The sequence below is a fragment of the Lactuca virosa genome, chromosome 2, assembly GCF_052849685.1.
Source record: "Lactuca virosa cultivar CGN04683 chromosome 2, Lactuca_virosa_CGN04683_v6, whole genome shotgun sequence".
NCBI classification, from domain to species: Eukaryota; Viridiplantae; Streptophyta; class Magnoliopsida; order Asterales; family Asteraceae; genus Lactuca; species Lactuca virosa.
The window spans coordinates 22,527,286-22,588,233 of NC_136427.1; the positions used below are offsets into that span (position 1 = coordinate 22,527,286).

A 60,948-nucleotide genomic window follows, 5' to 3' on the forward strand; every position below is an offset into this window, starting at 1 on the left:
TCAATCTTTTAACCCCAGAAGCAAGGTGAAGCTGACTTGAAGACTATGTGACAAGTTGCATTGAAGCCTCCTCAATCAATTTGCTGCTATCTATGTACCTGCTGAAGTGATCCAAAAGTTCGTTCTCTGTTCTCTCTGAAGATTCTCAAGCTGAAAGTGTTGATTTTCAAGAATCTCTACATGAAGCTTCCTCACCCACTGTGCGTTTAGAGTCAAATTTTGAAGAAAAGCTCAACTGCTCAAGATGAAGTCATTTGTTGAAGATTCATCAAGTTCATCTTGAAGCTGTGAAGAAATTGAATATTAACGCTGAAGCCAAGCTCCAAATGAATATTGACAAGAATAGCCAGCTACATTTTTAGGGGGGGTTTGTTGGGTCAAAGAAAAGAAAGCTATAAACCAAGGGGGAGATTGTTGGGTCAAAAATATGGTTTATACTTTACTTTTCTAGGCTTTAATAGTTTTCGGTCCATGTGGTGTGTGCCGTTAGGAGGGTTCAAGGCCCAGGTGGGTGTTTACGGCCGTGAACCTGTTCACGGCCCATGTTTCCTATAAATAGATGTCAGGTGGTAGAGGGAGTCAACGGCTAGAAAGGAGCTTAAGTGTGTGTACTCTAAGGTGTTCTAGAGAGAGAAAGTAGAGAAGGTGCAAGTGTGTGTGTGAATCTCATGTATTGATCATCATTCATATTATTGAATACATTGAAGATTCGTCTTATTCTTCTTCTGCTTCTTCTCTATTTTGATCTTACATCATCCAATTGATTGGGATTCCGCACCATCAATTGGATCTTATTGATACATCAAGAAAATTTGGGACTTACAGTGTTAGTGTATTTTAATAAATGAATAGTCTTTTTGGTGGCATTTCGATACTCTTGGTGGTGAAGGAAGAACCTAGAAGTTGTGGTGTTTCACTAAAGGCCTTGGATCCAACATCTACACTACCTTGCGCACCATCTGTAGGTATACATCTCCAACCTTGATGACTATTTCATTTAGGTCTAGTTTTAGCTTAAAGTGGTGCCTTTTTGTCCCAAATTTTGATACGTGTGAGTATGGAATACTCAAAGACGTTTAAGTTGTCCTTTAAGATGTTTTAGGGTGTGTTAAGTCATAAAAATGTGATCTTGTACATTAGTTTATATGCATGCATGATCTAGGTTGTCTTAATGGGTCAAGAAGTTAAGGTTTTTGATGTTAAGCTCTTAATAGCCTTGCAAAATCATAAAGTCAGAAACTTTAAGGTTAAGAACACCTTTTAGGGTCTAGATCGAGATTTTAGACAAAAGTGCTTAAGGATTAAGAATTTAATGGGTTGAGTTAATGGTAGTCGCGTACGCTAGGCGTACCAAAGGGTACGCCGTGCGTACGTGGTCAACCCTTCGATGCTTGGTTAAGCAGCCAGTATGCCCCGTGTATGTGTTAAGTACGCACAATATACTCACCGAGTTGACGCGGTTGACTCGATTGACTTCGACCTGGATTTTGACCAATTTTTGACTTAGGGATGTTTTGGGTATTTTGATATGTATTCTGAGATTTGGCTACTGTATTTATAAAGGTGACTGGTCGAGTTGATTTCGGAGCAGCATGCTATTTCAATTTTGTCATCGGTCTGTGATGTGAGTTTCCTCACTGTAGCTATAGGTTGAAGGTACCAATGGCGGCTCATTATTCTGTTATGTAGAATGCTAGCCGCTATGTGATATATATATATATATATATATATATATATATATATATATATATATATATATATGTGTGTGTGTATATATATATATATATATATATATATATATATATTTGTTTATGTGATCGGGTTGGAATACACCTTAGGGCGGGATCCACTATTGTATGATTGGGTTGAAATATACCCCAGGACGGGGCCCACTATGGCATGTTCGGGTTGAAATATACCCCAGGGCGGGGCCCATATTTATATGTTTGGTATGTGGTACTTTGAGAAACTCACTAAGCTCCGTGCTTAGAATTTATGTTTATGGTTTCAGGTACTTTCAATACTAAGGGGAAGGGTCTGGCGTGACGACTCAACATCCTCCCCTCATGATTTCCTCACTTTTTGGATATTATTACTCTGATGATTTTTATATTGTATATTGTGGACGTTTTGAAAAAACTTGATGTTTGAAACTATTGATTTTAAAATGAAATTTTTTATCACTGTTATTGGGTTGTTTCATTCTTACTCTAGATCGCTTCAGATGTGGCTAAATTTGTGGATCTGGTAGTCGTACAAAAAATTGGAAAGACTTCATATTTTTAGATTTTTAAGTCTTTTTTTTCTAGTATTCTTCTTGGAAATCTCCTCCTCTTCCCCAAGCTATCTCCTTTTTCAACTTTTTTGGGTTGTTTTCTTTTTTTGATCTTTTGAACAACAATCAATTTCTTGTCCCCAACCTTGTCTTTTTCTATCAGCTTCGTATCATCACCTTCATCAGAAATCATATCTAGTTTCACCTCCCTAAGCTTACTTCTTTTCAACTCCTTTGATGCATCACCAAATAATTTTCTATCTAAAATAAATCTTGCACAAAATCATTAGTAAACTCACAATAGTCCTCAGGTAAAGGACTGCTGGTACCCAAAAAGTTAAAAAAAAAGATTATCAGAAATATTAGCATCGTTTATTTTAAAATTAACCATATCCCCCATCAAATTTCATTGAAATGTACCAAGAAAAACATCGATTTTCACTTTAGCATTTTTCAGAAAAGGTCTTATGAATATAATTGAGTTTTTATCTGATACATCTACAATGCCCATGTCCAATAGGTAAAAATCAGCGAGAAAATTTAATTCATTTACTTGGACATGAAAATCCTCCAATACACCTTTTAGGTGTATGGTTGAGTGATCTGCCAGTGGAATGATGGTCTTGGTCTTTTGTAAAGATTCCAATTTTAATTTTTCAAAAACAGAAAGTGGGTGGACATTAACTGAAGCACCTAAGTGTAGCATGGCTTTTGTAAAAGTAAGGTTTCCAAATTTACAAGGAATCAAGAAAATTCTTGGATCCTTGCACTTTGGGGGCAAACCTTTTTGCAAAATCGTAGAAATGTTTTCGCCAGCATTTATTTTTTTGTTTATTTTCATCTGTTTCTTAGACACACATCAGTCTTGTAAAAATTTAGCGTAACGAGGAACTTGTTTAATAACATCTAAAAGTGGAATACTTACCTCCACCTTACGAAATGTGTCCATGATTTCCTCGTCCTTTTGTTCGCGTTTTGTGCTCTTCAGTGTTGATGGGAATGGTGGGATGGGCTTATACTCTTATAGATTTGGCTTGGTTGGTATTGGAGTCTATTTTTATTCCATACTTTCAGCTTATTTTTCACCGAAAACTTCTTCAGATTATTTCTCATCCTCCTCTTCTTGTTTAGATCTGCTTGGGCCTTCATAATTCCTCCCACTTATGAAGGAAATTGCACTCATATTATGCTTTGGATAGTTTTCAGTTTTCCCCCGTAACTTTCCTTGACATTCCAACCGACCTACATAAGTAGCGAGTTGTGGCACCTGTTGGTTCATATTTTTAATGCTTGCTCTAGTTTCATTCTGGAACGTGAGGGCGCTGGTGGCTAAACTTTTAACTATATTTTCTAATGACATGCTGGAGCTGTCGGATTGCTGATGCCTATTCCGATGAAAATTATGATTCTGAAACTGTTGTTGATTCTAAAATTCTGGTGAAAACCTGGCTGATGAAAATTTTTCTACTGATGGAATCTGGGTGGATTCTGATATTGTTGTCGCTGCTAAAAATTGTTCTGAAAAGTTTGTTGATACCATTCGATAGCTTTTACTGCAACTATATCCTCTTGCAATAATGGTCACATGTTAGTAGAATGTTCATTCTTCAAGAAGATTCCAAATTGTTTTTTCCCAGCTGCTTTTTCCTTTCTCAACAACAACACTGCTTTTGTCAGTTCAAAAATTTGGGCTTTCAGATGAAATGAGTTGACTTCTTTGGCACCCCTTGGCTGATCAGATACTACTCGTCCTCGTTCCCTGAGTGTTTTGACTGAATAGCCATCTTTTCTATCAGGTCTCGGATTTCAGTTGGTGTCATGTTCCTTAAGGATCCGCCACTTGATGCATTTATCAGACACTTCGCAATAGGTGTCAGACCTTCATATAAACAATTGTGCAACTGATAATCGCTTATTCCATGTTGTGGGCACCGAACTAGCATCTTTTTGATGTGCTCCCAGTACATGTGTACAGTTTCTCTTCTTCCTTGTTGGATACCAAGGATCTCTCGGCGATGACTCAAAACTCAAGCTTCTGGAAAATATTTTTCTGAAAATAATTTCAGGAGTTTAGTCCACGCTGTTATCAACCCGGATGGAACCTTGTACAACCATTCTCTTGCTAAAGTTTGAAATAAAAAGGGGAATACCCTTAGCTTTATCTGATCTTCAGTAATGACATGTGGTTTCATTCATGAACAAACCACATGAAATTACTTGAGGAATTTATGTGGGTCTTCATTTTCGAGACCTCGGAACGTAGGGAGAAGGTGAATTAGCCTAGATTTGAGTTCGAAGTTCTAGGATTTAGGAAAAAATATGCAGAGGGGCTTCTTATTAACCTCTTGGGTGGCTCATTCCCTGAGAGTTTTGTCTTCGTTTTCTTCGTCTCCCATGGTTGATTTTTAGGATTCGGTTTTTAAAGGTTCTGGAGTTTCTAAAGTTTCAAAGAGTGTTAGTATCTTTTAAATGGACTCTAGGAAGGTAATGATGGAGGTGCTTTCGGGAATGATGAAACAGTGATTTTTGGTTCGTTCCACAAGGGACTGCCTTGTGGTGTGGTGATTTATGGTGGTAGTGAGGATGATGGATTTGAGGAACCTCTTGTTCCTTCTGAATTTGAACTATCTTCTTCAGCCTCCTTGCAGTTTTCTCAATTTCTGGATCAAAAACTAGAGGTGTACCTACAAGAAAAGTTATTGGCATGAAAACAATTAAAAGCATTGTGTCCCCGACAATGGCATTAATTTGTTAACCCGCTATCGTGCATGATTTAAGAAAATAAAATGTCACTGCTTGAATGGACTAAAGATATAGCACAGGGAAGCAGGGTCGAATCCTTAGGGACACATCCTAATGGTCAATGCCTCTTCTTCATCGGAGGGTGTAGGTTCCATATTGGGGTGGTGTGTGTCAGGTTTTGATGGAGAAGGCACACAAGTCAATGTTCTCTATTCATCCCAGAGCGACAAAAATGTATAGAGACCTCCGACTTGACTACTGGTGGCCATGAATGAAGCGAGACGTGACCTGGTATGTGGATAGGTGCTTGACTTGCAGGAGGTTCAAGGCTGAGCATCAGCAACCTCATGGAAAAATGGAGACGTTGGGTGTTCCCATTTTGGAAATGGGAAGAGATTACGATGGATTCTATCACAAAGTTACCTCGGACGGCGCGTGAAGTGGATGCAATATGGGTCATTGTGAATCGATTGACCAAGAGCGCACATTTTATCCTGATCCATGAGAGTATTTTGGTTGAGAAGCTGGCCGACATCTACATTCGGGAGATTGTGGCACGGCATGGGGTGCCGGTTTCGGTGGTTTCTGATAGGGATGTTCGATTTACTTTCGGGTTCTGGAAGAGATTTCATGAGGAGTTGGGTAGTCGTTTGGATTTTAGAACGACTTTGCACCTTTAGACGGATGGTCAGAGTGAGCGAACTATCCAGACATTGGAGGATATGTTTCATGCTTGTGTACTAGATTTTAGTAGGAGTTGGGATCCATATCTTCCTTTGGTGGAATTTTCGTATAACAATAATGATCACGCTAGCATTGATCGACCTCTTTTTTAAATACTCTATGGGAGGAAGTGCAGGACCCCGATATGTTGGGGTGAGGTCAGTCAGCAGGTTGTGGGGAGTACGGAGGTGGTTTTCAAGAGGACGAAATTGATTCAGCAGGTCCGCGGCAGACTTCAGACAGCACAGAGTCGACAGAAGAGCTACGCCAATAGATGTCGGTCCGACTTAGAGTTCCAGGTAGGGGACATGGTACTCCTTAAGGTTTCACCTTGGAAAGGTTTCATCTGATTAAGGAGGTAGGGTAAGCTAGACTCTAGGTATATTGGTCCTTTCAGGGTGATAGATCAGGTTAGCGACGTTGCGCGTCGTTTGGATCTGCTAAAAGAGCTCAGTCATATACATAGCACTTTTCATGTCTCTCAGCTATGGAAATTTTTTGTTAATGATTTCGTCGTGGTTCATTTGGAGGAAATTCAGGTGGATGATTGTCTGAATTATATAGAGAGATCAGTGGTGATCCTCGACAAGAGGATGAAGACTCTATGAAACAAGGTTGTGGATCTCGTGAAGGTGTAGTGGCAACACTAAAAAGATTCAGAATGGACGTACGGGCCTAAGGACGAGATGAGGGAGCATTATCCAGAGTTATTTATGGCAGCAGACTTCAAGGACAAAGTCTAATTCAAGTGGGGGGAATTGTAACACCTTGAGTTTCAGGTAATTCCATTTACACCCTTATTTTGTAAAATGTTTAAAAAACTGGTCCCCTTTAGCATTTATAAGAAATGCGTGGATGTTGGATGTTATGTTGGGCGCACGTTTGGTATGCTTGGCATACTCGCTCGGACCACAAACCCTAAGTTTTCGGGTTTGGCCCCTATTTAAGTGACATTATGGACTCAAGACCCTTCCTCTCATCAGCCTCCTTCCATCTAAAGATTCCCCACGAAAACCTAGCTTGTTGTTGAGTGTTCATGAGCTTTGGTGATAAACCTTTGGTGTTTTTGTATACATTGAAAAAGAAGGAGCTTGGTGTTCAAGCATTGGTTGGAGTGGAGCTCCTAGATCCAGAGTTTTCATCAACTGTGCTAGCATCTGAAGGTATAAAGCTTATATCGTGATGACTCTATGTGTTAGCTTTAGTCTAGGGCTTTATTTTGAGCATATTATGGCCCCTTGAGTCATCCTTGTGAGTATGAGCTACTTCAGGGCCTTGGAATGTTATGTTGTTAGTGCATAAAAATGTCATCTTGATGGGTTTTGACGAACCATGCTAGAGTTGGTGTTCATATTATAGACCTAGATGGATAAAAATGGGTATTTCATCCCATTAAGACATGCAAAGGAGTAAAGTTGCCAACTCTACATGTTAAGACCTTAAAAGGGAAGTAAATCTAAAAATTAGCAACTTGTCCTTACAATACATAAAATGAAAACTATATTTCTAGACATCTCCTAAGCAATCTATTAAATTATCACAACTCCTAAGCAGTAGCTTCCAAAATCTGATCATCGAACCATGCGAGCGAAGTCCATCTTTTACGATCAGATTCTGCTCACTCTTCTTAAGCTTCCTTTTTTTTCTTAGATCCTGCAATACCATAAAATTGCGATCATAACATCATATATTAAGAGTCTATGAATAGGAACTTGTTAAGATAATGGAGTTAGATAATGGACGTACCTGAAGTAGAGTCACACGAATTGACTTTACCATCTCTAAGATCTTTCAGGTAGTCTAGGCAGCTTCACAACCAGTGTCCCTTCAATTGGCAATAGAAAATTATGGACATTTTAGTGTTAGCACATGGAACTATTTCAGAACTAGCATTTCTCTTTACCATACAATCAAACAGTTTAACCTTGGCCAATCCCTTTCCATTGGGAAGAGAAATCTTTTTTGGACCACCATTGTCAATGTCCATGAAAGTTTTGGAATTAGATCCTTTAAACACTTTTGCTTCACTTGTTCTCTTAAGCATTTCTGCTTCAGCAACAATCAACATATGTGTCAGATCAATTAGGGTCACGTCATGGTTGCTCATATAAAAGTCTTTAGTGAATTGTTCATATGACTTAGGAAGTGAAAGTAGAACCAAATCAATGGCCTACTCCCTTGGGAAAACGACACCCAATCTATCCAATTTTTCAGTGTACGATTTCATTTACAAAACATGCATACACACAAAATTTCCATCTTGATGCTTACATGCCAATAGAGCTTGAGTAGTCTTGTATCTTTCAATTCGAGAAAAACGTGACGTGGGGAGAGTCACTGGAGAAGGAGGAGGAAGAGTTGTAGAAGCATGATATCCATTTCCACCATTTCTCGAAGAAGGGAACATACTTTCACCTTGATCAGAATGTGGAAGATCATCTTCAGGAGAAAGAGGAAAACCATTTCCAAAGGAACGAGGAAGACCGTTGTTGTCTTGACTCGACATCTATAATAGGAGAAAAGAAAATTCAAGTTAATTGATTTTAATCCTTGGTTATTAACCCATAAATTTAAATTAAGGCTAGGATCCATATTTTCAATTCGAACTTTGAAGAGGGATTCTGTAATCAAATTCGAATCTATTTTAGGCAGGTAATGCTTGTACCAGTTTCTATCTTATGAAACTCCTAGATCATTTGAGATTCATTGAATCTAATCAATGACATGTTTAACCTCAGATTATACTCTCACTTTTGTGATTGGGATATCGAGGATCACAAACGAGATGTGAATAACCATGCAAATTAGCTTGGTACTCTTAATGTCATTTATCATCTCATTTTAATGTGCTGGTTAGCCACACACGCTCCATTAATCAACGATAATTTTAAAGACACCCACTACCACTCTTTATTAGTCCTTCATTAGTGTGTCGGTTAACCACACACGCTCTACTAACGACTTATAAAGTGTAATTTGCAATTTCATGGATTAGCATACAAATTCACATTTTCCTAAAGTAACTAAGAGTGGGGTTTTAGAAAATAGTTTAGTTACTTTATTTCAATATACTTATTAATGAGATTATGTCCTATAAAATTCGTTCGGCTAACAACTCTCCATCATAGTAGAGAGCGGTGGGTAAGAATGGATACCCAATGGCAGTCATTTTATAGGTCACTTCCTTAAACGCTCCTTATAGTATGACTTCATGAATGAGGCGTACTAGCGATTTGACTGACTTTTCTTATACATATAATATATATTAAACCTTTAATTATATAAACATAGTATAAGGTGTATTTTAAAACATTTAAAATTGCAAAGGTTTAATCTTTTAATAAATTAAACTTTTAATTTAATTAAATTTGAACATTTTATGGATTTATTAATTATCTTTTAATTATGAAATTCCGATATTGTTCTTCGGAATTCGGATTTGTTCTTAAAATTTCGGATTTTTTTTCCGAAGTCCAAAATTTTTGTCCGGAATTGATCAAAAAAGTGTTTTTTCTTGGTCCGGAATACCCATTTCGGACTAACTGGTCATTTTTACTAAAAAAAGATTTTGTTATTTTCTTCAAATTAGGGCTGTAAACGAACTGAACGTTCAACGAACTGTTCGTGAACCGTTCGGCGGGAAGTTCGTTTATGTTCGTTTATTTAATAAACGAACGAACATGAACACAAATTATCGTTCGTTTAGTTAAACGAACGAGCATGAACAATGTTCTCATTCGTTCAATTATGTTCGTGAACGTTCGTTTATGTTGTTCGTTTACGTCCGTTTATGTTCGTTCATATAAGTTCATTTTATGTTCACATATGCTTAATTCTGTTTGATTACATTAGTGTATTATATATTCATTTATGTTCATATATCTTCAATTATGTGTTTTTTTTTATCTTTATTAATTTATGTTCGTTTGTATATATTCGTTTAGTATGTTCACGAACATATACGAACGAACATGAACAATGTAATTTGTTAAACGAACGAACATGAACAAGAAAACTCGTTCATTTATCCGTTCGTGTTCGTTTATTTGTTCGGCTAACTTAAACGAACGAACATGAACAAGCCTCGTTCATGTTCGTTCGATTCGTTTACAGTCCTACTTCAAATACATGATAAAAAGTGGTTAAATTACTTAATTTCTCTTAATTTAATATCTTAATAAGTCATTCAGTTAAAAGTCATTTAGTTAAAACCTATTGAATTATACAATATTTATACATTATATTATATTAATTTGAGTACTTGCTAATTATAAAATATAAGTTAAAACAATATTTTTTTATTTATTTTGTAAGTTTTTGCAAAATTTGGAACAGTTTAATATAAATAAAATATATTAGTATAATATTTACAAATAAAATAAAAATATGTAATTAAGTTAGAACTTAGTTGAAGTCTCATAACTAACACGAAAAGTAACATTTGTTTAATATATGAGTATTCATGTCACTCAATAATAATGTGAATAGTTCATACATATAAATGTTCAAATTTTGTTAGTTCTCAGAGAACTCCTGGTTTGACGGTGTTCACATCTTTCTTGCATTAACTTTTTTCTTTATATGTTTCTTTGAATGAAAATAAAAAAAAAATAAAAGAAACTATTTAGCCTGACATTCATCGTAATTTAATACATTAAATCCAACCATTTTACAGGGGATTAAAAAAGATAACAAACAACATTCTGAAAATATATCATCATCTTTTAATTTCATTACAATTCATATATTCTAGAAAACTTGGTAAAGTGGACAATACAAAAAAAATAAACATCATAATTATACCAATAGAAAAAATATTAATATCAATACAATTGTATAAAACTTGAAAATAATTGTATATGTCTTACATGCATCTTGACATCATATTCTTTCATATAATTTATCCACCTTGATACCACACAACAATCCATAGTCCTCAAAACACTGCGAACATTATCTACTAGTATGACATATATATATATATATATATATATATATATATATATATATATTCAGGATGTTTTACGAACCCATATTTTCCTGTGCAAAACTCTTAAAATGCGAAGTTTTTTATGTGATTTTTTTCAATATATATATATATATATATATATATATATATATATATATATATATATATATATAGAGAGAGAGAGAGAGAGAGAGTCAAGCTTTTTTGTGAACCCATATTTTCCTACGAAACACTCTTAAAATATAAACTTTTTTATGTGATATTTTTTTTCAATATATATATATATATATATATATATATATATATATATATATATATATATATATATATAGTTAAGATCTTTTGCGAACTCATATGTTCATGGGAAACACTTTTAAAATGCAAACTTTTTTGTGTGATATTTATTTTTTTTAAAAAAGTGACATAAAATACTAAATTGGTCCTATAAAAGCGTATTCGTAAAAAAATCTTAAAAAATGTACGACAAATGCATGTGTACAAATGCCGGAGATTCACAAAGTTCATAAAAAATGCATGCCTGCATCTGTCGTATATGCACTTTTTTTCAAGATTTTTTTTTTTTGCAAATATGCTTTTATAGGAGCAATTTGGTGTTTTATGAGACTTTTTTGAAAAAAAATATATCACACAAAAAGTTTGTATTTTAAGAGTGTTTCACAGAAAAATATGAGTTCTCAAAAGATTTTGACTACATATATGAGTTCACAAAAAGTTTACATTTTAAGAGTGTTTCATAGGAAAATATGAGTTCGGCAAAACTAGTTGGTAGCAGGTAGTTTGTAGCAGGTACTTAGTAGTTTGTACCTTGTAGCGTTTTGTTAAACGTTATGAAGAATCATTTGGATTTTGGAGCGTTTTGTTTAAACTAAACGCTAGAAGCTTGTAGTGTCAAACGAGTCTTTCTGCTCAAAACCGAGTTTTTTGTCGAATGTTAGAAGCTAGAAGCTCTGAAGCACTCACAAACGCTCAGTGACATCCTAAGTGTTAGATAAATCAGCCTTTATTAAACTCTAGTTACCATATGAATTTAAATCCATTAAATACTTGTATGTAACTTATAATTAAATATATAATCATATTTAATAATATAATAATTGTATTAATAATTGTCAATTACTTACATTTTTTTAAATACGTGTTGGGTGTTGACAAGATACGAAGCCTACAACATAGCTAATATATCAAGTGCACCATACGTCTATTTTTTGCTACCTTGTACATACACTTTTGTTTAATCTTAAGAAAACATTGATTTGCTTTTACATTTAATTTGTACGGCTTTGTAGACCAGGATGAGGACGTAGACATAATGGTGATGAAAACGATGATCATATTTACCCACATGTTTGTTTACATATTAATGTGGGTTGGCTAATGTAGGTGATGATCAGTCCATTAGCTTACAAGTAGTCTACAAGTCGTGTTGCATACAAACTCAACAAAAACAAGTATAACATAAAATATCAGTATTAAATATACCCGTTCTAGTTGCTATTAATTACACCCATTAGAGTTTTTATTAATGATACCGGTTATAGTTTGCTTCATCTTACTTTGTCTACAAACAATCATGACGATGTATCGTTTTATATTTCTTTTTCGAACAACCAAGATAATTGTATTAACACAAACAAGCAAAGTTGCTTAGCCGCGGGAAACAATACGATGGTGAGCACATAGAAAATCTGGTAAAAACATATATGGAGATATATGACAATGGCAAATGGGGCCAAAAATGGCCTATTTTTAACAGTTATTTTAATCAATATGGAATTTGAAAGGCCGTTTTATATCGTCGGAAAGCTCTTTTCGCGGCAGGAAAATATCTGTTTATCCCTCCCAATTTGATTTTCTCCTAATTTCAGCATCTTTATTAATTCTAATTTTTATTTTATTTTGTTTATAACAGAATATATGTTTCATTAATTTTTGTTTAGTCTGTTCTTTTTAGTAGTTCAATTTAAAAAATCCAGTTAATTTTTATTTTTAGAAACTTAGAAATATTTGCCAACTTTATCTCCCTCTATATAGATTTGTAAGTTACAATAGAAATTAAATAGAGCATGTATATATTGACAATACAGCTAATACTTCAATAAATACGATGGCTCTATAAAATGTATTGAAACAAATCATTCATAGTTTTAAAAACTGAACATATTATTGAATTATAAAAATAATAATAATAATTAAATAATTAAATAATTAAAAAAAATACATTAATGTGTAGGTTATCTGTGTCATCTTCTTGATGCGAAAATTCTGACAACAAACTAGAATTAGTGTGAGATATTCTTTCTCAACAAATATTCTTAGCAGTATAAAAAGGTTTGATTATGATTGTGTAGAAAAGTTTGTGTGTATTGGTATGTTGGGGTTCATCCACAATTTATACAAAGAAGTTTACAATCCATATTAAACACTAGTTATGACATCAATTTAATCCTACTAAATTATATAATCTCCGCTTAATAAACTATTAATTTCTAATATATTGTTCATGAGTTGATGCAACTTCTTTTAAGGAGGCTATTGGTGCTGTCAGAGGAGTTGAACGCCTTTATATAGAAGGTTTTCGTGATTATTGGAGGATCTTATGTAACTTTTTTCAGGTGGTTGTATGGGTTGTTGGAGGAGCTGATGCAACTGATATTTAAGTGGATGTTACGATTGTTGAAGTAGCTTATGTTGTTTTTTTTCAAGTGGTTGTCGGGGTTGGAGAGTTTTGACTGTTATGCTTTCGGCTAAAGAAGATGTTACATCTCCTATTTTCAAGGGAAAAAAGGTTGTTGTCCCTACTATAGAGAATTGAGATAAAGGTCTTGGTAACCTAGGGGGAAACTCATTCACACTCCCTAGGTTTTACTTCTACTGTAACCCTCTCGAATGGATTAATCTCGGGTTCAATGGGCTAAATTTAAAGGGGATAAACTTCTACTTAAAACAAGGTTTCTTTTAACAATGGAAGTATAAGTAAGCTTTCGGGTTGGTCCACTTCCTCTTCCTTTCGGCTCACATGTAAAAGTATATTTATGATTGAGGATTTTTAGTCAATCATTGGTATAGGTAGAGATATTGGATACTAGATGAAGGGTTGTGAATGATACATGAAACAACTAATTAATAGAATATGAGAGATTGAATTTCTTAAGTGAATTGTCTAGCAATCAATATTAAAGGAGGTGAAAATGTGGATAAAAGTAAGTAGATAAGGAGGTTGTGTCAACAAAACACAATCGATTTCTTAGGAATTCGAGAAATAAAGACGTCTAGTACTAAGCTTTCCACGATTAGAGTTTATTGGGGCAATCTATTTTTCGATTATGTTTTCTTGAATGCTAGAGGTAACTCGGGTGATATCCTTTTTTATGTGGGATCCATCACAGTTTGGAAAAAATTAGGTATTTTGTTATGAAAATTTGTTGTTGTTTAAAGGGAAATGGATGGCTCACGATCTACCTATTTTGATTAATACTTTGTATGTTCTAGCATCATTAGATACAATAAGGACTTTGTGGTCCAATTTATTAGCCTTATTCCATTGGCATAATGGTGAAGTTGTCATGTTTGGTGATGTGAAGTTTGTGATACTTGTGAAATAAAGGCCCATTTGTTTGCAAATTCATGAATAGCATTTTCAATCTAATTATTTTTTATGTCAATCTTGTCAATGTTTCCTTGTGAGGATATTTGTTTATTTGTAAAAGCTAATGGGTTCTAAAATGAGCAAGCTTGACCACTTCTGTCTCCAATGTAATTGTTGACGCATATCCTAATAATACAATGATTATGATGGACAAGTGGTTGAACCATCACTCGTTTCTCCTTAAGGAGTTCAATTCTGATTAAGACCTTATTGCATTTTGTTTGTTTTATTCTTGGTTTTCTATTCACATGTGGGGAAAAAGTATTAAGGGCTTCCTGGCATTGACATCGGAAAGTTTCGTAAAACCATATGGTTAATTATTTGAAGAAGCTTCAAACTCTTAAAAGTAACTTAAGGGATTGGTATGGAAAATTTAAAAATTATAAAAATGAGAAAGTTTCATCTTCAAAAAAATGGATCAAATATATTGATAAATGGATGGATAAAAGTTTGTTGATGTGTTGTTTATATGCTAAATATTTATCTAAGTTGTAAATTTATTGAACTGGTTTATTCTCAATTGTACTGAAACACACACTAATCAGTGTACCTAATAATGTAGTAGTATACTTGTAACAATACCAAAAATCAGACTCTAGCGGAATGGGTATGATTTAATAGATAATAAAGCAAATAATTAACTCGAAATAGAATATTAAAGGGGGTGTTTAAAATAAGTTAAACATGATTTACTAACTAAGTGGAGCAAACAAAATCAAAGAATTTGATTTAAACAGTAGTTTTAAAGTACTTCCACTTAGATTCTGAATCCTCCTATTTTCCTATGGTTAATTTATTAGAAGTGCAATGGATTTAAGCAAGTTAATTACAAATTTTTATATCGATAAGTTATTTTGGTTCGATTAACTAATATTAATAATTATAAAGAAATTAACACAATGATCATGTAATTAGATAACTAAATAATCAATTAAATATTCAAATTATGGAATAGTTGATTTAGTGATTGATCTAAATGGTCATGAAAATCAATCAAATCATATCATCGATATCTAATACTCTCTTACACACTTAGGTTCACAATTATATCACCTAATCTTAGGATTTGGTCTATCTCTAGTCCTAATAGTTTATCGTCATAATAATTAAGATACAAGTTAATATAATAAGATTGGTCCTCTAAACTATATAAAACTCAGTTGTAGGGAATAAAAGTTAAAACTTTAATACATAAGGTAAAGAGAACAATCAAACTTTATAAATTCGACTAACAAATCAAACCATAGTATTTAGGGTTCATCTACATCTAAGCAAAAGCAAAAGGGTATTGTAGACGCAATTTCCTCAAACTTTCTCATTGCACTCCTCCCAAAGATTACATTGTATGGTGGCGAGGATTGTATGATAGTAAAGTTTTTCATTTTTGTGTTATGATTATCTTGTTGGAAGTCTTGCAATGTTAATGGTAATGATATCACTCCTATCGGCTATACTGAATGTCCCGCAAAGCTTGTTAGGTGTGACTCTGGTTCCTTTATATCCTCCTTTATCTTGTCCGATATTTTATAGCAATTCTCGTACATGATTTCTATCGAACTACCATTGTCGCAATATATTTGATGGATGGATATGTCGTGAATATATTTGCATATCAAGATGGGATCGTCTCAACTTCTTGTTCCTTGTAAGTTTTGTTGTTCATCAAACAATATGTCGATTATCCCCTTACCATTCTCATTTTGGTGAGTTTTTCTGTGTTGTTCTAATACTATGTTTTGTTGCATCGAATGGTTATGTCTGTTATCAATAACCTTTTTTTGTTTTTCTTCCTATATTAGGTATAGTTACTGACTTATCATCTTGATTAATATTGGTTGAGTTATGTTTTCGAATTGTGAGGTTTTTTATAGTTTTGCTACAATTTTTTGTTCTTTTGGAAGTTATGTTTCACTTAAAGTTTTCTGATGCTCTTGATATTGCACTGTATTTGTAGCTATCTATGCGATACGGTGGATGTCTCAGAATAAGAAAATTTTGGATAGCGCCAATGATGTTACGCTCCTTTTTCAATCGTTGTTAAGGTTTGGTTTGGGTACTCCTTGCACGTAATTTGTGGATGTAAACAAGAAATTCAGGAGCTATATCGTGGTTGCCCTCCGGTATTGCTCTCTAACACCAAAGTTAGTAAGGGATTGCATGTTCTAAGTATTGAAATTAACGATCTTCTAAAAGAGTGAGTCTTGCCTTTTCTTTCGGGGATTACTTGCTTTTATAGACCCTTTTAAGGAGATTAATGTGACATCCCCAAATTCACGGCCAGAAAAGATCGGTTTAATTTATGCTTTTGAAATAATTTCAGAGTAATCATTTGATTAAAAGTGTTGCAGAATTTGTTCCCAGAAAAACATAATAAATATGTTATCAAATCATTTCCGAAGAAATGTATTTTATTCACTTAAACCATTGGGATGTCATTGTCAATACAAAAACATAAGCATAAACAAAACTTACATTCATTTACACTAGTGATCTACTTCTCTTTTAATCTCTCAGTGTAAAGCAACTTCGTATCGATACCTGTGATACAAATAAACTGAGTGGGTCAGGCTTGGAGCCTGGTGAGTATATAGGGTTTTCAACCCACAATAAATAATAAACTTATTAAGTTCTCAATCAACAATAAATTTATTAATTCCATCAACCAAAATAACCCTAATTACCCATTCCCTTTATCCTCACTTTACGTCCCTAAAACAACTATCATAAGGGACCTAGCCTAAGGATTATCACTAGGGGTGACAACATTGCTTTGGGGGTTCCTCAGCAAGTTATGTCAAATAAAACAAACATCGGGGTGACAACATTGCTTTCCCTCAGCAAGTTATGTCAAACAAGACATCCTAACATAAAACAACCAACAAGGTGACAACATTGCTTTCCTTCAGCAATTTATGTCAAATAGGCACGAAGTCACATCGTTGCCATGTGCTAGTCCATAGCTCTTATTCATCGACGGTATTTCCCACGGGAGTCCCCCCCCCCCCCCCCGCAATACATGTCAATGGTTTTTCCATATACTAAGTCCATAGCTCTTATTCATCGACGGTATTTCCCACGGGAGTTCACCCCCCCCCCCCCCCCCGCAATACATGTCAATGGGTTTTCCATACAGCTGATGAACATACTTAAGGGGTTTCCCCAGCCTTACATGCCCTAAGGGCACTCATGAGGGGAATAGAGTACAGCGAATGAACACTCAAGTCCATTAACACCTACATGTTACGAGCCTGCTAGTGTTCCACAGACCGTCTAAAACAGTCTATGGTTGTCATCCATACTCTGCTGAATGACGGGGGTCAACGTTTGGGTAAGGGCTTTTCTCATATTTCACTCCTCACGAAGGGGAATAGAGTACAGCGAATGAACACTTAAGTCCATTAACACCTACAGGTTGCGAGCCTGCTAGTGTTCTGCAGACCGTCTAGAACAGTCCATGGTTGTCATCCCTACTCTGCTGAATGACGGGGGTCAACGTTGGGTAAGGGCTTTTCTCATATTGCACCACTCACGCCAACATTTGGGTAAAAGCTTTTCCCATATTTCACCACTCACTCTCAACTCATGATCTATATCACTGATCATCTCATCTATCCAACTCACCTTTCATCACACACCAACTATTTAACTCATGATCTATATCACTAACTCATGAAGCTAGTCCGATCACTTCATAAAAGAACGAAGACTCCAAAGCTCTTCCAAATAAAAGTATAGGGAAAATACTGATAAAGTACTCTCGTACGCTCCCGTACCCCGACACGTAATAGTGTCAAAAGGAAGAACTAATGGATGAACACATAGTTCAAAAACACCTAATGAACATATAGTTCAAGAACACTTTATGAACATATAGTTCAAACATACGTACCGATTACAAGTCTACTAACGTTCCACTGGACTATCTAAAATAGTCTGTGGCCGTTGTCTATACTCTGCTAGATGACTAGATCATCTTAAACATCGATACCTCTCATCACTTTTATTTCATCACACATCATCTAATTCATCTACCCATGTTTTACCCAACATATTTCTAGATAAAAATATATATATACAGTTTAAAACTTGTAAAAAACATCAATTCAACAGTCACCCCAAATAAACAATTAATATATTTACACATAGCACGTATTTTAAGGTAAATACTTCATATCTATGTGTAAGGTGAAAGTGACTATACACTCACCTGATTTAATGAACATCGGGCAGCAATTCGTTTCCTAAAACGATCGTTTCTAATAAAATCGGGAGTTTTATTGAGAAACCGGGCTCTGCAAGGGTCGGGCTTCGAAACCGAAAAGATAAATTTTCCGGGCTTCGCGGGCTCTTCGTGGCGTATTCCGGGGGTTATAATCGATACCGAGGCTTTGGGTAATGTTAAGATGAAGAAAATATGAAGAAAGGGGCTAAAAGTGGCAATTTCCCCATTATAGCCGAGAAGGCTCGCATGACCCTTCTATTTATAGGGGGTCCGAAGGTCGGTTCAGGAGGGGAGTCATCAAGCGAGGGCAGGTGGCATCAAGAGCGAAGGCCACGCGGCAGCAGCTGGGCGAGGGTGCGCATGTGCTCGCACATGGTATGCACGTGCGAAGCCTCGGTGTCGCCTCCTGATTGGACCGCGGCCTAGGGTCCGAAGTAGGGGGTTCGTGGCACTCTCTCGAAGGCTCGGACACGTGAAAGAGGACACGCGTCGGACAGGCATTGGACCGCTTCGGATGACTCAGCAGCTCGGATGACTCAGCCATTTTTCGGACACGTGGCATGCTCTAAGCGAAGGTGACGTGGCAAAAACGTGACTATGCGAATTTTCTCGATTTTTGTGCAAAAACTTCTAAAATCCATAACTTTCGCATACGAGCTCCGTTTTTGACGTTCTTTATATGCACGCGTAGGTAAAATTATGCTATACAACTTCCGTTTAGACTTCGTCGGCTAATTTTGACTTTAATTTTTAAATTATTATTTTTAACAGACCGGGACAGGAAATCTGTTAAAAATTCATAACTTCTTCATCCGACGTCCGTTTTAGTCAGACTTTTTACTGTTGTGCTACTAATGACGAGACCTTCGATTCTCGTTTAGGTCGTGTTGGCTAAAAATCACTCGATCTAAAATTCGAGTTTTTAGCTGTCTACTGCTAAGCTGAAACTTCGAAAAATCATAACTTCCCCATACGAAGTTAGATTTGGGTGTTCTTTTTATACCTACTCTCGGTTTAACAAACACTACGAGTTTCGTTTAGATCACTGAGGCTAAAAAGTAGTTTATCAAAAACTCACTTTTTACGACATTCGGCACCGTGCCGGTTTATCGTGAAACTTCGACAGGTCATAACTTCTTCGTTATAACTCGGATTTCGGCATTCTTTATATATCCGTAATCCTTGTCACGCCCACTACAAGTTTCTTAATAGATATCGGCTTTATCTAAAATTTAATTTTTAACGCTCATTTTTATTCTTAATTAATTAAACCCTAATAATTAAACATAAAACACATAATTCACATAATATTCACATAATTCCTTTTCATTTCTTCTAAATGAGTTACAAAGGTTAACCTAGACCATTATGTCAATATTAATGCCTAGCCTAGAAACACGGGCGTTACAACTCTCTCCCCCTTAGAATGATTCTGTCCCCGGAATCACACATCAGCAAACAAATACGGGTAGCGACTCCTCATGTCACTCTCCGTTTCCCAGGTGAGATTTGGCCCATTCGTATGTTTCTAACGCATAAGCACTAATTCGACAATTTTACGTCACAACTTCCTAGTCTTACGGTCAACGATTGTCTCAGGTTCTTTAATCAACCTCTTGTTTTCATCCAACCTTAATTTAGAAATGGGAATTATGTCGGGCACATCTCCCGTAAATTTTCTCAAATAACACACATAAAAGGTATTATGAATACCCTCCAGTTCTTCCGGTAATTCTAGCTTGTAAGCTTGATTCCCGATGCTCCGAAGAACTTTAAATGGTCCAATAAATCTTGGACTCAATTTTCCCCTTCTACCAAATCTTATAAGTCCCTTCCACGGCGAGACTTTAAGTAAAACCGAATCTCCAACTTCGAATGATATCGGTTGTCTTTTCTTGTCAGCATAGCTCTTTTGAGCAGCTAACCTCCTTTCCCTAATCACTTTCAACTTTTCAGCAGTCTGATGGACTATTTCAAGTCCCATAAACTGCTTTTCCTCAGCTTCCAGCCAACATGACGGCATTCGACACTTTTCCCCATACAAAGCGTGATAAGGTGTCATCTAGATGTTCGAGTGGAAACTATCATTATAGGAAAATTCTACTAGAGGTAAGTGTTTACCCCAGTTACCTTGGAATTCTAGGGTACATGCTCTCAGCATATCCTCCAATGTTTGAATTGTTCATTCGTTCTTACCATCGGTTTGTGGATGGTAAGTTGTATTCAAACACGACTTGGTACCCAATTCCGCTTATAGACTCCTCCAAAATCTTGAGGTAAAACGGCTGTCACGATCGGATACAATCGTTAACGAAACATCGTGAAGCCTCACACTTTCCTTCACATAAGAATTCGCAAGTTTATCCATAGACTATTTCTCGTTGGCTGCTATGAAATTCGCACTCTTAGTGAAGCGATCAACGACCACCCAAATCATGTCGTGACCGTTCCTTGTTCTGGGCAGTTTAGTCACAAAATCCATAGTGATACCTTCCCATTTACCCATGGGTACAGGCAAAGGTTCTAAACTCCCATACGGTTTCTGATGTTGTGCCTTAACCCTAGCACATGTTACACACTCGGCCACATACTTAAAAACATCGAGCTTCATCGTCGGCCATCAGTAATAGGGTTTTAGGTCCCTATACATTCTTATACTGCCGGGATGAATCGAGTACATGGTCTTGTGAGCTTCTTCCCTCAGAAGATCTCTTACTCCTCCCATCTTAGGTACCCAAATCCTATCTTTGAATACCTTCAGTCCTTGACTGTTTGTATCAAACACTAACGTTTTATCCCAAACGTTCTTCCTTTCAGTCATTTTTCTCTAAAGCTTCCTCTTGAGCTTTCTTTATACTTTCCACAATTGTCAAGACAACTTCAATTCTCAACGCTCTTGGCCTTTTCTTTTCAAGATTTACCTTCCGACTGAGAGCATCAGCAACAACATTTGCTTTACCAGGGTGGTAAAGTATCTCACAGTCGTAGTCCTTGAGTAACTCTAGCCAGCGCCGTTGCCTCATGTTCAATTCCTTCTAATTAAAGAGATATCGAAGACTCTTATAATCAGTGAAAAGTTTGCATTTAGTACCATAAAGATAGTGCCTCCCTATCTTTAAGGCGAATACTACCACTGCCAACTCCAGATCATGAGTGGGGTAGTTCTTTTCATGCTCCTTCAATTGTCTCAATGCATACGCTATCACTTTATCCCTTTGGGTCAGAACACAAACTAACCCAACTTCTTTAACAACGAACGTGATACTTCTATTGATCGCTTTGATCAGCCTTTACTTCAATTCGGCTTAAGTCAACTGCTACATCGAACTTGGTTCTCTGAACCACATAACAAACTCATCGTAGTCGGACTCAATTCGATATGACCACTAGGGTCGGAATAACAATCATCTTCTTAGTCATTACCGAAACGATGGTAATGACATACTAGAATAAGACGGAATCAATTACGAGTTCCTTGGTAACCTTGTGACTTTCCCTGATCCAAGTGTGAATCATGTGCTTCTAGTAGTATAGATCTCTACTACTATTCACACCTACTCATACTCGTCCCAAGTACTGTCTCGCAGTCCCCAAGTCCTAAAATCACAAAACAATTTAACACATACGAATGTGTCCAACTAATCATAGAATTTTCCTAGACTCTACTAGGACTTCTTCCATGCGTATCTTCAGTCATCAATTCTACTTCAACTTGGTTGGTGATGGAAATTCCAAATGATGGGACAACTTCAGGAATTACACCAATCGTTCCATCATCCTGCCAATCGAAGGTGTACTTCAGACGTACCATACTCCTCTAAATGTTTCATTATTTTATCAAACATATTCTAAGACAAGATACCACTCTTACGATATCTTCTGATAGGTATCATTCACTATCATAAGCTTTTCATTTCCTCCATCTACTCAATTCTCTACGAGTCTTCACCATAACGTTTTGTACACCCAAGCAGACGTTCGGTGTACCGGGCGAGAATTTAAGATATGAAAGCTTTATTTACGATAAACGTATAAATCTCCTTATCATTTTGAAACGTTTACATGTTAGTTCTAATCTCGTAATCATACGCTTAGAATCCTACACACATAAGGTTTCCAGATCCGGTCGGCAACAGACCATAGATCCGAACAAATAATAGCATATAAGGCATCCTTATAGCTATAACATAAAATATTTAACACATAAAACATTTTAGGCATCTTTCCTAAAATAAACTTGTGCTCGTGTCTAAAATATAGCAGACACTCATCTCACAATCATCACTTAGCATTCTAAGTTTAAGTCTAGAAATCCTACAATTTCTTAGTTCGCTTAAACTAATGCTCTGATACCAACTGTGACATCCCCAAATTCACGGCCAGAAAAGATCGGTTTAATTTATGCTTTTGAAATAATTTCAGAGTAATCATTTGATTAAAAGTGTTGCGGAATTTGTTCCCAGAAAAACATAATAAATATGTTATCAAATCATTTCCGAAGAAATGTATTTTATTCACTTAAACCATTGGGATGTCATTGTCAATACAAAAACATAAGCATAAACAAAACTTACATTCATTTACACTAGTGATCTACTTCTCTTTTAATCTCTCAGTGTAAAGCAACTTCGTATCGATACCTGTGATACAAATAAACTGAGTGGGTCAGGCTTGGAGCCTGGTGAGTATATAGGGTTTTCAACCCACAATAAATAATAAACTTATTAAGTTCTCAATCAACAATAAATTTATTAATTCCATCAACCAAAATAACCCTAATTACCCATTCCCTTTATCCTCACTTTACGTCCCTAAAACAACTATCATAAGGGACCTAGCCTAAGGATTATCACTAGGGGTGACAACATTGCTTTGGGGGTTCCTCAGCAATTTATGTCAAATAAAACAAACATCGGGGTGACAACATTGCTTTCCCTCAGCAAGTTATGTCAAACAAGACATCCTAACATAAAACAACCAACAAGGTGACAACATTGCTTTCCTTCAGCAATTTATGTCAAATAGGCACGAAGTCACATCGTTGCCATGTGCTAGTCCATAGCTCTTATTCATCGATGGTATTTCCCACGGGAGTCCCCCCCCCCCCCGCAATACATGTCAATGGTTTTTCCATATACTAAGTCCATAGCTCTTATTCATCGACGGTATTTCCCATGGGAGTACCCCCCCCCCCAATACATGTCAATGGGTTTTTCATACAGCTGATGAACATACTTAAGGTGTTTCCCCAGCCTTACATGCCCTAAGGGAACTCATGAGGGGAATAGAGTACAGCGAATGAACACTCAAGTCCATTAACACCTACAGGTTACGAGCCTGCTAGTGTTCCACAGACCGTCTAAAACAGTCCATGGTTGTCATCCATACTCTGCTGAATGACGGGGGTCAACGTTTGGGTAAGGGCTTTTCTCATATTTCACTCCTCACGAAGGGGAATAGAGTACAACGAATGAACACTTAAGTCCATTAACACCTACAGGTTGCGAGCCTGCTAGTGTTCCGCAGACCGTCTAGAACAGTCCATGGTTGTCATCCCTACTCTGTTGAATGACGGGGGTCAACGTTGGGTAAGGGCTTTTCTCATATTGCACCACTCACGCCAACATTTGGGTAAAAGCTTTTCCCATATTTCACCACTCACTCTCAACTCATGATCTATATCACTGATCATCTCATCTATCCAACTCACCTTTCATCACACACCCACTATTTAACTCATGATCTATATCACTAACTCATGAAGCTAGTCCGATCACTTCATAAAAGAACGAAGACTCCAAAGCTCTTCCAAATAAAATTATAGGCAAGGCTCCCACATGGTCTGCGCGTGCGAAGCCTCGGTGTCGCCTCCTGATTGGACCGCGGCCTAGGGTCCGAAGTAGGGGGTTCGTGGCACTCTCGCGAAGGCTCGGACACGTGAAAGAGGACACGCGTCGGACAGGCATTGGACCGCTTCGCATGACTCATCAGCTCGGATGACTCAGCCATTTTTCGGACACGTGGCATGCTCTAAGCGAAGGTGACGTGGCAAAAACGTGACTATGCGAATTTTCTCGATTTTTGTGCAAAAACTTCTAAAATCCATAACTTTCGCATACGAGCTCCATTTTTGACGTTCTTTATATGCACGCGTAGGTAAAATTACGCTCTACAACTTCCGTTTAGACTTCGTCGGCTAATTTTGACTTTAATTTTTAAATTATTATTTTTAACAGACCGGGACAAGAAATCTGTTAAAAATTCATAACTTCTTCATCCGACGTCCGTTTTCGTCAGACTTTTTACCGTTGTGCTACTAATGACGAGACCTTCGATTCTCGTTTAGGTCGTGTCGGCTAAAAATCACTCGATCTAAAATTCGAGTTTTTAGCTGTCTACTGTTAAGCTGAAACTTCGAAAAATCATAACTTCCCCATACGAAGTCAGATTTGGGTGTTCTTTTTATACCTACTCTCGGTTTAACGAACACTACGAGTTTCGTTTAGACCACTGAGGCTAAAAAGTAGTTTATCAAAAACTCACTTTTTACGACATTCGGCACCGTGCCGGTTTATCGTGAAACTTCGACAGGTCATAACTTCTTCGTTATAACTCGGATTTCGGCATTCTTTATACATCCGTAATCCTTGTCACGCCCACTACAAGTTTCTTAATAGATATCGGCTTTATCTAAAATTTAATTTTTGACGCTCATTTTTATTCTTAATTAATTAAACCCTAATAATTAAGCATAAAACACATAATTCACATAATATTCACATAATTCCTTTTCATTATTCTAAATGAGTTACAAAGGTTAACCTAGACTATTATGTCAATATTAATGTCTAGCCTAGAAACACGGGCGTTACAATTAAAATCATCCTTTTAACCGATATCTTATAATGTTTGAATATAAACAGTTTTCTATTTGTTCTTCAAGTGCTTTGGTTATTACCCATATATGTACTTTGCATGTTTCCCGAGATATGTTTATTTGTGGTTCTTGCCTGGTGTGTATTGAGATGTGATCGATATTGTGTTTCTACTTGGGAATGTAAGGCTTAACTATGTCTAGGTGATGATTCAGGTCAGTATTCTTGATAATATTGGTTCGGGTACACTTTTAATGCCCAACTCCTAATTATGGTGACACACACATGAAGGGAATTACAACATGAAACATCGACAATTGTGACAACCCGAAATTTATATCTTGTATGGCCATACAATTCAATCAAAGTCAGACTAGTTTCTGCTATCTTTTAGCACTGTTAAGGATCTGTTTGAGAGTTTTTGAGCCTAGTGTAATGTATGAATGGATGTTGGGATTAGTTAGCTCGAGATCGGGAGGTTAAATTCGAACCAGAAAATCACTCACAAGGTGTTCACGGCCGCAAACTAGGTTCACGGCCGTGAACCACCTCCTATATATTAAAGTGACCTCATTTTCTTCTCATTTCTCCTCTTCCCAACCGTGAACACATCCATTCTCTCTCAAGAAGCTTCAACCGTGAACACTCTAAAGCCTCAAAAACGTAAGTGTTTCATCCTTAATCTTGTCATACTTGAAGGACAACTAGATCCTATCCTTGATTTGTCAAGTTTCATCATCATCTTCATGAGCTTGAAGGGATCACGGCTGTGATCCCTTCATAAGGGTCGTGAACCCTTCATAGATTCATAAGGTCCGTGAACACCTCATGAGGCCGTGAACTCCTTAAGGCCGCAAACCCATCCATGGGTGGCCGTAAACCCCTTCCAAGCTTCCATTTGTGAGCTTAACACTTCATTTAGGGTGTTTCCTACAATCTTAGGTGGTTTCCTATACTTGTTAGTAGTTATAACCACTAATTGAATGCATATATATGTGAATATATGCCTTATAGGATCCAACTATGCTTTGGAACTTCAATTGTGAACTCAAGCATCCTATATCTATCTCACCTTCCAGATCACTCACTTCAGGTGAGTTCATACCCCTACTTCTTTACAGTTTTTAACGTTTTCAGGGGGGAATACAAGCCAAACATCATTGATCTTGTGAAATTATACAAAACGGATTTCAATACACTTAGAACTGATACAATTGACACAACCACACATTTTTCATACTTTCATCAAATATTCAGACATTTCATCACTTTTGTATATTGTTGAGCATAAGGGAGGTTTTAAATACAAATCATAGAGTTTTTCAGTGTTTAACATGAATACATTAACGTACATATAAGCTATAATAGGTATAGTTTATGGAACAATTGACTTATCAATGTACAAACATAGATTCAATGTGATCAAACATATAAGCTATATAGAGTATAGTTTATGAGACATATATTCAGCTAGTTAAATTCAAGAATTCATTTTATTCTACATGTAATCGTTAGTATAGCATTTTATGAGTGAGCATTCTTCGCGTACTTACCTAAGTACTAACAAAAGTCCTGAGATTATAACCAGAGTCTCCTTGCGGGAGAACGTGAGTTTGTGTATAGATCTATACGGGATTGACAATCCCGCACCATAACTGTTAGCTACAGTTAGGCTGGCAGGCCTGGGTGACAAAGTCATTTCGATTCCGACGCCTGAAGAACGTCGTTCAGGCAATTCAATGGTCAAGTATGGTTATAGCAACTCATAAATTTGGTACTAAGAATATACAATTAATGTATGAATGGTAATAACTTCAATTAGTTTTATTATAAAGTAATAGAACTACTATACATATTAAAGTTTTCAGAGTTTTCCGAACTTACTATATATACTGGTGATAGCCAGGGTTTTTCATGCCAAAAAGGGGTTTCTCATTCAAAACAAACAATGTATAACACATTCAATGGTAACTAGATGTACGAACTAATACATTATGAGATTCAGTAACAAGATACACACGTTAGAAAATAATGGATTTTCTTGGGAACATACAAACACTTTCATTGATTCATTAACAGATTTTATTACAAAAACATGCTTATGAACTCACCAGCTTTATGCTGATACTCTTTCAAAACTGCTTGTATTCTCAGAAGATCAGTAGACAGGTACCCCATACAGATTTTGAGAAGACGGAGCGTTTAGAGTCACGTCTTTTACTTTTGTTATACTTTTGATGTATATAAACATGAATCAAATCGATGTAAATATTTTACTTAATCAATGTAATGGTTGTGTTTACTCTGATTACTATGATGCAATTGTTGTGATACTACATATGACGCCATCCACCCCCGAACGTTTCCGTCGTTCCGATTTGGGGGTGTGACAACAATGGGTTTCAAACCCAATTATTTTCGCCGGGCATATCCACATAATTATGATCCATAATATGCCATAATTATGATTCATAATATGCCAGAGCCTGAACCATCAACCTAATACTCTCCATCGTACACAAGCAATTTATCTTACGACTATTGACCACGGTGTGGTAAATCAACACACTAGACCTACAAACTGTGACATCATAATATATGCTTATTTGTAGGGTTATATTACACTTCCCTACCTTTTTACCTTGAATGTCTTTTTAATAATTCATACCAAATGTTTATATCTTCATTAAAATCCCTTATTATTGCATACATGATAACATAATATCCTTGACCACTTAAAGGGACAACTCGTTCATTATTTAATATAAGGATATAATAATATAATCATTTAGACTTTTAAATTAGGGTTGGATAAAAAACTAAGTCATTTTACTAAAAAGACATTTTTAATCGTCCTTAATCAAAAGTGATCATTTAAAGTAAACCCTCTTAATACTTAAGAAATGACAAGTAATTATTATCTCATTATATTTAACTATTTAATATATTAATTAATACATACAAATTTATACAAAAAAATGATCCTAAAAGAATTCATCAAGAAGATTGTTGCAATTTATTAAAAATACATTCTTGAGAAAATAGTGTATTTTTTTATAAAAAAACACATCCTAAAAATATTGGTGGAAAATGATAAAGCCTATCAAACACTAATAAAAACCCTATTATTTTCTTGAAATGAATCTCTTTCTTAACTTATTGTGGACGGCAACTCATCGGAGCAACCATCGCCGGCCACACATCTGACCACCCTAATCTCTCTCTTTCTCTCTCTCTCTCTCTCATTGACGTCGGTACTAATAAAGGCGAAGGAATGGAGGTTAGTGCCCCGCGGTAGGTCATCGGCAGCGGTGATGTCAACAGTATTAATATGTTTATTCTATTGTATGTTTGAGGTTATGATATTTTCTTGAATATGTTTGTTACTGTTAATAGATTTTAGCTTGTTGATTCTATGTATTTATATACATTATAAAAGTTGGTGATTAAATGTTAAAAAAATTAATATAATTAAATTAGTTATTAAAAAACCTTATCGATAAAAAAATACATTTTTCGATGTTAGATACACAAACTCCAAAGTTTACAAGTTATTAGGATTTAAAAAAAAATTGACTTTTTTACACGGGATGTTTGAATATATATATATATATATATATATATATATATATATATATATATATATATATATGACCATAACGTTACCACATTTTGTTATTGCCTGATTATTTGGTGAATAGTACAATGAATAACAAGTCACACTATTTTGTTATTATTAGAGCAATACTTGACTATCATATGTATGGTCACATTTCCTAGTCGACTACTTACAACTTTAATTGTCTCACTAAAGTTCTCCTCATCATTGTTCAAGAACGTGTATCTACTTTTTAACACCTAATTCATTTAAATCATGGTTTTCATATCAACTTGTAACATCTAAAAAAAATTAATATAAAATATACTCGTTTTTTAACTTTCAAGTTACAAAACAACCTAGTGTATGTTTATTTTAATAAGTAGTCTACAAGTAATTATCGAAAGGATCATATACAATGAAACTATATATGGATCTGAGTTCGGTGTTACCATCCACTTAAATGTACATTGTGGATTTTGTAAACTTTGGTTTCACACCCTCCAATATTTTCGATTTTCTCTTGCCTCCTCCAATCAGTCCATTCCTTATCTGAGCACAAAATCCAACGATGTCGAAATCACTTCATGGGGATTCGACACTTCCGAAGGTGTTGAAGTCATGATTGAAAACAAGCAAGGAATCAGACGAAATGTCTAACTTCTAATTATTGTCACCAAGGAAGAAAAAACTCCGATTCACTTGTTGAATTTTCAAGTTGTCATATTTGTCAAGCGAGGTATATGATCGTAAATTACTTTCTCGTTTCCAGATATTGTAGATGTCTGAAGGAGCATTTTTTTTTCAACGAATGGAACTATAGAGCTTTCAAAATGGAATGAGATCTTCATATAGAAATCATACATACAATGGAGGGCAACAAGGAGTTGGGGAAGACAAGGGCCACTTCGACGAGGTAGAGATGTGTTGGTATCAAACAAAAATCACATTAATATTTGTACATTGTAGACACACCTCTTACAAAGTATGTCATCTAATTAAAGACTAAATATGTATAGTTAAACAAATTGAAGGAGCAAATATGAACGAAAAAAAAAATACTGACCAAATATATACAAATCAAAAGATATATTACCCTTTTAAATCATTATCCATATGTAAATTACACAAGTAATCTACAAAACAATATCTTTATTGGTTTATTTAATACAAAGTATAGAAACTCAGTATACTACTTACTAGTCACGATTAATTTGAGATTAAACTTACACAACACAAACACTTATTTCATAGAACAAATTTACAAACAAAAGTTAGAACGAAACCAAACCCCACAACCCAAACAAATCCAAGTTATTTAAAACCTTAATATAATACTTACTAGTCACAATGAATTATAGATTAAACCCTCCCCAAAAAAAATAAAAATAAAAATAAAAATAAAATGAACAATCCCCCATATCCATTGACCATGTCAACGTGCACTTACAAGAAACGGATGCTGGCAAACTCCACATTCTATGGTCTCAGATCCCGAGCTAGGAACTTGAACCTGTATTATATTATTTTACTTTTTTTTAACAAATATTCATATAAAATTTTAACCAAAAAAAGAAAATAAATAAATAAATAAATATATTTTTTTAACCTGTAAATGGACTGTACAGGTGGGACATGCAACTTCTTTCATCCGCCTGTTTGACCCTTCAAACTTGGAACCTGTTAACGAAAACATATGTAAAAAGACGTGAATGCCCTTCTTATGCTTTAATTTGTGGATTAGCTCGCGTTTTAGTTTTAGGGGTATATTTGGAAAGAAAAAACATGATTAGTTATAGAGATGCTAATGGATCATAATAATAATATATACCTGATGATGATTTGTGATTTCTTTCCAACTCCTCCTGTATGAAATTGTAAAATATTATTATATATTTATCAAAAAAAAAAAGGCTAAAAACATATGATGAATTGTTCAGATATTGAATTTTAGTACTTTTGTTTCATGAATCTCAACAAACTAAAAACCTAAATTATAATACTTATTCAAATATTACCATTGATAGAACAAAATAATTACTAAAACAAACATTTAATATGCTTTTAATAAATAAAGATATTTATAAAATAATAAATTAATTCACCTGAAGTTTCTTTGCAAGATCTTCATGACTATGCAAGCCAGATGATCGGCTTGCAGCAGATTCTTTTGCACTGCTCAAACGGTGAGTAACCTCCAGCTAAAAAATATAAATTTCCAAAAACAAATTTAAAAAAGAAATTATGAGAATTTATTTATAAAAGCCAAAATGCATACATACCATGCAACGATCACAAACACGAACTTGAGGGGCATTTTCTTCTGATGTAAGAGCAACTCTTCCATGGGTACATTTGTCACAAAATATATCTCCACAGTTTCGACAATGATGCTATAAAAATCAAGAAACAGTAAATAAAAATAAAAATATATTTAAAAAAAAAATGATGGAATAGGATTGAGGATTCCACTGACCTTCCTATTAAAAGCACTAAAGTCTGTTCCACAACCAGTACACTTTGTAACAGCCTCATCAGGTACCTACAAAAGTTTTATTATATTCATCATTTATCTTAAATAATAGTATTTTTCAATCTTTATATTTTCAATACTATTTCTATCAAAAAAAAACGACACTGCAAGTTCCAAAAATGTTAATTTGAAAAAGGGAAATTGTCAGGAAAGTCCCAATATTTTCGGGAAAGTTGCACTTTCGTCCCAAGTTTTTATTTTGAACATAAAAGTCCCGATTATTTCATTTTCGCTCAAATTAACAAAAAAGTGTTTTTTTTCTTTTATCATGAAATGACATGACTTTTATGTTCAAAAAAAAGAACTTGGGACTAAAGTGTAACTTTTCCAAAAATATTGGGACTTTTCTGACAGTTTCCCTTTGAAAAAGGGTTGAATGTAAGAAATAACAATGTAGTTTCATTTAACATAAAGGAATTTTCATTGCTATAATTGGATACATTTTTCATAGAATAATGTTCTAATATAAAAAATATGAAAAATACAATGCAATGCATAAATAAAAGAAAATAGCAATGTAGTTTCATTGATTTGTTATATTATTATTACTTTCATTCATTTCTATTATCACAATGTCACACTAAAATATAAAGCAATTTTCACTTCCATAATTGGGCAGATTTTTCAATATATAATATCCTAAAAAGAAAAACAATGTAAGTAAAAGGGTTAATCTCAAAAAAGACCTTATATTTTGTGTTTTTTTCCAGATTAAACCTCAAAATTATTTTTTGCCTGAAAAAGACCTTGTATTTTTTTATTTTTTCCGATCTGGCCCTTTTTAGTCATTTTTTCCAAAAAAAACTGTAAAATGTGAGCGTTTTTTTGAAAAAAACTAAAAAAGTTAAGGGTTTATTTGAAAGCGTTTAGAAGGTTGAGAGTGTTTTTCGGAAAAAATACGAAGTTGAGGGGTTTTTTAGGAAAAAAATATAAGGTTTTTTGAGGCAAAAAAGAAATTTGAGGTTTAATCCGGAAAAAACAAGGTCTTTTTTGAGATTAACCCCAAGTAAAATGATATAATTGGTTAGATTAAACAAAGTTTGTCAACCTAATAAGAAAAAAATAAAAAAGTGAAAGTAGAACACTATACTTATGAAGATTTTTCATAGTACAATGTAGCAAAAGACATAAATGAAAGTAGCATCTTGTATAAATTATAATAAACAAAAATAATGAAAGTTACTACAGATTAAAAAAAAAATGCTTACCCAATGATCTTTCTCCTCATTTGGAGGTTTAATTATATTCATCCAATCACCCAAACCCTTTTTCTTTTCAGATGACTGATCATTCACTTTAACAGCATCAGCAGGCCTGCTCCTTCCACCCATTTCCTTAACCTACAATTTTTTTTTTTAAAAAAAAATTAAAAATGTAAAACTAAAACTAGATTCAAGAACACAAGCACTCAACTCTATAACATAAAGCAAGAATTTCAAGAAAGAACCAGAGTCTCTATCTACCATTGTGAAAAACAAATGATATTTCTCAGATATGGAGAAGGGTTTTATGAAAAAAGTTGGAAGATAATAAAAAAAGTAATTTTTTTTTTTAGTTTGTAAGATGAAACCTGAATGGTTGCTGCTGTAACAGTGTCCAATAATGTGTTTGTAGTGTAACTATTGGATTGAAGCCTTATTCGCCTTGGCTCAATGTCTACAGAACTCTTTGACCAAAATGCAAAGGTGGATGAGTCATACACCTATAAAAATACATAAAGAAAAATATTATATTGTAACAGATGGAAAAGTTACAAACATAAAGAAAAGGAAAAGGATGAGGAAAGAACATACTTCACATCTTGTTACTGTATCAAGAGGATATATTCTTAAAGTTCGACTTGTAGATGGATCAAGCATTCGGATTCCATCCAATCCAATCTGAGAAAAGAAATATGGGATTCAGATTCACCATGAAATAGATGAGGAAAGAAGGTATTTCAAACTATTTGAGGATCAAAACTAGTGACTGGGTTATCAATAATTGTCTAGTGTTATATATTGAGAAAGAGATTTAGATTTAGTGCGTTTTCAAAGTGTTTTAAACAATTATAAGAACTATATTAACAGTTCTAATACGTTTTTTTTGGACCCCTATTATTTTCATTTATGGATTGGACTTGCTACTGTAATCAGCTACTCTATAGAGCTCTAAAGAAAGAAAATTTAATGATTATCCAAACTGCATGCCAGAATGTAGATCAATTCTGAATTAATCAACAGCAAAAGGCAGATAAACATATTGAATGTAGATGAGGACTAACAATCTAACATTATAAGACATAGTATAATGACACAATGCATAAAACTTCTCTACAAAAAAACCATTAAAGACAAACATACATACTATCCAGCACAAAGATTAATCAGCAAAAAAGTACAAAAGGTAGCTCCACCATACCTGGCAAAGAACATCCATGGTGCTCTGGCCACCACTTTCAGCCAACAATTTCACCCTGAACTTCTGTACCCCACCCTTAACATCTTCCCGTGTCTCAGCCTTTGGTACAGCCTTCACAATCTTGGGAGACGATACGGATGGTGAGTCCTTACCAGGTAAACCAATAGGACGCCCAAAATCATCAAAAATCACCTGTTCTTTCCAGGTAGAAGACTTTGGCGCAGTACCCCTAGAACCATAGGGTTCGACTTTACCCCCTTGATAAGCATAAACACCTTCACCATACCCATCACCTCCATACCCACCGCTTGATTCAAACCTAGACATCCCCACATCCGGTCGCTTCCCATAATAATCAACACTCCCTCCCCCGGCCCCCAGATCCGATGAGCTCCTACCGTAATTACCACCATAACCAGTCTCAAATTGACTCTCGTATACGGGACCCGGGACCTGACTAGGAACCGACGGTGGATTATTATACAGAGACGACGAGTACGGAAAGCTTGAACTGTGGTTCAGAGGGATAGTATTGTGAGGAATCGAAGACGCCGGTGGAGATGGGTAAGTGGGAGGCGTCTGATGATGATCATAAGGTGGATTATAAGGCTGTTGAGATTGATACGGAGTATGCGACGCTTCGAATTGGGGGAAACTTGAGGGTTGTGGATTAGGGTTTGGAGGGGGAGGAGCGTAAGACGGAGCAGTAGGAGGGAGAGGATCGGGATTCTGTTGAGGGTAAGGAGGATAGTAATCGGAGGTTGGAGGATGGTAAGTAGTGGTGTTGGTGAAGGGAGGTGCGGAGGCGTAAGTTACTGGAGGATGGTGGAGATCGGTGGTGATGGGATTAGGGTTTGGGTTTTGAGGGTAATTGTGATAATACGGAGTGGTGGAGGTGTAATCGCCTTGTTGCATGGTGGTTGCCGGTGGTTGCCGATTGATTGATTGATTGATGAATGATTAATGATGAAGAGGGTTTTCTTCTCGAGGTAAACGATGATCGATCCAGGAAATTGAGGAAGAAGTAACGCAAGATGATGTGTCCAAAGACAAATTGAAAAATATAATAATAATAAAGAAGAAAAAAGACATTACGAGAAGAGTAAATACACATTTGGTCCTATGATTTGCCCAAATTCACATATTTGGTCCTACTTTGGTTTTTCTAAATGAGTTTTTATGGTTTTGCTTTGTGAAATGGTGTTTATGAAATGAATGGATTAGCCCCTGAGGATCCTTCAATCCAATAGTAACTTTATGAGGATCACTCCAAGAAAAAATGTTTGCATTATGAGAACAATCTATTGATTGGAACACTAACCATAGAATTTTGAATAAAATAATAAAATACAAAACCATACCAAACCATATTCATCAAGACAAATATACGAACTTTGAACGATAAAAGATGAATTAAGCATTGTACATGTCCCCCATATTTGCACTAGAATGTAGCAACACCAAATAATTACTTATATAACCATGGGTTAGACAACAACCCAAGCAGGGTCGGCCCAACACATGGGCGACTTGGGCTTAGGCCCAGGGCATCAAAATTCTAGGGGCATAAAATAGTCCAAAAATGTCTATAGTATATATAATAGTGGCCCAAAATTATTAGCCCATCTTGTGATCTGATGTCTTCGGATGTAAGAAAGTAAGGGAACGACATGCACCAAACAACCATCCAATCGCATCGATTGTGTATCCGAGCATTCAAATGCGCATGGAAAAACGAATCGTCCTCTCGTGCCTAGAAACCTGATGTTGTCGATTCAGTAATTACAACCTGAACTATCTCATCTCTTTGATGTTAGATTTCTATTCATTACTCTCAATTTCTCATTATAAATCTCTCTAATTCTCTAAACTTGTTGGTTGCTACATTGAATAGTTCAATCGATCAAGTTCAGATTTTTTTTTCACTCTTTCGTTTTCAATTCCGATTCCCCACTTACTTGCTTGATTGGGTTCTATTTTTTTCCTGTATGAAGCAAGAGGAATACGAAAGAAGTAAGGCTGTAAGGACCTATTGGATTTGTATTTTTCCTGATTTTTGGTTTCTCTTCAACAGTTCAACTGATTTGGGCCATTGGGTGAGTTTGTTTTTTGTTAGTTTGTTTCAAATTTCAATTTTTTTCTTAATTTGTTTCTAATTTTGAATCTGATTTGTGGGTTTCTTCATTGTATCTTCTTAAGTGATTATTTTCTGTGATGTGAATGATAGAATCATGAGGCATATCTGATTTTGATTTATTTTGAATATTTGGAATTGGATAACGAAAGGACTGATTTCTTATTCCTCTTCAAGTGATTTGCGGATTTGGGTTAGTTCTCTACTTCTGTTCTTCTTATTTCAATTTTACTTTTTGTTTAACTCGAAATTTTTTGCCATCAACCTTTCTACACTTTTTTTTTGTTTCTTGTTTCTTTGATGTGAATTAGGTGGCTGATTTATTGAACTTCCGATTTCTGTTTATATTGAAACCTGACTTTGCTCAAAATATATTGCCTTGTGTTCTTGTTTCTAGAAATGTATAAATTTATTTCATCATGTTGTTATTAGACAGTTGTTTTGAAAAATTGTTTCCTATTTTTTATTTTTTGATTCATTTTGCTATTAATGAAGCTTAAGAAATAGTAAATAGTATTGGAGTTAAACTCAAATAGTAAATAGTGTTGGAGTTAAACAAATGCAATGTTTTGAATCTATGTTTGGTTTTTTGTTTGATGGCTCCAAATTAGTTTCTTTAGTTGATAATGAATTAAAAAAAATTGTTTAAATCTTGAGTCTAACTTGAAAATGGTGAAGAACATGATATTGATGGAATTGGTTTATTTATAGAGTTACAAATTTTGTAGAAAATGTTGTGGATGAAGCATACAAAGATGAAAATCTTTGGACATTTATTCAAATGATGGAGTACGAAAAAAGAATGGATATGTTCCTAATGTGTTGGTTGATATAAGATAATATTCACTAATGTCGGTTGGGGAAAACAGATTTCAAAATTGAAGTCCTTGAAATCGTATCTCCAAAGTACCATGACTCAATGGAATGTATTAGCGATTTTATTATCTCCAAAGTACAATGACTCAGTGGAATGGATTAGCAATTTTAAGTATCCAAGTGATATTTTACAAAATATTGATTATTGTAAATTAAGATATGTTTTCCTTCAAAAAAATACGTTAAGACACTGCTTAGCTGATTTTTGTAGGTTTTTGTTTGTCTTATATGTTTGATTATAAAATTTACTATATTTTTTATTTTGTAAATTTTTTATATATAAGGGCATAAAATTCTTATCTTGCCCTGGGTAGTAAAAAAAACATTGGATCGGCCCTGAACCCAAGATATGGAGTGAGATACCTACAAGGCACATCTCCAAACCAAATCAAATAACAATTGAATCCAACCCAAATTTGTGTGTTATGTAGACAATTTTTCGATGAATATGACATCCTTTCATCAACATCTTATAAATGTAATTGTCTTCAATTTGAAACTTGAACCTGTCCTTATCGAATTTGATCAATACTTTTCCCGGTGTGATTTTCAATGATAGATTTTGAAATCATGCAATGTTTTGACCTTTCTTTTGGTTAAAATCACCACCTCCTTTAAATTTCATTACCTAATCACTCTTACAATCAAAATCGATGAATTATAAGAGAAACTTGAGAGTAGCCAAATAAAGCATTAAGACCATTGAAACATGTGTTTAGGAAGGAGGAAACTCTGATGGCTACTACGACGATTTGTTGGTCCTCCGCCTTCGGTTCCTTTTCATTAGTATGAAGTAGAAGTATTGTAAGCGAGTAATTGTAGCATCCCTTAAAATTTGAATGAAAAATGTTGTATTGAATTTTAATGCAAAAGGAATATTTTGTCAAAAGTGGCAAAAGATATAAAATGTTAATCACAAAGTAGAGTAATACATTGTTATATGTTAAAACGATACTTAGAAATTGTCAAACTAACCACAATAATTTATTTAAGCAAGTTGGATTTTGTGATATTGGTTATAAGGATAAAATGAGAAATTTGGTTAAGTATCAAATCTGTTAAGCAGATTATGTCATGCATAATCTTGGATTACGCAACACGTCAAGACTTTTTGTGAAGGGGTTTTATAACATGCATGAGAGGTAAATAGTGCAAGTGTAACTGTAATGTCTCGATTTTCCAAGTAAAATTCTTGCATTAAACTTCTTATTGTTCGTAGACTTGGCCCGAGTACGCTGGGGGTACACAAGGTACGCACGACGTACTCTCATTTTCCTTGGAAATTTTTTCCAGAAAACGGTCCATTTTTTTGTAACTAAACGCAAAACAGTTTTCATTTTCCCTTTTCAGTTTTTGTTTTTCGTTTTCAGTTTTCATTGGAAAATTTAGAAAACGCGTTTAGTTAAAACTTATTCATTTTTCATTTTCAGTTTTAAAAAATTAGAAAACGCATTTAGATGTATATATTTCTATCGGTTTTCATTTTTAGAAAACAGTAGCGATGGTAGGGTGGGGGTGGGGGCAGTGGTGATGTCGATGATGGTGACGGTGGTGGCGGCGGTGGTGGTGATACTGGTGATGGGGTAGTGGCAGTGGTGGTGATGGTGATGGTGATGGTAGGTCGGTGATTGTGGTAGTGGTGTTGGGTGTGTGTGTGTATGTGTGTGTGTGTGTGTTTGTGGGGGTGGGTATGTATGTATATAGGGGTGGGTGTGTGTGTTTGTGAGGGTGTGGGTGGGGGTGGGGGTTAGGGTATGGGTGTGTGTGTGTGTGTTTGTGGGGGTGGGTGTGGGTGTATGTTTGTGGTTGTGTGTGTGTGTGTGGGGGGGGGGGGGGGTTTGTGGTGTGTGGGTGTGGGTGGGGGTTGGGGTAGATGTGTGTTTGTGGGGGTGGGCGGGTGTGTGGGTGTTTGTGGGTGAGTGTATGTGTGTGTGTGTGTTTGTGGGGGTGGGCTTGGTAGCGGGTGGGTGTGGGTAGGTAGGGGTGTGGTGGGTTGGGAGTGTTAAGGTGGGGGTAGGTAGAGGTGGGAATGGGTGTATGTTTATATTTTAGAAAAATTTTGGAATTAGAAAAATGTGAAAAAAAATGATTATTGTTTTTTCAAAAATTTCAAACTTCTTTGTAATTTTAAAAAACAGAAAATTTTCATTTTCCGTGAAAATTTTAGAAAAATAGACGAACTAAACGCGTTTTGAAACATCTCATTTTTCTTGGAAAATTTTTCAGGAAAACGACCCATTTTTCCGCAACTAAACGCACCCTTAGTATTTTCATCACCTTCTACATCCCACTTGATTTTAGCCTTCTGAAAAAAGATGCATAGTTTCCAATCTTTCAATTTGCTGCAACTCTTGTAAATAACTCAACCTAGTATGTTTTTCGGTATTAGAAACCTTAGCAGTCTCCATCTTCTTTTCAATCTCCTTTATAAGATCCAAAAATCTTTTTTTTTCTAGAGATTTCCTTACTTTTAACCTCTTTATTTCACACTTTCAACTTCCTATTAATGAATTTTATGTGATTGATTTACTGTTCAAATAGTTCTAATGATTATTTGTTGCATGCCACTATTTTATGTATTTAAGTTGATAAGAGATATTGATATATGAAAGACCCACACTTTCATATTTCTGAAAGACCCAAACTTTCATACTTGACAATTGTTACTCCAAAACATGCTACTTGCATATTAAATATATATATATATATATATATATATATATATATATATATATATATATATATATATTTCACGTTGATAACTTGTTTACATAAGACTGGATACAAACCGACTATTACAAATTTTTATATGTTACATAACTTCCCAGGATACTATAAGTTATACACACATGAGTACAAAATACAATAGTTTCAAACTATTCAAAATCTTCCAACAGTATACGATGATATTGGTTACTTATCTCCTGCAAATTTGTTAAACATTGAGAGGGGTAAGCGATGACGCTTAGTGAGTTCAACAATAGATACAATATAACGTTATACCATATATATATATATATATATATATATATATATATATATATATACATACACTTCAATATGGCAGAAGCAAAGAGGAACAAGAAACAACAATGGCATATATGAATCATGTGACAAACTTTCCATATCAATCAATGATTTGATTCAAAGATATACGATCAATAAAGCTTCGGCCCAAATGGCACAGAAGACATACACTTTCTGATTTAAACATTTCGGTAGATTTCAGGCTGAAAGCCCTGTCTAACCTTCTGTCAATACCATAGAATAGAAGTCATTCTCGTACGAGACATGCTCTACATGGCCAGAGGCTACATACCAGTACCACCGTGAATCTAAGTCCTTTCAGTGATCACATGGTCAAAGGTATAGCTTTGCTATCATAAATAGCGGAAATAATAACAACCGAAAAGCACATAGCACATATAACACATAACATACAATTGTTCCTATATACTGAACTCGCCGTGAAATAACTGGGGGTTAAAATAGTAATTTGGGCTGCACTTCGTTACTATAATTGACTTTCTTCAATGAAAACCGGGAGTTTTCTTGAAAACCGGGCCCTACGAGGGTTGGGCTTCAAACCGAAAAGAAAATTTATCGGGCTCTTCGGGAACTTCGGGGCGTGTTTCGGGCGTTGGAAATAATCCCGGGGCTTCGGGGGAAGTTGAAATAGTGGAAATATGAGTTTAGGGGTGAAAAAGGGGCATTTTCTCAAAATTAGCCGGGAGGTCTCGCACCCTTTATATAGGTGCGACCCTTGGATCCGAAGCAAGAGGAAGGGAACACGTGCCTCGCATGCGAGGTGCCAGGTGGTGGTTCGGTTCGCAAGCGGACACGGATATGGCAGATGGCGCACTTGGATTGGACCGAGCCTTCGGTGCGAGGGGATGCGACACGGGTCGGACAGCTGGCCTCGGATGACTCAGCGGCATCGGACACACGGAAGCTTCTCGGGCGAGGTGACGTGGCCGAAGTCAGGCCATGCGATTTTTCTCGGATTTCGTAATTATTCTCGATTTTTGTGCTAAAAACTTCTAAAATCCATAACTTTCGCATATGAGCTCCGTTTTTGACGTTCTTTATATGCACGCATAGGGAAAATTACGCTCTACAACTTTCGTTTAGACTTCGTCGGCTAATTTTGACTTTAATTTTTATATTATTATTTTTTAACAGACCGGGACAGGAAATCCGTTAAAAATTCATAACTTCTTCATCCGACGTCCGTTTTCGTCAGACTTTTTACCGTTGTGCTACTAATGATGAGACCTTCGATTCTCGTTTAGGTCATGTCGGCTAAAAATCACTCGATCTAAAATTCGAGTTTTTAGCTGTCTACTGCTAAGCTGAAACTTCGAAAAATCATAACTGCCTCATACGAAGTCAGATTTGGGCGTTCTTTTTATACCTACTCTCGGTTTAACGAACACTACGAGTTTCGTTTAGATCACTAAGGCCAAAAAATAGTTTATCAAAAACTCACTTTTTACGACATTCGGCCCCGTGCCGGTTTGTCGTGAAACTTCGACAGGTCATAACTTCTTCGTTATAACTCGGATTTCGGCATTCTTTATATATCCGTAGTTCTTGTCACGCCCACTACAAGTTTCTTAATAGATATCGGCTTTATCTAAAATTAAATTTTGACGCTCATTTTTATTCTTAATTAATTAAACCCTAATAATTAAGCATAAAACACATAATATTCACATAATTCCTTTTCATTTCTTCAAAATGAGTTACAAAGGTTAACCTAGACTATAATGTCGATATTAATGCCTAGCCTAGAAACACGGGCATTACAATTCTCTCCCCCTTAGGATGATTCCGTCCCCAGAATCACACATTAGCAAACAAATGCGGGTAGCGACTTATCATGTCACTCTCCGTTTCCCAAGTAAGATTTGGCCCATTCGTATGTTTCCAATGCACAAGCACTAAATCGACCATCTTGCGTCGCAACTTCTTAGTCTTACGGTCAACGATTGCCTCAGGTTCTTCGATCAACCTCTTGTTTTCATCCAACCTTAACTCAGAAATGGGAATTATGTCGGGCACATCTCCCGTGAACTTTCTCAAATAGCACACATGAAAGGTATTATGAATACCCTCCAGTTCTTCCGGTAATTCTAGCTTGTAAGCTTGATTCTCGATCCTCTAAAGAACTTTAAATGGTCCAATAAACCTTGGACTCAACTTTCCCCTCTTACTAAATCTTATAAGTCCCTTCCACGGTGAGACTTTAAGTAAAACTGAATCTCCAACTTCGAAGGATATCGGTTGTCTTTTCTTGTCAGCATAACTCTTTTGTCGATCTTGAGCAGCTAACATCCTTTCCCTTATCACTTTCAACTTTTCAGCAGTCTGATGGACTATTTCAGGTCCCATAAACTGCTTTTCCCCAGCTTCCAACCAGCATGATGACGTTCGACACTTCTCCCCATACAAAGCGTGATAAGGTGCCATCTTGATGCTCGAGTGGAAACTATTATTATATGAAAATTCTACTAGAGGTAAGTGTTCATCCCAATTACCTTTGAATTCTAGGGTACATGCTCTCAGCATATCCTCCAACGTTTGAATCGTTCGTTCGCTTTGACCATCGGTTTGAGGATGGTAAGTTGTACTCAAACACAACTTGGTACCCAATTCCTCTTGTAGACTTCTCCAAAACCTTGAGGTAAAACGGATGTCACGATCGGATACAATCGTTAACGGAACACCGTGAAGCCTCACAATTTCCTTCACGTAAGAATTCGCAAGTTTATCCATAGACCATTTCTCGTTAGCGGCTATGAAATACGCATTCTTAGTGAAGCGATCAACGACCACCCAAATCTGTTCCTTGTTCTGGGCAGTTTAGTCACAAAATCCATGGTAATGTCCTCCCATTTACCCATGGGTACAGGTAAAGGTTCTAAACTCCCATACGGTTTCTGATGTTGTGCCTTAACCCTAGCACATGTTACACACTCGGCCACATACTTAGCAACATCGAGTTTCATCGTCGGCCACCAGTAATAAGGTTTTAAATCCCTATGCATTTTTGTACTGCCTGGATGAATCGAGTACATGGTTTTGTGAGCTTCTTCCATCAGAAGACCTCTTACTCCTCCCGTCTTAGGTACCCAAATCCTATCTTTGAATACCTTCAATCCATGACCGTTTGTATCAAACACCAACGTTTTTCCCAAATGTTCCTCCTTTCGGTCATTCTTTTCTAAAGCTTCCTCCTAAGCTTTCTTTATACTTTCCACAATTGTCGAGACGACTTCAATTCTCAGTGCTCTTGGCCTTCTCTTTTCAAGATTTACCTTCCGACTGAGAGCATCATCAACAACATTTGCTTTACCAGGGTGGTAAAGTATCTCACAGTCGTAGTCCTTGAGTAGTTCCAGCCAGTGCCGCTGTCTCATGTTCAATTCCTTCTGATTAAAGAGATATTGAAGACTCTGATCAGTGAAAAGTTTACACTTAGTACCATAAAGATAATGCCTCCATATCTTTAAGGCGAACACTACCGCTGCCAACTCCAGATCATGAGTGGGGTAGTTCTTTTCATGCTCTTTCAACTGCCTCGATGCATACGCTATCACTTTATCCCTTTGGGTCAGAACACATCCTAACCCAACTCCAGAGGCATCACTATAGACTGCGAAGTCATCAACTCCTTCAGGTAACGAAAGAATCGGTGCTTCACACAGTCTCTTCTTTAACTTTTCAAAAGCTTCCTTATGCTTTTCATTCCAAGCATAAGTAGCTCCTTTGTGGGTCAAAGCTGTTAATGGAGTAGCGATCGAAGAAAAGCCTTGGATAAATCGGCGATAATATCCGGCTAATCCCAAAAAGCTTCGAATCTCCGTAGGACTTTTTGGTTGTTCCCACTTCATCACAGCTTCAATCTTTGCTGGGTTAACCATTATTCCTTCTTGGTTAACCACATGACCTAAAAATTGGACTTCTTGAATCCAAAATTCACAGTTGGAGAACTTTGCATACAACTTCTCCTTTTTCAAGACTTCTAGCACTTCACGCAGATGCTTGTCATGCTCCTGTTGCTTTTCGAATAGATCAAGATATCGTCTATGAATACTATCACAGATTTATCAAGGTATGGTTTACAAACCCTGTTCATCAAATCCATGAAAGCTGCTGGGGCATTGGTTAATCCGAACGACATAACCAAAAATTCATAGTGTCCATGTCTTGTTCTGAATGCAGTCTTTTCGATAACCTGTTCCCTCACCTTTAGTTGATGGTATTGATATCGCAATAATTATACATATATTTCGAGCGATATTTATGTATTTTTAGCTATATTTTGGTATGATTTAAGATAAAAGGTACTTATAAAGTTTGAAATTCCATTTTACAGCTAAAAATCATTTCTGAGGAAAAAGGAGAAGAAAACATGCAAAAATCCGCAAAAAGAAGTGAAAGAAATTACACGAAGAAAAACGAGATCAAAAAGTCAAAGAATTCAAAGATAGCCGCGTTGGAAAGACGAGAAAAACAAAATATAAATATAAAAAGAATTTAATTTAATTAATGAGGTTTAATTAAAATAAATTATTGGGAATTAATTATTTAATTTCTAAATAATTTATATTAATTAAATTAATTTAATTTAATTTAATTTGCAAAAAGAAAAAAAATAAAAAAAGAAACAAAAAATTCGGATTTAGCCCAAAACCCGGAGCCCAAAGACGGCCTGATCCGTCCACCAGAAGACCCGAACCGAATCCGAGATCCGACCCGTCCGCCCCGCGTCCAAATGCCCTCACAAACTGATCTGGTACACGACCCGACCCAGAGATCCGAACCGGGTTTAGACCCGCGTGTTTTATCGCCTGTGACGTCATCGGTGACGTCATCGAAATCCGATCCGCGCCCAGTTCCGACCCGATCCGACCCGACCTCCGATTCGTTTTACCTCACATGCAGATCCGCGCCTCGACCCGGATTCCGACCCAAATTCGATTCGGTACTGTTCATTGGCAATACGACGTCGTTTTGAGTACCAGATTTGCCAATTCCGATTCCATTACGTTTTTAACCATTTTTTCCCCACTTTTTCCTATTCTAAACTCATTCCTTTCCAACCAATACTCAATAATTCACCACCTTTAAACTTTCCAACCATTTATTCCCATCTTTTTATTTCTTTTGAATTCTTTTTCATTAGATCCAATCTCAATTCATTTCTTTTTGGTATTTAATTCTTCCAATTTTTACTATAAATACCACCATTTTTCACCAAAAAAAGAAAAGAGAGGACATTGAATCATACACTTTGATACACAAATTTCTCCATACAATTTCTTACCATATCACCACTATACCAAATTCCATCCAACCTTTGAACCACAATTGGGGATTCAAGAGTCAAAAAGCTAAGGAATTGAAGATTGCAGTGGCATTAGGGACTACATCGGGTTTGTTTTATCGACATGTTTAACATTCTCAATATGTTTTCTATGTATGTTGTAACCTTAGTTATAAGCTAAATTCTCTTTGCTTTCACTTGGATAATGAAACCTTGAAAATATGATTTGATTTATATTATTCGGATATTAATTGTTATTTATTTTATCATGCATATTTGATCATTTATTTGTATATGTTAAGTTTTTGTAATTAATTTTCCCATAACTAAGTTAATATTTTTAAAAGATCACTTTAATTATATTATCTTGAATCATAAATTTTTCATAACCATTGATATTTATGACTAGTAAAGGACAATATTCTAGGAATTGGGCAAAATAAAATACTAAAAATTTAACATGTATATTTTATATCGTACGACCAACTTACGATTCCTATTTGTTTTACTACCACTAAAATGAATAGTTTGATCAAATGTTTGCATGATACGAATTAATTATTGTTAATAAAATTGTTAATTGCATGACAATTGTTTTTAATTAATTTTATTATCAAAACGGTAAAAAATTTAGATCATGATTTTTAACCAATTTTAGAAATCGGTAAATAACTAATAATATCCATTGCACTTAATATAAATCATTCATTACTAAAAGGTGGAATTAAATCTAAGTGAAAGCATCCTTATCATTCTTGATTCTTAAAAACCAATTCTTGTTCTATATTTATTTTACACTTTAATTGTTAAGATTCTCATTATTGTCTTGTTACTAAAAAATTCCCCCAAGTTACTTATCTTTTAAGTTAATTAGCGACAAATAGTTTAAATGTAAATCATACTCGTTTCCCCAAGTGTTCGACATCCGTTCTTACCATTGCTATATTACATATTCAATTAGGTACACTTGCGTAAGTCGTGTAGTAAATTCTAGCATCGGTAATTTCAACCTTATAAATTTAAGACTAGAGTGAATTTTACACATCAGTATCCTGACCTAAGATCGATCTTCGAGAAATAGCTCGAACCTTGTAACTGGTCGAACATGTCATCGATCCTCGGCAACGGATACTTGTTCTTTATTGTCGCTTTATTCAGCTCTCTGTAATCGATGCACATTCTCATGCTCTCGTCTTTCTTCTTTACAAATAACACAAGGGCTCCCCAGGGTGATGAACTAGGTCGAATGAAACCTTTGTCCAATAACTCCTGAAGTTGTGTCATAAGTTCTTTCATTTCGGTTGGCGCTAATCGATATGGTGCTTTTGCTATCGGCGTCGTTCCTGGTAACAAGTCGATACGAAACTCAACTTGTCTATCAGGGGGCAATCCGGGAAGATCTTCGGGAAAGACTTCTGGATATTCACACACCACCGGAATATTCTGCACCTCCTTCTTTTCCTTCTTAGCATCGATCACGAACGCTAAATATGATGTACACCCCTTGGCCAAACACTTTCTGGCTTTCATTAAGGAAATGATTCCAGAATTTACTCTGCGTTTGTCTCCATACACCATAAATGACTCTTTCCCTGGCGGGTTTACTTCTACTATTTTCTGCCTACACAATATTTCGGCATCATTGGCGCTAAGCCAATCCATTCCTAAAACTATGTCGAAACCATTTAACTCGATAGACAATAATTCCTCGTGGAACTTATTCCCATCCAAGTCAATGATGATGTTTTTCATACAATGGCTAACATGTACAAACTTGCCACTAGCAATTTCGACTAATAAAGCATTAACTAGTCTATCAACAGGCAAAGCTAGTTTTCTACCAAATTCATGCGAAATAAAGGAGTAATTGGCTCCAGAATCAAACAAAATTTGGACAGGCAATTCATTTACGAGAAAGGTACCTGAAGCGACATCGACTTCTTCTTTTGCAGCTTCACGGGTCATCTGAAAGGCTCTCACCTTCGGCTTTGGTGGTAGATTGGGCTTTGCTGCATCCTTCCTCTTTGGACAGTCTTTAAAAACATGTCCTTCTTCACGACACTCAAAACATACCCTCTTGTCGGACGGACACATGTTGGCATAATGCCCAGTCTTTCCACATTTGTAGCAAGTCACCCCCTCGCTACATTTCCCAGAGTGCTTTTTCTTGCACTTCTCACACCATTTCACTTCACCTGCTCCTCCTCCAAACTTCTTAGACTTAGAAAATTTGCTTTTCTTATTGGAACCTGAAGTTCCTTCAAATTTTCTCTTTTCACCAACTTCTGCCCTCTCCAGACCCTTCTCTCTGATCTGAACCTCAACATTCTTAGCAGCCCAGATGGCGGCTTTTAAAGTGGTTGCTTGCTTAACCATCGGACCAAAGTCCGCTGGTAATCCGAGGGCAAACTTGTTAACCTTAGAGAGTTCAGTTGGAACTAGGTAAGGAACAAGCTTCATCTTTTCCGTAAAACTAGCAGCGTATTCAGTAACGCTCATCTTTCCCTTCTTTAAATTCTGGAACTCATTGTTGATTTCCAGAAGATCCTGCTCAGAGCAGTATTGCAATTTCAGCTGTACCACAAAGTCTTCCCAAGACATCTTGCTAGCTTCTCCCTTGGGCATGGAATCAGCTAGTAACTTCCACCAGCTCAGCACACCAGATTTTAATAGAGGAATTGCAAGTGTGGTCTTTTGTTTGTTGCTGCACTCACAGCTTTCAAACATCGTCTCCATTTCGGAGATCTAATTCATAACTTCCACCGGCGTCGGACTCCCAGATAGACACGGTGGTTTAGATGCCATGAAATCTTTATATTTGCACCCGCGTCCATCAACTCCTCCATCCTGGTTGTTTTGTCTAACTATCGGTGGGTTGGCTTGACCAAGAGTCCCACTGTAGTTCCCTCCTACTAATTGCCCTTCATTCAATTCGGGCAGTTCAACAGGTATCGTAGTTTCCTCCCTATTCTGTTGTAGTAATCGCCTGGTCTCCTCCATTTGGCGATCTAACATCATCTGCATCATTGCTTGTACCCCAGCCATCGTCATTGGCTCAGGTGTAGCTCCTACAACAGGTACTTGCTCAACTACTTGAGGTTGAGGTTGTCGTTCCCTGTTTCCGTTTGCGTTTGCAACTCCACTGCGAGTTCTTGCCATTACAATCTATATACCGAATAAGGCGAATTTAGGTCTTTATCCTCGATAGGTATTTAAATTCCCTTATCACTCCGAAACGTTTACATGTTAGTTCTAATCTTGTAATCATACGCTTAGAATCCTACACACATAAGGTTTCCAGATCCGGTCGACAACAGACCATAGATCCGAACAAATAATGGCACATATGGCAAACACATAGCATTTAGCACATAAGGGCATTTTAGGCATCTTTCCTAAAATAAACTAGTGCTCGTGTCTAAAATATGGTAGACACTCATCTCACAATCATCACTTAGCATTCTAAGTTTAAGTCTAGAAATCCTACAATTTCTTAGTTTGCTTAAACTAATGCTTTGATACCAACTGTGACATCCCCTAATTTCTCGGCCAGAAAAGACCGATTTAATTTATGCTTTTTAAAATCAAATCAGAGACATCTTTATAAAAGATGTTGCGGAATTGGTCCCCAAAACAAAATATGATAAAAGTTTGTCAAAACCTTTCTTTAAGAAATATATAATTTCATTTCATATCAAAACCTCGGGATGTCATGTACCGATACAGACCAAAAGCATAAACAAGACATTATAAGCCTTTCAACAGTTATATACAACTACTGGCCTATAATCCAAAAATATCACGTCATCCTCCGACTATGCTCGGGATCCACTACCTGTAACATAAAAAGCTGAGTGGGTCAGGCTTGGGAGCCTGGTGAGCATATAGGGTTTTCAACCCACAATAATAATAAACTTATTAAGTTCATCGATCAACAATAACACTGATTACCCGTTCCCGTTATCCTCACTTTACGTCCCTAAACACTTTTCACAAGGGACCTAGCCTAAAGAATATCATCGGGATGGACACTACTGCTAAGGGGTTTCCTCAGCCATACATGTCCTAAAGGCAACCATGAGGGGGATTGGAGTACAGCGAATGAACGCCTAAGTTCATTAACACCTACAGGTTGCGGGTCTGCTAGCGTTTCCTACTGGACTGTCTAGAAAGTCTGTGGTCGTCATCCAAACTCCGCTAGATGACTGAATCACAAATCACATCGAGGCTTCTCATCATTTTATTTCATCACACACCAACTATCTACCCATGTTCTACCCAACATATTTGTAGATAAAAATACTTATACTGTTTAAAACTTGTATAAAACATCAACTCAACAGTCATCTTAAATAAACAATTAATATATTTACACATAGCACGTATTTTAAGGTAAATACTTCATATCTATGTGTAAAATGAAAGTGACTATACACTCACTTGATTTGATGATAATCAGATAGCAATCCGTTTCCTAAAACGTTCGTTTCTAATAAAACCGGGAGTTTTATTCAGAAACCGGGCTCTGCGAGGGTCGGGCTTCGAAACCGAAAAGATAAATTTTTCCGGGCTTCTCGGGCTCTTCGTGGCGTATTTCGGGGGTTATAATTGATACCGGGGTTTTGGGGAATGTTAAGATGAAGAAAATATGGAAAAAGGGGCTAAATATGGCAAAATTCCAAAACTAACCGAGAAGGCTCGCATACCCCTTCTATTTATACGGTCCGAAGTCGGTTCATGAGGTGGGGTCCGTAAGCGAGGGTGCGCAGGTGCTCGCACATGGGTTGCGCATGCAAAGGCCTCGCTGTCCTCTCCTGATTGGACCGAGGTCTAGTGGTCCGAGGTAGAGGGGTCTGTGGCTCGCTGCGAGGGCTTGGTCACGTGAAAGAGGACACACGTCGGACAGGCATTGGACCGCTTCAGCAGCTCGGATGACTCAACCTCATTTCGGACACGTGGCACATGCGAGGCGAGGACACGTGGCCGAAGTCCACGTGTGCGAAAATTCCCGGGTTTGGCATTATTCCTCGATTTTCGCGCCAAAACTTCTAAAATCCATAACTTTGGCATACGAGCTCTGTTTTTGATGTTCTTTATATGCACGCGTAGGTAAAATTACGCTCTACAACTTTCGTTTAGACTTCGTCGACTAATTTTGACTTTAATTTTTATATTATTATTTTTTAACAGACCGGGACAGAAAATCCGTTAAAAATTCATAACTTCTTCATCCGACGTCCGTTTTCGTTAGACTTTTTACCGTTGTGCTACTAATGACGAGACCTTCGATTCTCGTTTAGGTCGTGTCGGCTAAAAATCACTCGATCTAAAATTCGAGTTTTTAGCTGTCTACTACTAAGCTGAAACTTCGAAAAATCATAACTTCTTCATACGAAGTCAGATTTGGGCGTTCTTTTTATAACTACTCTCGGTTTAACGAACACTACGAGTTTCGTTTAGATCACTAAGGCCAAAAAGTATTTTATCAAAAACTCACTTTTTACGACATTCGGCCCCGTGCCGGTTTGTCGCGAAACTTCGACAGGTCATAACTTCTTCGTTATAACTCGGATTTCGGCATTCTTTATATACCCGTAATCCTTGTCACGCCCACTACAAGTTTCTTAATAGATATCGGCATCATCTAAAATTAAATTTTGACGCTTATTTTTATTTTTAATTAATTAAACCCTAATAATTAAGCATAAAACACATAATTCACATAATATTCACATAATTCCTTTTCATTTCTTCAAAATGAGTTACAAAGGTTAACCTAGACTATAATGTCGATATTAATGCCTAGCCTAGAAACACGGGCATTACACAAAGTGGGACCAAGTCATAAGAAAAAGAAAGTCAAAGATAGTTCTATTCATAAATGCCCATGGGTCCTACTAGTGAGTAAGTGGAAAAAAGACATTAACTGGACTGTTAAGACCTATGAAAATCAACATACATGTCTTCAAACAAGGAAAATTAGGGCATGCAACTACAAGTTTCGCTCTGAACAGATTATTGACACAATGGAGTCAAACGCAGAAATACCACTTAGAGCATTACGTGAGATGCTTGAGAAGAAATACCAAGTTGGATTGTCAGACATGGAAGTTCATAGGGCGAAACAAAAACCCTGGAATCAATTGAGGGAGATTTTGCTGCCCAATACTCGTGTCTAAGAGACTACTTACAGGAGGTGCAGACTAGAAATCCAAACACCACTGTTAAACTTCAAGTGCAAAGTGAACCATGTTACACATCTGAGACCAGGGTATTTGAACGGGTATACATTTGTCTTGGTCCACTGAAAAATGGATTTGCAGCAGGGAAAAGAGATTTACTAGGGCTTGATGGTGCATTCATGAAGGGTCCATACCATGGGATGATCCTGACAGCAGTGTGCATAATCATATTTTAGTATTTCATTAATGTTTGACCATAGTTAACTGTTTGCTTATTACTATGTTTGACATGATAATTTAGGGTTTAGATGGGAACAACTGCACATACCCTTTGGCATATGCAGTTGTTGAAGCAGAGAACTTTAACTTATGGACCTGGTTTTTAACTAACTTAGGAGATGATCTTGGTTTGTATGCAAACTCTAACTTCACTTTCATATCAGACAGACAGAAGGTAAATAAAGTTCTCCATTCATTTTCACTTGCATGTTTTTACAATTCAATAAGCAACTTCACTCTTTTGATGATTTAGGGGTTATTGCCTGCACTTGAGAAACTTTTCCCAGCAGCAGAGCATAGATATTACCTAAGGCATCTTCATGAGAACATGAAACGTAAATGGAGGGGCAAGGAATTCAAGGATTGTCTTTGGAATTGTGCAACATGTACCACCATATCACAATTCAACAGTGCCATGGAAGAACTAAAGAAACTTAATAGTGAAGCATATGACTGGCTTAATTCTATTCCCCCTAAGCACTGGTCCAGATCCCACTTCTTAGGTATATAATATTATGTTGATAAGTGTATAATTTTTAAATATAATCTAATACAGTTGTGTTTTATCAGGGAGGGCACATTGTGATGCTTTGTTGAATAATATGTGTGAGAGTTTGAATAACAAGATAGTGCAGGGTCGTGATAAGCCAATTATCAGTTGCTTGGAGTTTATTAAGAAGTATATCATGAGGAAAATTGTCATGGTTCCAAAAGAAATTGACAAAGCTAATGGCCCATTAACTCCTACAGCCACTAAGACCCTTCAGAAAATTAAAGAAATGGCAGTACAGTGTAGGACAGTGTTCTGTGGCAATGGTGTAACACCCATAAAAATCAAGCCAATTTAAAACTTTTTCAAACATCCAAAACCATTCGTTATTACAAAATGTTTTCAAAATAGTTTAATATCAGAGTATCCCTGAAACCATAAGTCCAAAACACGAGGATGTGTACGGTCATGCCTTCGCCTTGCCGAGACATCTGAAGCACCTGAAACAATAAACTGAAACCGTAAGCACAAAGCTTAGTGAATTCCACCAAAATACCCATACACACAACAATACACATATAATCACAAACAACATACTATGAGTCCAGTCAACCATCGGGTTGGAATACCCCAGGCCCTCAACCATCCGGTTGGAATGCCAACATACTATGGGTCCAATCATCCTCTGGATGGAATACCTCAGGCCCACAACCAACAGGTTGGAATGCCCACATACTATGAGTCCAATCATCCTCGGGATGGAATACTCACGCCCTACAACCAATAGGTTGGAATGCCCAGGTCTATTGGCTTTCGCACAAAGCAGATAAGCCTCAACCACCAATCAAACATGTGCACATATAACAAATAATCACATAACAATCTATAGACAGACAAATCGATCTAACAGATCATAACAACATAGTAGCATCCTATCTACCAAGATACCGATTTAGCGGATCATAACAACATATAACATCCTATCTACCAGGATACTGATCTAACGGATCATAACAACATATAACATCCTATCTACCAGGATACTGATCTAACAGATCACAATAGCATAATAACATAATACCATCCTATCTACCAAGATACTGATCTAACATATCGTAATAGCATAATACCATCCTATCTACCAGGATATTGATCTAACAGATCATACTAGCATAACATATCAGGATAACAATCCAAAAGGTCGGCCTTGGTGCCTTAGACCCTTAAGTATAGTGAGGAAAACTCACCTGGCACTGCTGAAGTCCCGCAGATAAAACTCCAGCTGCTGGTTGACAGATTCTCGAACTGTCAACATCAAACAATACCCAATTAATAATTAGGTACCAAGCCCAAGGTCCAACTCACACTCCAAAGACCCAAAAGTCAAGTAATGGGCCAAAGCCCAACATATGGCCTAATTTTCCAAATTGGGCCCAGACCTCTACATGGTCTTTCCTTAAGGCCCATTTAATTATTCTAGTCCAAACTCTTGGTATTCCCATGGCCCAATATCACATAATCATTAAGGCCCAATTATGGCCCATCTATGGCCAAAATTTCCAAATTGGGCCCAAAACTCTCACATGGGCATTATCCTAAAACTCATACAATTATTTAGTCCATTTACTTATTCTTGGAAATCCCATTAATAGTCCAATCACCAAAGCCCAATAGAAAGGCCCAACTCAAGGCCCAAGTGAAATTAGAGTTTCCACATGAAATGACGATTAAGGTTAAGTGTTTCTTACTTAACCCATTAAGGACTTAATCCCTTAAGTCCAATATTGCCTTAGCTTAATTTGCCAATGATTATTAATTATTATTTTAGGTTTAATAATTAATTCTCGTGCGGTCCCGATAAAATCCCAAAATTAGGGTTTCAAGGCATTAGGGTTTTCCAACTCAAATACTAGCCCATTAATCAAATGGTTGGGCTTTCAGATCAATTGGGCTTCATTGGGCCATTAGGGTTTCATTGGGCCCATTTTGTCCAAGCATCCCTAAACGAGTCAAAACGCAAACAAGGCACACCGCCACCCAACACGGCGGCTGGTGGCGGCAGCCACCACCTCACGGTGGTGGTTATAAGCTTTTTATTATTATTCCGGCCGATTACAATTTTACAATTAACTTCCAAAAACTCAAATAAACACACACACAAAGCCGCACTGTGGCGGCAGGCGGTGGCCGGAAGTGCTAGCCACCACCTCACGGTGGTGGTGGTGGCTCACTTTTGTTTCCAGTTTACACAAACCACACACACTCTTAATGCAATTTAACAACAATACACACACACGCCTAAATACAAAGCAAAAACACGCACACATCCACCTTCCACGGTCGCCGTTGGCAACGAAAGAATGGCAGCAGGCGGCCATTGGCGGCACAACCGTTGTCACGACGATAGGCAACAGCTCACGACGATAGGGCGCTAATAGATGGCGAAAGGTGGCCGGAGAAGCACCGACGACTGCAGGGATGGTGACTTCGAACGACGACAGTCGCAACAAAAGGACAGGACCTGCTGGTGGTCCCCGTCGTCACCAGAAAACAACTATAGCATTGGAGGGCGTCATGGACATCGGCGGCTGCTGGACAGGACGATGGCGAAGGACAGTCGGAGTGGCACCGGCGAAACGAATGAGGACATTGATTCACGATGGCAGCAACGAGACTACATGTCTGACGACCCATTGGTTCGACGTCGTGCGTGGCTTTTCTTCGTTGTCAGCGGTTGCACCGATGATGTGGCTTCGCTTGGCGACACCGGCGGCTAGGAGACGGTGGTCGGAAACAGTAGGAAGCGATTGGCGGCTGGAGGATGAAGAGGGAGAGGTGGCGGCAGTTTAGAGCATTTAGGGTTAGGGTTTAGAAGGTGACGGGTAGTGAGGTTATATATCTGGTCCCTTAAACTAATTTCCATAATAACGCCTTTGGTCCCTCCTTATATTATTCTTTTCAAAACAAATCCCTAATTTACCAATTAAACCCTGCCTTCTAAAAATCTTTCTGATGATATATGGTCCATTAGCACAGCCTAGACTACTCTAGCGCGCCAGCCTGGCCTGGCGCACTCCTGCCAGCCCTGCCTAGCGTTCCCTTGCTAGCCTTGCTGGGGACTCCCTTGTCAGCCTTGCTGGGGACTCCCTTGCCAGCCTTGCCTGGTGCGCGCTCGCCAGCCCCACCCGGCGCCTCCGGGTGGCCTCGCCCAACTCCTTGCTAGCTGGGCCTGAATTGGGCTGGCCCAAGGCCTGACCTAATTCCCCTTGACCTAATTGTCCCCTATATAATGAACAGTACCTCCTCCATGGAGGGGGATCTGCCCCTTGGCTCAACCGCCGCCCTATACTCCGGCCGGGTGGCTCAGCCGCCACCCGCCGCCGACAGCCACCATACACCACCACCAGCACCAAGATGGTCCTCTCTAGCTAAAGAGAACCATCTCAGATCTACTAGATGATCTAACTTGACCGTCGGAGTCTGCTCCCGGGGCACAGTCCCTGGGGCGGCTCTAACGGACTTGTCTGTTGTGACCTCGCAGATCCGTCTCCGGCGTAGAAGCACCCGTTCAGGGCAAGTGGTCGGAGCCGAAGTCGCATCACTTTCCAAATCAAGTCCAAAATGTTACCAATCAGCCCCTCCTCTACAAAAATCTTCTCATCTTAGGTCCAGAACTTACTCTTTAGTCCCCGCTTCCATAAATCCTTACATATTAAGTCCAATTAATACCAAACACCCCTTGACTTATGAAAATCTTTACAAATTAAGTCCCAAAACTACACATTAACCCCTGGAGATTCAAATCTTGTCATTTGGCTTCCCGAAACCAACTCCCAGCTAACTATTATTTGATTTTGGGCTATAGTAATATAAAATAATAATTATTATTATTTCTCAGGGTTTCCGGGTTTATTATTTAATTATTCTATTTTAAACGGGATGTTACAACTCTCACCCACTTAAATTTGATTTCGTCCTCGAAATCGTTTCTTGTCATTCCTTACACGCCAGACAACTTGAACTACGTGGTCACAATCCCGTGCATAATCCCAGCCTTCCCAAGGCGATCAAAACCCACCCTAACAGGGTTTTTAAAACCCGAAAATGGACGAATTCACCGCATTATAATCACATTACTCAATCTGAAATCTGAAGTCTTGAGATGGTTTGGCTCCCTGACAGACCTCTCATACCAAATCATTATTGTTGAGCCCAGTTCGCTTGTCTCTCATCTAACTATTCAACTTCTGATATTTGGGGGTTCCAACATCTAGATACTTCTCATACACCTGAAGACCCAACTCGTCAATTGTCACAACTAGCATTTTAGCTAGGAAATTCTATTCTTGTGTAATCATTCAACCATTGTAAAACATATACTCTAAGTAAATATCACCCAATGCTCATTTAAATTCACCTCTCACGTTCAACAAAGAGTCTGAAAACCCTAAGAATCCCGGTTTAAGTCCATATTGGATTAGGATTTCCTTATTGGGCCTAATGGGCCAATAAGCATTCAATCAAACTATTTTGGGCTTGGAAACCCTATTTGGATTCTAAATGGACCCAATTCACAAATCTATAACATTTTGGACCATTTGGGCCTAAATGATTCATTCTAACCCTAATGGGCCTTATTAGGCCATAACTAATCCAATTAACCCTAGTAAGCCATAAATCCATTCTTTTATGCCATTTTGGGCCGTGAACTACCCTAAAGGCCCAATGGGCTGAAAACTTCTCTATGGGCCTCATGATTTCGAGTAAGGATCAAGATTGGGTCAAAAATAATTCATCTTCTCCTTCTTAATTTAATTCTCGGCCCATGAGTAAAAAAAAAGAGAAATGACTAATTAATCCAAACCATGACACATCACTTTTGTTTAAAGGATAACCAAGCATAATGCATCACATACATCTAGACAAGTCCCATATATCCATGCACACTCTTCTCTTTCATCTCTTCTTCTAATCACAACCGAGAGGCAAAACACACACACACACACACACTCTTTCAAATCCTCTCCAAACACTCTCCAAGATCATCCTCCTTCCTCTAAGATCTCGAAATTTTGCTTGAGTTCTAAGGATCTTCATCAAGTATTTCCAATCTTTGGTAAGTTATTATCAAACACAAACATCTCCTTTCATTTTAACATGAAAAAAACCTTCTTACATACCTTTATTCCATGATCAGACTCTTGGAAACTTCTTAAGCTCGAAATCTACTCAAGGAGCTTGCTAGAGCCAAAAATCTCATCAACTTCTTCCACTTCTTCTTCAAAACCGAAACATCAAAGCAAAGGTGAGTTCAAACCCCCTTGTTTTCGGCTTTTACATGATTTTTGGGGGAGAATACAAGTAAAATGTGTAGATCTATGTGTTATATGCATGTCTTGTGTGATTTCTTAGTTTATTTTGTAAAAATGTGTTAGATCTTAACATATCTCGACCCCTTAAGCAACATTAAGTAAAAAGTCTATGAACTAAGACATCTTATACATCATATTATCAAGCTAAAAGTGTTCATATGTTTAAGACATAAAAACTTAAGGCAAAAACCTTGTTAATGGTCAAAATTGTCAAGAAAACAAAGGACAAGGACAAAAAGTGACATTTATGTTTTTATAAGGATCAAACAGGTCCTACTTGTATAAAAAATGGATTTTTATGATAAACATGCTTTCCAAAGGGGCAAAAATGTAAATTTTAGCTTGATGAGCCAAACATTTGTGCCTCACGGTTTTAGGCCCAAATTTGCGAATAAATGAAAGTTTTGGGATAAAAAAATGTTATTTGACCAAAGTTTGAGTCATAAATGTAAATAAACCAAATTTAAGGGTGAAAATAACATTTATTTCTAAATTGGACCAAAAATGTAACTTTTATCAAAATTTGGGCCGAAAGTGTCAAATTTTACAAACAAGGGGCTGAAAAGGCAATTTTCTGCAAAATTTGGCTATAAATGTCAAAATATAAATTTTTGGACCAAAACTGTGAATTTTTAAACATTTGGGACGGAATTACAAATTTTTATAAGTTATGGACTAAAGTGTTATTTTTACAAAACTTTGGGCGTTAATTGAAAATTTGAGGCTTATTCGCCAAAAACGTCGTTTTTACAAAAAGAGGACTTTCTATAATTAATTTGGCAAACTTTGAGCTAAAACAAACAACGAAACAATAACGAATGGACGAAATACATCGATAACAATTTTATTGGGCCTAATATTCACATTACATGGCCAAAGGGGCTTAAGGGCCCATTCAAATGTATATTGAGCCCAATATCTTCCATGACATGTTGATTGGGCCTTGCGACCCATGTACATGTTAATTTGGGCCTGAGTTATGGGTCACATGTTTGTTGGGCCTTGGTGGTCCATTTACATGCTTATTGGGCCCAAATTACCCTCTTACGTGTTATTGGGCCTTTGTGGTCCATTTACGTGCTAATTGGGCTTGGATTGAAATTCACATGCTTAGTAGATCGTAACAATACATTTGCATAAGTATTGAACTTCGTATACTTATATATGTACCTTTTGAATATGAAAACATACAACATACACGTGAACATTAAACATAGTACAAAAGATTGAGAATCTAGTGAGACGTGTCGGTTGGCACCTTTGAGTGTACAATCGTAGCATGTAGTTATAACCAAAGTTTCATGGAGGGAGAGCGGGAGTTTGTGCATAGATCTATACGAGGTGACCCCCATGCCTTAGCTGTTCGCTACAGCTAGACTAGGCCAGTCTAGGGCCACAAAACCTTGAGCAAATACCGGCATTTGGAAAAATGCCAAGACAGGCAACCTAGTCATTATCATGTATGGTTATAACGGCTCATATAGAGATCCAATACCAAGTTAACATTTCGGAGATTAACCCTTCGAGTGTGTCAATACAAAACAACTTATTTAACGCTACAAGAACCTCGACATTATTATAAATCAGAAAATATCGGATTTTCTGAGGAAATATTAATATTCAATTATCACTTACTTACAATACAAAGAAATCTAAACTACTTTCATATATGTTACTACTACGAAATTCACACATGCATCTATGGTTGATTATCACATCATTTTCAGACATTTTACAGAAAATATCGGATTTTCTGGGTTTTTACAAAAGGTACAAAGACATTTATTGAAACATACTTATGAACTCACCAACATTATATATGTTGACCATTTTCAAAATAACTTGTATTCTCAGGTAATCGTTAAGTGGGAAGATTTTCAAGTATGTATGGTTTTATTTTATGTAACATCGCTCATCGTACTATTAATACTTTGAACTTATGTAATTTATAACAATGTACTTGATGTGAACAATGCTGGTTGTTATATGTAATGTTGGTGATGAATGTGTTATGTTTCATGTATATTCATTGTGATGATAATTCAATTGTTAGTCACACGATCCCCCGGACATTTCCGTCGTCTGGTTCGGGAGTGTGGCATCAATACCGCCCTAAACACGAAAACTGTCTGAACATTGATCTGCCTGAAACAATATGCTGCCTCATGGCTGCTTTCCAAAATCTACCGAGACCTCCCTGGTCTCAATTCGTTCACCAATCATCTGACATACCGAGTTTCGGCCCGGTCGCGGAGCTAAAGGACTCCCACATAGTTGCCTCACATGACTTCCGAACGAAATCCTTCCTTGGAACTAGTTGCCACTAGTTATCATGCCACTGCGACTCTAACAACCTCCTGATCCAACCGATCAGATCCATGCGTCAAATCCCGTCGTTACCAAATCCACGGCTAAAAGCGATTGCTACATGACCAATGGTAGCCTTACATCACAAGCAACCTTAAGCTATACATTGCCTCCTTGATCTCATAACTGTAGTGACGTTCTTACAGTCTTATCACTGGCTTAACCAGGTCTAATCCCTCTAGGGAAACCCATAAACCAATTTGTGGATTTCCATATCCTCACTGCTACACCCGAACTGGTGGGTACTACTGTCCCTTCCGCGTCCTAACAACGCGCTCATGCTATCTACCAACCTAGTGACTGTTGCGGCTACACCCACAGACTTACATCACTCTAGCACTATCTGCTAACCTTGTGAATGCTACGGCTACACCAGCAGACTTGCAATACTTCTCACACTATCTGCCAACCTTATGAATGCTACGGCTACACCTGCAAACTTACAACACTTCTAGCACTATCTGCTGCTAGTGAATGCTACAGCTACCCCCGCAGTCTTACAACACTTTCCATACTACCTGATCGCTAGTGAATGCAACGGCTACCCCCGTATTCTTACAACACTTTCCATACTACCTGATCGCTAGTCAATGCTACAACTACCCCCGCAGTTAGGGATGAAAGTGGGTCAAAACCCGGACCGGATGGACCCGGACCCAGACCCGGAAAACCCGGAACCGGTTAACGAGATTTTGTAGAACCGGAAACCGGACTGGTATATAGGAACCAGTTCCGGTTCGGTTCCGGATACGGTACCGGGTAAAGTGGGTCTAAAACCGGAAAACCCGGAAACATCAAAATGGGTAGGTTGGAACCGGATAAAGTGGGTTTAGAACCGGAAAACCCGGAGAAACCGGAATTTTTTGGTAATTACTTACTACTTAGTGGGTTGAAATTTTAAAATTTTCATAT

At 36.8% G+C, this 60,948-nt stretch overlaps 2 protein-coding genes across 2 annotated transcripts; one reads left to right on the forward strand and one right to left on the reverse strand.

The window, feature by feature from the left end:
- Positions 1-30,297: 30,297 nt before the first annotated feature.
- On the reverse strand, positions 30,298-35,055 carry LOC145158959 (RING/FYVE/PHD zinc finger superfamily protein). Its single transcript, XM_079077819.1, has 10 exons — positions 34,005-35,055; positions 33,398-33,484; positions 33,175-33,306; positions 32,813-32,944; positions 31,548-31,613; positions 31,354-31,464; positions 31,177-31,272; positions 30,903-30,936; positions 30,681-30,751; positions 30,298-30,584 (listed from the first exon to the last, which is right to left on the reverse strand). Exons 1-10 carry the CDS (start codon positions 34,917-34,919, stop codon positions 30,507-30,509), a joined length of 1,722 nt encoding a protein of 573 aa, XP_078933945.1. The 5' UTR covers positions 34,920-35,055; the 3' UTR covers positions 30,298-30,506.
- A 16,317-nt stretch (positions 35,056-51,372) lies between these two features.
- LOC145157287 (uncharacterized) lies at positions 51,373-54,131 on the forward strand. Its single transcript, XM_079076350.1, has 5 exons — positions 51,373-51,456; positions 51,830-51,982; positions 52,061-52,310; positions 52,378-52,625; positions 54,126-54,131. Exons 1-5 carry the CDS (start codon positions 51,373-51,375, stop codon positions 54,129-54,131), a joined length of 741 nt encoding a protein of 246 aa, XP_078932476.1.
- Positions 54,132-60,948: the final 6,817 nt, after the last annotated feature.

Excerpts from the sequence above, each read along its gene's own strand:
- LOC145158959 (XM_079077819.1), bottom strand. The coding sequence starts at position 34,919 with ATGCAACAAGGCGATTACACCTCCACCACTCCGTATTATCACAATTAC. Across the intron at positions 31,614-32,812 it reads ATGAGGAGAAAGATCATTGG|GTACCTGATGAGGCTGTTAC; the intron begins GTAAGCATTTTT and ends AAACTTTTGTAG. Across the intron at positions 30,752-30,902 it reads AAATCACAAATCATCATCAG|GTTCCAAGTTTGAAGGGTCA; the intron begins GTATATATTATT and ends TTTCGTTAACAG.
- LOC145157287 (XM_079076350.1), top strand. The coding sequence starts at position 51,373 with ATGGAGTCAAACGCAGAAATACCACTTAGAGCATTACGTGAGATGCTT. Across the intron at positions 51,457-51,829 it reads TTGGATTGTCAGACATGGAA|GGTTTAGATGGGAACAACTG; the intron begins GTTCATAGGGCG and ends ATGATAATTTAG. Across the intron at positions 52,311-52,377 it reads GTCCAGATCCCACTTCTTAG|GGAGGGCACATTGTGATGCT; the intron begins GTATATAATATT and ends GTGTTTTATCAG.